General features: G+C 38.8%; 1 protein-coding gene across 2 annotated transcripts; it reads right to left on the bottom strand.

Annotated features, from left to right (window-relative positions):
• Positions 1-46,302: 46,302 nt before the first annotated feature.
• Positions 46,303-69,974, bottom strand: ZNF326 (zinc finger protein 326). 2 transcript variants are annotated; one of them, XM_033067393.2, is made up of 13 exons: positions 69,852-69,974; positions 69,281-69,355; positions 63,333-63,459; positions 60,876-61,281; positions 58,032-58,230; positions 56,349-56,383; positions 55,577-55,664; positions 53,236-53,350; positions 52,103-52,250; positions 51,694-51,793; positions 50,336-50,466; positions 49,318-49,413; positions 46,303-47,031 (listed from the first exon to the last, which is right to left on the bottom strand). In XM_033067393.2, exons 1-13 carry the CDS (start codon positions 69,865-69,867, stop codon positions 46,858-46,860), a joined length of 1,710 nt encoding a protein of 569 aa, XP_032923284.1. In that variant the 5' UTR covers positions 69,868-69,974; the 3' UTR covers positions 46,303-46,857. The 2 variants fall into 2 exon arrangements, with proteins under 2 accessions (XP_032923284.1, XP_032923286.1); XM_033067395.2 differs by lacking the exon at positions 69,281-69,355.
• Positions 69,975-72,089: the final 2,115 nt, after the last annotated feature.

Below are 72,089 nucleotides of genomic sequence, written 5' to 3'. Positions count from 1 at the left end.
GAGGAGCCCAGAACTGGGCACAGCACTTCGGATGTGCCTCACTGGCTCTGAGCAGAGGGGCAGGATCACCTCCCTTGACCACTCACAGTGCTCTTCCTGCATTGTCCTTGTTGGCACTGCTGGCTCATGGACAGCTTGTTGTCCACCAGGACCCAGGTCCTTCTCTGCAGAGTTGCTCTCCAGCAGTTCAGCCCAGCCTGTGCTGGTGCCTGGGGTTGCTGCTCCCCAGGAGCATTTGCCTCTGTGAAATTCAGGTGGTTCTTCCCTGCCCCTCTCTGCAGCCTGTGGAGCCCTCCTGAAGGGCTGCACAGCTCCTGCCAGCTTTGTGTCCTCAGCAAACTGCTCAGGAGGCATCTGCCCCTTCCTGCAAGTCACTGAGAAATAAGCTGAAAATACTGGGCCCAGGTTTGAACCCTGAGGGACACCACTAGTGACAGTCCTCCAGCTTTGCACTGTAGAAGCAATTGTAGAACCTTCCTGAGAATCACAGAAGACAAGCCATGCTTTCCTGACTTGCAGAGGAGAACTTCTCAACACTTCTTGGTGGAGGAGGCAAAAAAAAAAGGTTAAAGAATAGTGAGTTTGTTAAATCTAAAATGAAAAGTTATTAAAAGAAAAGTGAAAATGCAGAACATTTTATCACTAATAAAAACCTGGCTGAAAAGTTGTATTGAAGGACAGCACAGAGATATCAATTCATAATACATCATGCAAGTATTTTTAATGAACTTTTTTTAGCCCATAGCTCAAATCCTGACATTTATTATTTCAATGATTTTAGATGCTTTTTCAGGATTTCTGTGAAAAAAAAAAAAAAAAAAAGCCATTTTCAAACCCTGAAACAAATTGGCTCCTATATGTAAGTTTAAATTATCCATCACCCTGAATGAAGATTCAAGCAAAATCGAAGGCCATCTTGATGAATAATCAAGGTAAATTTGTCACATTTTTTACTGTGCTGCATACTTCCAGAGTTTCATAAAAAGATCCACATAATTAGTTTAGCTTACCAGGAAAAAAAAGTTGAATGACAAGGTCAGGCTCTTGCCCTTTCAGTAAATTAGAGAAGATTGCCATAAATTGCATAATATAATGAAACACCAATTTGCATATTTGCTGCTATATTAAAAGGGATCAGTTTTAGCTCGCAAAGCAGAACAAATAAAAACATGCATTTTAATAACTCAAATTACTCCCAGGAAGTGACCCTCAGCAGAAAGCCTGATTATCACTACTTAATTAGAAGCCTTGGAAATCTAAATCCTCCTTTAAATCCTATTCTGTGTACAGTGAAAGATGAAGCCGTGAGTTTTGTCTTAGATTCAATATTTACTCTTTACTAATATGTTTGCAGGGGAGACTTTCCAAGCATTATGAAGACATGCAAAAAAATTAATATTCAAAGAAAGAGTGCATAAAACCTGTGTTGGCTTGCAGGTGCAAAGCAATTAACAAGCTGGCATTTGCAGTACTTTTAATTAATTAATTAAAAATTCAAAGCTGACTTTCATTTCTTTAAATGTTTGAACATTTTATCCATCAATAATGAACTACTACTTACTGCTGTGCTACAACAGCTGGTAAATGAAAAACTTAGTCCAACACTGTAAAAAAAGTGCACAGGAATTTCACATTTTGCTTTCTCCTTGCAATTTAAAAATGCACTAGGTTATGAAACTCTGTATGATGTGGAGGTGGACCTTGTGTGTCTGCTTAGCTGTAAAAATAAATTGCATTCTGTATTACATCTCAATCTAGAACAGGAATTAAAATCAAAGTTTCAATAGAGGATGCATTTTGGTTTAAATTTTAATTTAACTTGAAAAATTTAATTCTGTCTGCTTTGGGAAGTCAAGAGATTTTTCTCAAGGATGAAGTGTTCTGCCCTAATCTTTAAAGGTTAAAATTATGCTATAAAACGAGATCTGGAATAATTTCTAAATGGTTGCAAATAATAAATAGTCATAGAAAGGTGCTGCTATTAAATTTACAGGTTGTTATCACTTGAATGATAAATGCATTGTTTTCACCAAAAAGAATTTGATCAGTATGTATTTAAAAGACACTATAATTAATATACTTTAATTAAAACATAAATACTACATTGCTACCTCACTAGGCATTCACTCAGCTGGAACTAACTGTATTTGCTTAATCTACAATTTTAGATGTATTAGCAAAAATAAATGTTGGTGAATGTAAGAGTCTGATTACATATCTTGGGTAAATTGGTGATAATGAGTCAAGAGACTTTGTGTTCATTCACATATATTAGAATAAGAATCATTATGAAATTAAAGCTAAGATTAATCCTGCTAATGACACCATGGAGCATCTGGGAATAAGATAACCCAGATGTCAAATTCACTGTGATACTGTGCTGCTATTTGATAGAGTAACCCCTTGAAGTGTTCTTCTAAGGCAGCTAGCTGGTACCCCACAGTCCCAGCACTTGAAATGCAAATGAGTGACAAGATAGACTAATAATGAGAGCAGATTCTAGCAGTAAGGAAAATGAATTAATTAAAAAAAAAATCTGAACCACTGATAAGAACAAGCAGCAGGCAACCCAATGTCCTCAATTAGGGTGGATGACATCTGCAGTGTATTTCTCTCTAATAAAGCCCTCACTCTGTATTCCAAAGCACACGATTCTAACACTGTTAACATTTTAATGTCTTGGGCGTGCATGGTAACATTAATTACAAGATGATTTGGATGACTTCTGAATCTCTTTTATGTCTTCCACTGAGTAAAAATCTGAGTTGCAGCTTTGATATCATAAATAAAATGTAGAGACCTGCCAAGCATTAAAGCTCTCCTGAAGTAACTCAGATCTGCTAAGTTACATTAAACCTTTATAGCTAAGTAAAGAGCATTCTCTATGAATTTAAAGAGGGTCAGTGTCTATACATTTTAATGGCAAAGCTTTACACATCTCCAGCATTTTTCTTTAGACTGCAGCTGTTGTTGTTTTTAATTACTAATGAATTTAATCTAATGTTTTGTTGAGCTCAATTTACCTTCTCCATAGCATTTGTTCAGAAATCCACACCAGGATTAAGCAACTTGCTTCCTAATTTCCCCAACCTCAGTCTTGTCTTCCTGCTAACTGCTCTGCTCCTTGTCTGGAAAGAACAATTGTTAGCACAAACACTTCCAAAACAAGACAAAGATTATCTCCAGCTGAAAAAAACCACACTTAATTATAGCACAAGCCTCAGTGAGCAAGCCAAGAGCAATCCAGGATCCCCATGGGGTTTTCTGAGTCACACTGGATCACAGTGGGACTTCATCTCCCTTGCAGGTAGGCACACCAACCACCCACTGCACTGCCATCAGCAGCAGCACTGTAAATGCACTCAGCTGGGGACAAAGTGACCAAGGGACGGCTTTTGTGGAGGGAGGACACACGGTGTCCCTGCTTCTGCCCTGAACCCTCCGCACATCAGCGCAGTAAAAGTAAGGAGAAAGCTTTTCATGAAGTTTCATGGCCCACTTCATGTCAGTGTAAATGCAAGGAGCAAAGGCATGCAGCATGGAGCTTTTATTTTCTAAATGAATGCCTGAAGCAATGAACTTTCACTAGAGTTTGGGTGGCTGAGTCAACATGCCCAACCTTCTTGCAGCTTCACTTGCTAAACTTCTCATAAAACTCCTCTCTGCCATAAGTTATGATACACAGTTCAGTAGGAGCTTTATGAGAAACACCACTGTAGGAAAGGTTATACACATTTGAAAACTACCATTTCTTTGGGGCAAATGAGCAAATACAAATATATTCACCTCTTCTCTGACACAGGGACACACATGTTGATCAGTGTCTTTGTGCAAAGGTATAAGATTCAAATTGAGTCATTTCCATGCATAATTTACAAGAAAAATAAATAGCATATATCAATCCACAGTTAGGATTTGTGGTCATGAGATTCGTAATGAGAAGTCACTTAAACCATTTCACATTGTTACAAACTTCTTCCCTCAGCATCTCACATCTGTGCCCTTTTCTGATGACATTTCTGGGACACCACTACTAGTCTGTCTTCTGCTTTTGTTGGGTTCCACGCACATAAACACTTCTCTGTCTTGCTCACCTACATATGTAACCATATGTACCTTTTTCTTGTTCTGTCCCCCTCCCCCCCCAAATACACTGATAAGAGACATTAACTAGTCCAATTAACTTTTTTATATGTCTGAGACAAGATAATTGAAGAGAAAGTAAGAGGAAAGCAAACTGGCCTTCAAATTCATTTTTGGTGCATTTTAGAGGGTAATTTATACAAAATCTCATTTAATGCAGATGTTCTTTCATTTTTCAACCTTCACAGCCTCAAAAATTAATGAAGCACTGAGAAGTTTCAGAGAATGACTTGATGTTAATAATTTTAAAACCTTTCTCTGAGGAGCATGGATAATAATTTCTAACATTATTTTGTTGCAGTAGACCTTGTCATCCAGGTGGAACCAACTGCTGGCACAGTCATGCTCTCTCTGTGCCAGAAGTTTGGGGGGAGGGGGTGGATTTACTATTCAGAATTGAAAATAGTTTTGTTGATATAATAAAAAAAGGTGTACCCTTTTAGATTCATCAGCCCACGATCTTCTCAGTCAGGAAAGTAATTCACATAAAGTTGCATAAAAGGTAGAGACTCTTCCCCCTGCACAAAGATTTGACAGCACTCACATCTTCATACTTTTATTGACATTCCACAGCCCTGTGGATTTTCATTTCATTTCAGCCCTGCTTTTTAGTTTATATTGGTTGTTCTCCTCTCAGCATCTCTAGATCAGCTGCAGAAGACTTGTGAAGATGGAATAATCCATCTATACCTGGAGCCATTCAGAGAACTGAAAATTTTGCTCAAGTATCCCAAAAATTCGAGTGCAAACAGAGTTCAGCATGTCTATACCCATAAGTAAATCTGTACTATCATTCTAGTATTGGAATGTGTGTGTAAATAGAACCATGGATTATTCAATAAATATTGCATTGCACATTCACAAGATGAAAGCACAAACTGCAAATCATCCTCATCTGCTGTCCTTGATACACATCATGCCTTTGTTGGTGGTCTTTGCTAAGAGACCAAGACCGAGCTTGTCCCAGGGACCATCACTTATGCTATTAATCAGCATCTCAATGACCATTCCAAGTGGCTTTTGAGCAAAAGACTAAGCACTCACTGTCTAAGCACCCTTCCATGTTCTGGAGAAGCGGTCTCCTCCTAAAAATGGCTTTGCCTCATGCTCTGCCTTTCTACTTCACCCTGCTCACCCCTGCAATGACCTGGCAGTGAGCTGGAGGCACAAGTCTCCTTAGCTTTCGTTCCTTGGTGTTGGCTTGCTGGGGTGCCTTCACAGAGCCCTGCATGCCTGCAGTTGTTTCACCTCAACCTGCACAGACCCCAAAATTTCAGCAGTTTTAAAATCCCATAGGCCTGTATCTCTCCTATGACAATATTAGCAGATTTGTTTCTTTGAGTTTTTCTGTTAGAAAATAGTATGATGCACCTCTTGCAAGAACATGGAGTAATTGTATAACCACTGGAGCTTTTTAAAATTTACAATACAAGCTTCATTACAGGGGGGAAAAAAAGTGCACATAAAATGTGGCTTTTTAAATGCTGAAATGCTGTAATGTAACCACAGGGACAAACTAGAGACCCAGAGGGGAAAGACCATAGAAGACTTAATAGAACTACCCCTTAAAAAGGTAACTGCTTTATCTACACACCACCATTTTCACAGGTAGGTTTAGCAAATTGCAAGCCAGCAGGTTCCAAGAAGAACTATATAGGGAATTTCCAAGGCAAAAGTTTAAGTCACAGTTACACAGGTCTTGTCTTTCCTTGTGCTTGGGCAAAATTGCCATTAATATTAATGGCAGACAGGCATGCATGTAAAGGAGAGAAACCCCTAATTAGTGTCGTAGCACATGCAACATTCCTAACAGGGAAACCATTTTGTATGCCCTAATTGCACAAAATTGGCAACAAGTTACCGTACGCATCTGTATCAAAGGCTACAGAAGCTCATGAATTCTCCAGTGGTAGGAAAACGTGCCCATACTGCAGACTCTGGGTGACAAAAGCAGTCTGTCTGTGTGTTATTCTCACCACCTCTGCTACCTAGCAAAGGTAGCCCTCCAGGGGCTCCTCACTCACCAGGGCTCCTGCTTCATGTCTCAGAGGGTAAGCACAAGTGCCTGTGTTTTCCATCAAGGCAGAGATATTTTTTAGCTTTTTTTACTTAAGCACTTCTGACTGATCAGTCTGTGCTGATATGCAGATATTACAGAACTGCACTGAGAACACTGTAGCCTTACAAAAACATCAGAATTGCACTGATCCTATCAGAGAGTAGGGCTTCTCCCTCTAATTTACATGAAATTTCTTCATTAATGCACTGTTACAAATCACAAGAAAGTCCATTTGGCTGCAGAAAGATCCCAGGTTCAAGGTCCCAGTCATGCACATTATGATTTCCATTAAATACAAAGCATGACAATTTCTTAAAAAATATTTCAGAACTCTTCTCACTTTCAAGTCAATAATTTTTATAAGTAAAACAATAAGCCAGTTTTATCTGCAAGCAAAGGGAAGTGTTAAGTAGAATTCTATGAGTAGCAATTGTGATAATGTTTCTACAGAGAAAACCCCTACATTCTTATAATATCTAACTTTTTAGATTTTTAAATCTTTAAATGTACATTTCTTAAGCATCTATGTTTTCCCCTCCTAAAAACATCAGCACAAGCAATTCCTCTAGTAACTCAGTTGACTTCTCACTGATGCAACAGACCACATTTTTGCTCCAGAGATTCAGAGACAGAAAAATATCTTATTCAACATTTTTAATTTTTAAACTGGGGAAAGGAAATACTGTGCAAAACATTTTCACCTAAATACTTAATTGGAAGTCAACATAAATAGAAGACAGGCACCAACCTACTTAACAAGAAACAGGACTCACTTGATATTTTCTTCACTCAACATAGAAGTTTCTTTCAAAAAACAAATTCTTTTTTATTTGTTGCCTTTTTTTTTTCCTTTTAAGAAGTCATCTCCATTCTTCTAAAACAAAAATCTGGAAGTGACCAAAGCAAAGTCTAAGAATGCAAACATTTAACCATCTAGGAGCTCAGGTAGCAATAGCATATCCACTTCACCAATTACAGTTACACAAATCTGCCCATGTTGTATTTCTGGATAGATTATTTGGCTCTTAATACTCAGCTTGGATGAGTTTAATGTTTCCCTGGCTGGTCTACTGTCATGCCCATCTGTCAGAGTGGCATGTAGCCCATTCACAAGGTAGAATGCCAGTTTCAACCAGAGCATGGATACTAACCAAAGACCAGTTTAGGAGGAAAGCCTATTGGATGCAGCTAATGACACCTTATTTACAGAGATCCTCCTGGTGTCAAGCCGTGCCAAATTAAGAACACATGCTACATTACAAGGATCACATCTGTTAACAAATATTGGCACTTTGTCACTGGCATCTGCCTCTTTTGTTAATCCTCTTCAATAGTGAAAAGGCTGCCTCAGAAGAAGAGGTGTTCAGGCCTCATCATACGAGTTTAATCACAGATTTTACTCACCAAGCATTTCCCAGTAACAGGCCAAAGTTTGTCAGCATTACCTCTGCATACATCTCTCCTCCCAGCAGTTGGTGATGCCCTGTAAAAAGCTGTGAAATTGTAGAATTATAATACAGATTCAAATGAGCTTTTTCCATGTCTTTGAGGGTTTACTAAAGCTATTGTCATCTTGTCAGCAACAAGAACAACATGATTGCAGAAAAAGAGTGAAAAGTAATTAAAAAGTAGAGAAATTACTGTTGTGTGTTCTTGGTACACCTGAGTTTGCAATCTAAGTAAAATATTGAATTAAATACTTCAGCCCAAAAAAAAAACAAAACCAGTGAGTACCAAACATGCTGTTCAACGTGATGGTTTTGGGGACTCCTTTGCACTCAAATTTAGGGCTTTGGGAATCTTTTTAGTTTGGTTTGTTTTTTCAAACTGAACAGTATGGATGTGTTAAGGCATGGACAGCACAGGGCAGTACAAAAAAGACCTCTGCGCTGAAAGTATGCAATTTCCACTGTAAGATTATTTCCAGTTTCCACCATAAAAACAGTGAGCACTTTGCCATGAGTCATGCCACAGAAATTACGCTGCCAGTCCTTGCCAGCACTCTCAGCAGTGCTCTTTGTGGGAGGGGAGGTAGGCTGGCTCTCCATCCAAGCAAGCGGGAATATCAGCAGTAGGGACTCCTCCCTTTTGAGAGCTGTTGCAAACATCCAATTTTGCTGGATGGAACCCAAAGGGATCTGCACTCCTAGCCAGCCTCTCTCTTCCCCTTAGTCCAGGAGAGTGAAAGAAAGGCATAAGAGGCACCACACGAGGTTGAGACTGAGGGAATGGAACTGGTTCCTGCCTTCTAGGGTAGAGAGGAAACCAGTCAAAAGGATCACCACTATTCAAGGCTGGTGTAAAAGCATCATATATAGCAGAAGCAGGACACTTGTACTAACCTGCTTTCAGGTACCTCACTTTGGTGAAAAGACCAGGATTTTATCCTCTGCTTTGCTGAGATATAATTGCCTGCATCAACTATGGTCAATTTACAATAGGATGGGAAGCTCTTGGACTGAACTAATTGGTAACAAGCTACTTTCACTAAAGGTACCTTTAAGGATGAGGCAAATTTTCTTGAACAGACAAGAGGAACATCAGTCCTGAAGAATCTCTTTTGTGTTGACTCTGGAAAGAAGAAACTACATTTAGCCTCTTCTAGGACACCAAAGGCCTGGAAACAGGATGATAATATTTGGAACAAAATGGAGTGTTTTCACTCCTTCATCAGATACATCTACTGTTCAGTAAGGACCACTAAGTTCTACTACATAGTTCACATGATCTTTGGTACCAAGAGACCTGACTCTAGCTCTCTGTGAAGAGTTTCCTCTGGCCCCTCTATTCTTTCAATTACACCAACCAACCATAGGAGGTAGGATGAGTACTGTGAGCTGGCTGAATTATAGCACAGTGTTCCTCAGCAAGCACTGATAATAAAGATGGCATAAAACTTCAGTCTTCCTGTACTATCAGAACAGCTCTGCCCCACATCTCATCAGTAAGCTGTGACCTCTGTGCAGGTTCAGCTGCAGGCTTCAGAGTGAACTGGCAAGATGAACCATTTAAAATGAGCTGAAGACACGGGGCTGTGTGCCTGTGCCTTCAGTGTATGTGGAGAAACTGCTCTCTCCTAACAGCACGAGACAGACGTTTCTTGTACGCTCTTAGCACGATTAAAACGTAAAGGAAATGGTTTGTTTCTTTCTGCTGTTGGATGAAGACCACTCAAGCACTGAGTTGAGTGTGCCCTGGAGTGGCACCACAGTATTTCACTCACCAGGCAGCAACACCAGTCAGGATATACAAATATAGACTGAAGACTTTGTCAAATGGTCACAGGAAGCTACACTTACCATGGTTCCTTCCTCTTCCTTTATTTTGGCAGGTCTTGAGCAGAGACATCACACAACCAGATAGAAACATGCAATTGGGACAGAAGAAGAAAATATCTTACATTATCCATAAATAAGGCAAGCTCTCCAAAAATCTCTCAGCCATTTATCAACCCACACACCTGCAAAACTTCAAGACAAACAGGCACACATCGAGAGGTATTTAACAACAGTTTAAAAAATAAAAACAGAACAAAAATCCACCATCAAGAACAAAAAAAACCCTGTTTTTCTTGAAGAACTGAATAAAGTCTGTCTTGTGACAATCCATTCCAGCAAAAACACATATGATGATACAAACATCACTAGGCTGGTGATTTATCTTGCTCAAATAGTCTTGAAGCACCAAATGACATTTGTGATAATGTCATAGAGGGAAAACGTTTAGCTGCCTCCTGGATTTACCTGGCATGTGAAAGATGTAATTCTAAAGATAACAACAATGGTATTCCATTTATACATCTCATGCAATCCAAATTAATTATTCTGATTTTCCAAACGACACAGGAATATCTGTAACCATAAAGCTCCAGCCAGTGCTGGTCCTTGGCATGTTTGTTGCAGGCAGAGAACACACATGCTCAGGATCAGGCTTTCACCTTGCCTGTGCAGACAGCAAAGATGTCATTTACAAAGAGTTCACCTAAGTCAACGCCACTTAACCTGGTAAGGAAGAGAAGCCTATTAAACCACCAGAGCTTTTCTCAGCACACATAATGGTTCCAGTACAAACCCTGGTCACTGCTTCTTGTTCACCAGGGAAAAGCGTTGGCACCACTGCTAAAAGCGACATATGTGGCTGTGGAGTCCAGGTTACACCACTTCATTTTAGACACACACAAATTAGATGTCTCATCACTCAAATGCTTTCTCTAGAGGATGCACATCTCCAGAAGGCATTTCAAATCTTAGGTCAGTTAAACTGCCCTTTTTAACAATCTGTCCCTCCCCCACAACTAGAAAGCCAAGGGTGATGTAGTCTCCTCCAATAGATCCCTAATGCTTGGTGGCAGAAGTCACTTTTCATTTGATGCCCCTAGTTCAGAGAAGCAAAATGGCATTTCTTGGCTAGTGATGAATCAGAAAATACCTGTTTATCTAACCTTAAATGCCAAATCACACCTCCTCAAGGGCTGCTGTCTGATCAGCCAGCCCAGGTAGGCTGCCTCCTGGCCATCTGCATCCCTGGCCCTGCGGAGGCTGCGTGGAGCTGTTGGCCTGTTCAAGATAGCTGGAAGCCCTGGGAGAGCCTTGTAAAGTACAATTGAGAACCAACACCAGCCCAAGAGAAGGTTTTGCCTCTAGTACCATGACAGGACTCCACAGGTGCCCGATCATACAGGTCTATCAAAACTGCAGCAGCAAGAGATTTTTGTCGAATAAAATACCAGTGCTGGGAGGACTGCTTGAAAATCAGTAGTGATAAAAAAAAAAAAAAGGGAAGGGCTAATAGACAAGTGAACCTATTCATGTTTTATTCTTTTGCAATAATATAAAATTTAAAATATTAATTTATGTACATTTAAAAGGCTAAGGATAGAAGACAGGGCTGCAGGGTGCAATTTCTGCAAACCTGAAATAATATATCCATCTCAAACCAATTCATATTTATTAGTGGAATAAATCCTTAAATTTCTTTCAAAAATTCTCATCAACCCAAACATTGTTCCAGGCTCCAGACCAACAAACAGATCTGAAAACTTATGTCAGAGAGCACTGTTAAAAGTGTTATTAAAGTGAGCTGCATGTTTTCCTCCCTTCAGTGGAGCCTGCTTTTAAACATTTTATCAAATGCTGCCCTCTAGCGAACATCTGGCTGCCAGATGAACACACAGACTGAAACAGTTGTATGGGCTAAATGAGAAACTTAATTAAAATAACCAAAGTGCACACCAGCCGAGACAAAGGAGTCAAAAGAGATGTCTGATTCATTAGTAGAAATTCTTACATTTTTCTGTCATTGCTGGTGATTTTTTTTCCATTACCATTTTATAAGCATCTGAATTTAGTGCATTTAACCATTACAATGTATTCTGTACCCTCCATGTCTCCAGCATCTTGCTGTCAGGCATTTGGATTTCATATGCTCAACCTTAAGGATATGTTTCACCATTCTTGAGACTCTCTAACATCATACAGGTAGCCTGTTCAGAGTTAAATTCTGAACCTTAAATTAACCTGCAAGACAGCAGTTCAATGGCATTCTATAGAAACAAGCATGTAAGAGAACAAAAATAACAGTGAAAATGTCTACCACCATTTCTTATTCATATTCCTTCTCCTTTTCCCTTGAAAGGGATATCTCCCATGCTTCACTTACTTACACAAAATTTAAGCTTCTGCTTCCCACCCATTGATGAAAAGAAATGCACTGACAGACTCAGAAAAAAGGAATGGAACTCTCATAAACCACAGGTATAATTTTAAAAACCCAAAACAACACAAACTACACCTCTCCAGCTCCCACAATAGCATGCATTTAATAGATTCCAACCTGTCAACATCTACACTAGCTCACTATTTTAATAGTATTGGTTTTATTTCTCCATCAAGTAGTAATATCACCCATTAAGGTAGAATTAGCTGCCTTATAGTTTATGAGTAGCATTTAAGTCAAGGGGTTTGTTTTTCATGGGATAATTTTCTTTTAAATGCACACTGGTAATATGCTCAGCTTTCTTCCTTTTGCATATTACATATGCTAAGTAAGTTCTTTCAGCAATAAAGTAGCAACCCACCACTTATCACTGCAGTCCAAAACTCCATGTGTAACAGGGTCATAAGGAAGCATTTTTTTAAGGTTGTGCCTCCTAGTAATTTCTTGGAAAATAGAACATTTGTGTTTTATTAGAGGCACATTAAATAAAGCATATAATATTAAAAATTACCTTTGCAGTCACTGCTATCAAAAAGATATGGTGCCCACTATAATGGTCAGTGATGTGAATTAGTTTGAAGCCACATCCTCCAATCCATCTTAGGGACATATTGATTCATAAGGTGGGAGGTACCAGCATTCTGTGCATGGGAAATAGCCAAATCTTGGCAGCTGCTTGATTTTTTTATTTCCACAATACCAAGGTGCTGAAGATTTTCACTGCAAAAGAAACAATGACATAGAATGGCAGGTCTTCAGAAGAACTGGCAAATCTAAGGGCATTCAGTTCCAGGTGGCTACCCCATACAGTTTTGGGAGATCTGCCTTTTAGAAGATGTTTAGCACTTACCTCTTTAAAAACAGGCTCTTTTCAGGCTTCTCAGATGAAATACTACCCAAGAGAGATGCGTGGTGGCACAGCACATTTTTGAAACTGCTGGTGTGGCAGCTTTGATTTTAGCTTTATATCTACATCTGAAAAAGCCAGGAATGATGAAAAAAAAAAACCAACCCAACAACAAAAACAGCAAACTGGGAGAAAGAGGGAGAGAATTATTTAAGAAAACAGTAAATTCAGGTTTTTGTTCAAACTATTTCATGCAAAAAATGCATTGCTATCATGTAAAATTATCCACTACGGGTGTCAAAACCCAGGCTTTATACAATGCAATTATCTGTTGAAGGTGATGCACAAAAATGCAGCACTGTTCATTCATAACCACCGTGGGCCACTCAGTCCTTAGACCTCTGATGTGACTCTGTTGAAGGGATTTTTCATGAGGGTATGCAGGAACACAGCTGCATGACTGGAATAACAGCAGGAAACAAAAGCCAAAAGATAGACCAAAATACTATCCAAATACATAAAGTTTCAATAATCTGTTTTATGTTTCTGTAAGAGTGCAGAGCAAGTGTAGGAATCATTTTCAGTTTTGACAGAAGACTGCCTTTTCCTTTCTTTCATCCTGCCTTCTAGGCAACAAGAGAGTCCTCAGCAACACTCCAGCCTCAAAATGACAGTTTGCTCACTCTCCAGTGAATGTGTGTATGACCAGCATTCAGGGACAAGGATGGCTGCATGGATCATTAGCTCTGCTTGATAAAGGCCTAGCACTGGCAGGAAGAGCAAAGAAAAAACTGATCCATTGCTCCCCAAACACCCACTAAAAGGAGCCCACAGACTGCACTGTAGACTTAAACAGGCTTAATTATGGCAGAGGGAGATTAATGAACTCCATAATTTGTGCAACGTGGAAAGTACTGGCATCCCTCACGATGAAGAAATTCTGGGTAAACAGGACTTTGCTGTTGCAGAAAGACTCCCAGCACTGAGTGTGGGATGGACTGCAACAAGTCTTGTTGCACCTTACGCACCTGAGTGGCTGGGTACAACTTGAGCAACGTAATATGCAAGGCAACTAATCCCTAGTGCCAGTTCTTGTGATTTTATTCCAAATTACATCAGTTTTAGATAATTTCTTGCCTGTGGTTCTCTGTCAGCACAGAGGGGTCTTACAGAGACTGAATCGGTGCTGAAATGAGGGCTTTGCTGGAAATGATTCTGCCCAGTTGGTGCAGCAGCTCGTTAAAATCTGCCTCCAGCGAGCTACAGCCCCCTACCACTGCTCCTTCTGATACCCAAGCTGTGTCACTTACACAAAACTTCTGCTATTCCCCCCTGCCCACTCAGGCATGGATCTGCCACTGCCCATGAAACTTAGTGTCACTAGTTCGACAGGGGGCCCTGGGCAGAGCCATGTACCCAATTCCAGTGCTCACCCTCCTCCTGGAGCATGGGGAGCTGCAGAAAGAGCTGGAGAACTCTGCTCTTTTCTGCACACTGTTTTCTACCTGACCAGCACAAAAATTAACATTCCAGTTTGTGCTGGGCTTCTGTGCTAGGTACCTGCTAACTCCATAACCTCCCTGTCCACCAAAACTTCACTGCAATTAGGTTTTTCCTTCCTGAATGTCACCAGTTACAAGTTATGTCGCTACTCACAAAACAGAGTTCTTATCCCACAACCAAGCATTGAAATGCTCTGCATGTGTCAAAGCAGCACATTACAGCAAGCACTGGAAGCAGCTTAACCAGCCTTGATAAACTCACACCAGCAGCCATAAAGCAGATTCCTTGAGAAGAGTGTCAAAAGGAACATTTCTCCACCTGCACAAAGACAGCTTCCATCCCAACAGCTCTGCAGCATGACCCAAATGAGGGTGGGAGGTTTGCCTTCCTCCCAGGTCTGTTGGGCACCAAAATCACACATCCCAGGCCTTTCAGGTTCCACATTTACTCAAGACTCCTTAACTAATCTGTATTCCTGTAAACACTGGAGATAGAACTTCCTAATCCACATAAATATTAGAAGAGAGAAGTCAAATCAGGGGTCAAATTTTATCTCCCAATCATATGGATCAGAAATCCAAAGTAAATCAAGAATTACTTTACATTTCTAAAGTTTGTCTGTAAAATCACTCAATACAGATAATTTTTCCATTAGCTAGTCAGAAAACTTCATCATCCCTCCTCATGTAAGGTGGATTTTCAGTAATGGCACATGTAGTCAAGAACCTTATACAATTCATAGCTGACCCTGTGCTTCCACATTGGCTCAGCTGCTGCCTGCTGTTCACAGTGAAAATCCACAATCCACCTTACAACTGGTAGCATTCTGGGAGGCATCAAACACACTTGGCACAGTGAGGAGCAGCATCCCTTCCATAAGTTGGGGTCGTATGTTTTTCTTTCCCTTAATTTACACATGTAGATGTTTACCCCATGGATGCTTATAAAACACAGTGGTTGAAGTCATATAAAAACTCTGCATCAAGTCTTTTACTTCCAAAAAATGATACTTAGGTAATATTCATGCAAATACCTATTTAGGCAAATATTAAGATAATAAAATATCAAATAGCTATCAAATGGAGCATTGTATCCTACTTCCCCTTCAAAGAGGAACAAAAATCCCTTGACCGCAGTGGAAGAAACTCTGACATTTAAATAGCCACTACCTGTCAAATATGTTGTCCTGTTAGTATTTTGCAATTTAAAAGAATTAAAAAAATACAAAAAGAACAATTAAGTTGTTATTATGGACACTTTTTTGGCTTTGCTTATTAGTCTCCATTGTTTTCTGAGACCTGTTATGAAAATTACATATATGTTGACTGTTGTCCCACTTTTGCCAAAGAAAAACACTGATTTGTTTGAAAATTTACTTAAGAAAATGCTCCCAGGTTAAGACCTTGTATGCCAAGTTTCAGCCCAGAGTGAATTTTTATGACCGAGTTAGAAACCTTTGAAAATAAGAAACTAATACTGGAAGGATTTAAAATAATAGAAAATGTTTCACATAATATAAATCTATAAGCAGAGCATTATATTTAAGTCTTAATATCTACATAGTTGGATTATCTTATATCTTGACAATCATACTAAGTAATCTTGCTTCCTTTCTCTTTCTTCTGATTCAGTGTTTCATTCTTATGCATTAACAATGCTCTGGGCCATAAAATACTGTATTAATATTAGTTTGTCACAGTAGACTAAATTTAGAACAACTCATTAATATGGGAGAGTAAAAGGCATTCTGCCAGGAGTGTGAGTGACTCTACAAGCTCTTAAGGCTATAAGTTATGCAGATATGCCACTTGAACTAGAGAGCTAGCAATTCCTTTTGTTATTAATAAGAGATTCTATTAGTTGAAGTCATTTCTATTTCTAATTAAGAAATGTGGAAAAAGGCAATTTTGCCATTGGATGTATCTCTGATGTGTAGCCAGAAAAAGCCACACGCCATCTTTCTCTGCTTTCTGGTCAGATAGGATTAGTGGCACATGCACAGAATGAATTTTCCCCTGCAGTACACAGGAAAAAACAAATGCACTATAGTATTTCCTTTGGTACAATCACAATCTGTGCATCAGGAAGAAAGTCCAGCAACCAGAGCTGTTTCAAAACAGATCTGATAATGTTTAGAACTGCCCCAGTGAAGAAAGTTTTCATTTTTCACAAATACAGTCTTTCATTCGTATAGTTTCATGCCAGTAATGCCTTCTCAAAGGTTGTCAAATATTAATTTTTTTAAATTTAGTCCCTTGCTAAGCTACAAATATTCATGTTTAACACCAAGTAGCAGTTCAGGGGCTGACAACAGTATGTACCTTTTGAATGATGCATAGAAAGCAGCAGTTAGCACAAAGACAAAGCCACCAGATTGGTCTCAGGGAAACCCAGTGTCTGAATTTTTCATGATTCCTCCAGCACTTAAAGAATAAGAAACTGGCTACTACTGTTGGGAGATCAGCGTTGTGAAGGTCAGAGCCCAAAAACATGCAAGTGAATCAGGTTTTGCCTGGGGAAAGTGAAAAGGGATTTAAGCTGCTTAAGAGAATTATAAAGATTTTTTCAATGCATTTTACAAACACTGTGGTAGCAAAACAATAGCTCTAAAAATGAGGAGAATCATATCCACCTACCATTCACTGCTAGTAAGTCACAAAAGACAGAGCAAAGACCTTTTCTTTATGTCTGAAGGCTTAAAACTTCCTGAGGTGATGCTTTTGCTTATAGACTTCCTATTACCTTGCTTTTGCCTTTTAAGAACTGCAGCTACTTCAGATGAAAACTGATAAATAAGAATTGTAAAATAAATTCAGTAATCTCTCTATGTTTAAAAATGCAGTAAAGTGATGTCTTCATTACCCCACAGCCCAGTGTCTCGTGTATCTGTTTATTTTCCATAGCAGACAAACTTTACTTGATCTCATAATTATTTCTAGAAAGTATAAATTGATTCCAGGGGGAAGGGAAAAAAAAAAGAAAAATAACAGAAACTGCTTATAAAAACATTACAGTGTTTAGGCAACTGACGGCTTCACCTGTCATCATCTAGTTAAGCTCTTAATGAGTTATTTTCTATTCTTGGTCACATCTGATTTTTTTTTTTAATACAAGTCCCTTTGAACAGCTGGGAGTTACAGCATCCTTTGATCATAGTATTCTGAATTTTCAGTCAAAATGAGGACATTTTTGTCCTTACTTGGGCTATTTTTACAAGTCTATTTCCTCAAGTATGTTTTTGGACATTACTTTGCAGCCATACAAGGAAGCAGAACAATTAAAGTATACATTTTTACATAAATGTTTATAAATTTAGTAAAGGGAAAGAGCTTTGCCACAAGAAACCTCAGCTCTTTTGAAGGCAGTTTTCTAATGATGACCCTTGGCATGCTAGCCCACATGGGATTCCTCTGAGAAGAGTCTGATGAAAATTAGTCTATTCTCATTTCAAACAGAATTTTGCTGAAGTCCTGATCAGAGCATCAGCATGGAGTCCAGGGAGACAACACACGCTACTTGATTCACTCCGCAGCCTCCCTCTCCTGGTAATTGTTGCAGGAACACATAGTGACAAGACTATAGGATGTGAGGGGTCTGGATGTACTCAGGCTGTTACTCTCTGTTTAAAGATTTAAACCATCAGGGTATGATAAGGCTTTTTGATGTTCATTGAACATGGAGCTTGGGTACAGAAGAAGGGGAAAGGGCTTCACCGGAAGGCAATCATCTTTCAGAGCCACAGTAAGACTGAGAGAGGTGGGAAAATCTCAGTCTCAGCATAGACATGGAACAAAGGGAGATGAAAGGGCTAGGGTGAAGAAGGGGCCAGATCTGGCTGTGAGGCAGAACTTGCACTAAAAGATAGTTCGATGCCTTAAAAAGCAGAAAAAACATTTAGTGTTCTTGCTCCATTAACATACACTTTTGGCTAAAATTTGACTATTCTGCAAATTTTTTACAGTTTATGTTGACACTACGTTTAAACAATGCCTCTGGCTTATTTTGAAATTATTTAATGAATGTACTTTGTCAGATGAACATCATTTCCTAATTATACAGGAAAGCATTAAATGGTGAGCTATTTTAAAGCGTGGATACAATCTTCTCTTTCCTAAGGGACAAAATGAGAGCAGGCTGGTGCCATACATTGCTGTATAATGGGTATGACTGGGGAGGGGAGTGCAGACAGAAATTTTCCTTGTATTGACAAAGCAAGGCACCTTAAGACATACATGAAGAGGCACTACCATCACCAGGTAAGGCTGATACAACACTGTTTCATCATCCAGAAGAGAATGACTATTTCCAAGGATAATTCAGGGCCTAATCCTGCACCAGGAATGGTGATGAGCACTTTTGATTCTCATTAGCTTTAAAGGGAGATGACAGGAATCAGTGGGTCACAGGATCAGGCTCTAAAATGAAAGAGAGATTTGAAGGAGTCATCTACACAATTTCATAGACTAGGAGGAAGAGAAAGACAGTTTGATCTGAGCACCACTTGTATGCTCTGGGAGTTTTACAGCACCTCTGCTGTACAGCACTGTAATTTTGTAGGTCCAACAGGCATTTGCCAGCATTAGCTGCTCTGAAATAAGGGAGAAGGTAAAGGATTCACACAGAAAGCTGAGTGTTAAGCTGATCAAAGTTAGAGATACAGGGATTTATATGCACCTTTCTAGCTAAGAAACACTACCTGCTTTTTTATACTAATCTCAGTGGGCCAAATTTATCCTGATGTAACTCAAAGCATATCAGAATTACTGCAGAGATAAAGCAGACCCAGTCTCCCTGTGATGTTATTTATAATCTGTATGTTTTGCTCTATAAGAGCACACATACTTGGAGGGTTGCCTACCTGCAGTCACTTACAAGGGTGCAAGAGTCTATTGACTTCAGCAAAGCTAATTCTTGGTTTGATGAAGGAGATCAAAGTAGTGACATGGACTATTCCTAAAAATCATTCCTATATATTCACTGATGTTCTTAACTTGGCATTAAGAGCTGCATTAATACTTAAAATAGTCTGTGCATTCCCCTTCAAATCTGAAGTCTGACATCCTTTCTCTAACAGCTAAATGCCTTATAGCATCTGTTGTGAAACTTGGTCCTGCAGAGCGTACGTACTGTGGCCAGCCTGCTTCTGTGAAAATGCTTAGCACACATTTGGTTGGCCTTCAAATCCAAGGTTGACATTTTCAGAAGCATTTAAGAGACTCAAGCATGTAAGTCCTACTGAAAATCAGTTAGGTCTTCTGAACATTAGATCCTATTGTACTTCAGCGAGAGTTGGCTGCCTCCCAGCTAAGCCTTTGAAAAATCTAGCTAACAAAACAACACTGGCACAAGACCAACACAAACAATAGACAAAAAATTGTGTAAACTGAGTCATTTCATGATCAGTCTACTTAGAAAATGGTCAAGATATCTCAAAAACCATTACCCTCTATCCAGGATCCTCTCTAGATTTCATGAGGAAAGGGATGCCCCATAATCCACAGATGCTACCTGTGACTGTCTAGACAAGGCCCACTGCATTGGCCTCCACACTGGCCAGCTTCCATTCAAAGAAATGAGTCATCCTTTGCTGCCATTAACCAAAGGGCAATATGTCCAAACTTGTCCATCCTCTCCTATGAGGACTTGATAGGAAAATTTTGGTTCATTCTGAAAAAGGAAGGATGTATGTTCACCTTCTGTCATTAGTTTGAGCAGCGTTACATGAACAGCAAAAACCTGAAAACCTTGTAGGAAGCTACACACAAAACCAGAAGATGCTGCTGAGCCATTCAAGTCTCTATAGGCATATTTGATGTGGTGTTTGCATAATAGCAGTTGCAGGAAACAGAAGTTGAAGAAGAGTTTTTTGGTATTGTTTTTTTTTAAGGCAAATGTATTCCCTTGCTTTCATTTTCTTTAGTGGCTGCCATGCAACATATTCATCTGCAGCCATCAAAGAAATTATGCACAGAGTAGTAGCTCACCCAACCCCCTGTGGCTTCAGCCGACGCTTTAGAAGCTGGGATTCAAAATGCAGACCTAAACTATGGATATCCTAGTTCTGCCATACAGCACTCCTCCCTCAGACAAGTTAAAAATGAAACTCTGTATGAACTGACAACCAACAGCACTGAAAAGGGCCAAAGTTTGCATGATACGCTGCAGTCACCACAGGTACAAAATTTATAGGAACAAAAAAAAAAAGCCACAGTGATTTTTACAACTTCAGCCCAAGGCTAAAGGAAGAAAGTAGCAGAAATACAAATTTAACCTGATTTTTTGTAACACAGTCAATTGTTAAATAAATGCTGTAATAGACACCTACTGCATCAGGAACAAAAATTGCACTAGTTGCTTTTATGTTATCATACTTCTGTGTGCTCTCACAAAAACTTTCCCCAGAAAAATCAATAAAGCAGATTGTGCCCAGCAGTCCCCCATTACAGAATTAAATCCATATGCCAACACAAAACAATGAAGAAAACAAAACTAACAAGGTATCCATTTGGCTTTGTTTGACTTTGCCTGCCAGAGAATAAAATGCAAGGCTGGGTGTAATTTAATGCAAACCTTGGCCTATCCTGGTCGTGCATATGACTGACCCTCAGTGCAAGACCATCAATTTTCTATTAAAGATCAGAGAGTTGACATATCAAAGTCAACATCTAGCTGAATAACTGCAGTAACTTGATAATAATTCTTTTGTGGATTTCAGAGTGGCTTTTCGGTAAAGTATCAGAAAGGTAGCAGTTTTCAATCCTGACCCAACAAGATCTGAATATGAAATAAAGGATTTGAGCTTGATCTCCCCATGATGTGAGGATGAATGTTCTGGTAAATGTTAACTTAGTGCTCTGAATAGCTCAGTAATAGATGGGTTTAGGCAGTAATAGGTTTAAAATGTCAACTTATTGAATAATAATTTCATGTTGTACAAATACTACGTGTAAGAAGGGATTTGTTTTGCAAATTTTGAAATAAATGAATGGATTTGTGATGTCCTTCACTGTTCTGTTCAGAATGTTTTACAAGAACAAAAATTAGTTTTGCTTCAATAATATCCCTCGTTGTTTCCCTGCATTATTCTGAGTGTGTGTCATAACTCACAAGTGTTGTTTACTCCTGTTGTTTACCTTTAAGTATCTTGTTGTGTGTTTTGGCCCCCTGACAACAAACACAATTATTCATTGCAAAAATAAATAATAAGATAGAAACAAAACAAAAAAAAACGCTGACAAATTTTCTTTAAAATTCTGCCATCCAAACTAAGGACAGTGTTAAAACAGCTTTACAGCACTTACACCCAAACAATTCCTACTGACTCTTACTGAAGGAAGTTCTGAAGCAATGACACCCCAATGCTGTCTGACTGCTGGCACATGGATGAAAGCATTCAAGCTGCTCCCTTTTTCGTATCATGCTATTTCAGCCATTGCCTCCCATCCAGGCACTGATGTTAAGCAACCTGTAAAGTATTGCTAACAGACTTGGGAAGATGATGCCAAGCAATTGACCATATGGCATTTTGGAACAGAATAGCATTCTGGGGGCCTTTTTATTTTTTAAATATGTTTTTCTTTACTTATTCTCAGCTTGCTTCCATCTATGTACACTTTCACACTTACGTAAGTGATTCTCATTTAGCTTACGTCATTTTGAGTTCTCTGTACTTAAATTGATACCAAATTACCGGTGGTTGAGTCCTAGCAGTTGTATTTTTCTGACTGACCCTGAAAGCCATTACTTGATGTTTAACTTATTAATCAAGAACCAAAGATACAAACTATGCCAAACTCACTCTTTATGAATCAGGAGGACACGGGATAATGAGGAGGGTTAGCTAAGCTTAGTTATTCCTTCTACTTTCTCTTGATGAGTGCTAATAGAAAGAGCCCATGCAGCTCAAAGCCCAGACTTCCAGACCTGCTGGAAGACTGGCAGTTGCACCTGCTGTACTCAATTATTCCATGGCCTATTTTGCACAAATAGCTTCATGCATTCAGATTTATTTAAATCTCCCAAATAAGCACAGGACTTTACATCACTGGGCAAATAGCCCTGTCCCAATTTCAGAGTGAACCAGACTTCAGACACTCAAGTGATCAGAGCATACCCCAGTTAAGCATGATGCTGTTCTTTGTTTCTTCAACCCAAATTGTTGAGCAGTGTGGCCACAGGGATAAACATGTTTTATATTTTAGCCCAGAATAAGCTGTAGATTTGGGCAGCAATTCTACCTAAACTGTCCTAAGCTGAAAGGACCAACAGCATAAATTCCTGAGAAGACATGTCCCAACCACTCATTTGTGAAAGTGGTAGCTTAAAAGGTAGACCCTGCTGGGATACATAAAATTTGGGAGCATCCAGCTATTTCTATGGAACTGGCTGTGATACCATAAAACAAAAGGTGACAATTCCTGTACAAGATCAGACATAAAGAAGAGAGGGGAGGCTAAACTGTGAAAAGCAATTCCTCGCTCTCATACAGATATCTTGAAGTACAATATAGGGATTACAGGAAATCATAAGCCAAGTAAACTGCTTTTTGGATAAGTATTTTCCGCTTACAAGGGTGCCCCAAGGCAAAAGTTGCTCTTTAAACAGAATTTGATTTTAAGGGCAAATTTACAATTATAATTAGCTGCAACAAGCAGACAAACCCAGAGGGAGGGCTGTGTTCAGGTCCTAAGTACAGATCCTCATGGTCTGGCAGCATGATCAAGAGCCCCTGCCTCGCTGCCTGCCCCCAGGAACACCCTGCAGACAGATTGTGGGCCATGCTGACACAGGGACTCCTGCCCTCCTGGAAGGAAAAGAGACTGGGGCTAGGGATACTGCCTGGAAACTAGCACATAAATAAATTAAGTGTTCCACAGCTGATCACAGAGGGGACGTAAGCTCTCGAGGAAACCAGCAGCACAGAGTTACTCAAAGAGTTGCCAGGCTGAACCCCCAATTCATGCTCCAGCTTTGCCTGAAGTCCCTTTAGGTCAATGCAGCAATCTGTGCAGCACTGGGGAAAAGGAGACAGCAGAACACAACCAAAAACCCAAACAACAAAATACAATAAAACAACCTAGAGAGGCTCAAAGAGGAGTCAGTTCTGAGAAGACAACACAATTTTAGTCCAAGGTATGACAAGCTCTACCTTTAATTATGATCTTGCAAAGGTAGATCAAACATCAAATGGAAAGTACGTGGCAAAGTTCCACCCAGACATGATACATCACACAGACAACATGTTATGTGGAGGTTAGAAGACTTTAAACATTAATCCAGTTATCATAATGGCACAAACCTCTAACAGTGAATGGCAAACTGGAATGCTAGTGGTTCTGAGAACTTTGCTTATCCCTGGCTGCCCATTGACTTTACTAACTGCTGTGAGCACAAATGAGCTTACGTTTAATCCAAAATTATTGCATAAACAGTAAAAGTTCAAAAGTAGAATGTAAAAACAAAATTTTTTAAAAAGGGAGAAAAAAAGGAAAATTCAGATTTCTTAACAAATATAGGACAAAAAGACTTATTCTCAAATCGATACCTCCCAAAAATTGTGATGGTTACAACTTTCTTTGGAGTTTTCAGTTTTTCTATACTTCTTTGGAAATACAGAAGCATCAATAAATTCTCTCCTAATAGCACCACCCACGAAACCTTGTCTCCTGACTCCCTGCCTGCTGTAAAAGAGCAATTTGGCCAGAGAACAAAAACTGGCTTCAAGAAGCCATCACCATTCTTCATGTAAAAACATAACTTGTAGGAGCACAGAGCTTCCCTCAGGTCACTGGCTTGCAGGTACTGCCATTCCTGCCCACATGTTCAGATGAACACTTCTTCCCTCACTTCACAAAAAAATCCCCAAAGGTTCAGATCTTCCACAGAAAGAGAGCTTAGCTGGTATTACTGGAAAAAATAAAGTAAAAGTTTCTCTTTCTTTCCCTAAACATACGAAAGTCAAGCTTCTAGACAGATAATATCACTGAATCAGGCTAGTGGAAATACTATGCCACAAGAAGCTAAACAGCTGAACTTGGAGCAGCTGGTGGGTGAACCTTAGGGCAGGAGTGGTAAACAAACACGACTGATACTATCTAGAGTGGTCGCATTAACCTCTGAAAAAGCCCTAACAGGCTTCGAATTTGGAAAGAACTCATGCTCTAGCCAGTGCTTTCTGAGAGTCCAAGCAAAGGGCTTATAGTTAACTCAAGTACAAAGACTTAATGACCTGAAGCTTTCTCTTCAGGAATAAAGTAGGCGTGAAGGAGGTAGCTGGGTGCTAACAGTACCTGAGTGCTTTGCAGGAATATGCTCCCTGAGGTCAAAGACTGCTCTTGGAATGAACACTAAAGCTTGTACTACCTACAGAAAAGGGGATCGTAAGGCATGATGCAGTTTCAGTACCCAAAAATCAATACTGCTCAAATAATTTTCAGCCAAACTTAAGAAAATCTATCCCTTGAATGACAAAAACATCTGGGTAGTGGCATCTACTTGGAATAGGATCTTTCATATGGCAGTTCAGCTAGTGTACAGAAAAACAGACTCTAGAAGGAAGAAGAAAATCAAATCCATGATGTTAGCTCCTCTATAATTTTGTGTTTTCCCTAGGGTTCTGACCTTATTTTTTCATGTCAAAATGTGATTTTTTTTTTCCTGTAAGCAAACACTTAATTTTCCAAAGACTAAAAAGGACATCCATCATGTTAAAAAATATGCAAAACAAAGCCTTTTCAAAAAGCAGAGAAAAAGCCGTGTATGTAAGACAGCAGCTCTGTGACAGAACATTTTCAGAGAATGCAGAATTTGAACCATGCAACCTTTCCTAGCCACGTGCTATAACCTCCTCAAACAGGTCTGGTTTGTAACAGGGCAGCCTGCCACTTGAAGAGTAGTCAGTATCCAGAGGCCTCCCTGTATTGTTCATATTACACATGCAAGTCCCATCCTTTGGCAGAACAAACCTTTATTTTTTTCCACTCTTGAAAATAAAGCTTATGTCAAGGGGTCAAGGCCTGCAGAGTCATCTTCTTCCTCTCTGCCTACCATATGCAGAGCCTAGGGGAGCACTGGGAAGAGCCAAGGATTTGCCCTTACAATGAGAAGCACCCTAACAGCTCAAGGCTTGCCCCGAGGAAGCACACGTGTTGTTACAAGTGCAAATTTGGGTACATCTGCCTCATCTCTAACTCAGTGAAGCTACAAGGTTGTAGCATTTAGCCTGTTTCTTTAAACAACCCATAGATATTGAACAGCATCCTTGATGGCATATGAAAAGCAGGTACCAAGTAATGCAGAATTTATAGAGGACACCACACAGCTACCAAAAGAGCATTCAAAATACAGAGGAGCATAAACTGAACAGCTGAAATCTAGCCATATTTTTAGTTGCAAACTTGTTAAACCCACATTCATATGCCTACACCAAAATATTTCATTCTCTTTGATTAACAAATCTTTCTTAAATGAGCTTCAGTCCTACACAAATGTAAAATGGATGTGTGTTTTTTAAAGCACTGAAACTGATTTGCATTTCAGCACATCAATATAGCTATAGAACTGTAATAAAAAGGCTCAATTCTTTCAGATTATTTGGTCTGTGTGTTTGTTTTTCTGGTGCATATAAAATTATCTTTAAAAATGTAGGCAAACCAGGGATCCATAGGTAATCTAAGAAGCAGAACATTCATGCTTGTTCATATCTATTTTCAGCTAGTACATATCCATGATTTATTTGCAAACAAATTAATTAATGTTTCAGCAGCTGTTTGCAGCCAGTCTGTGATCTAGTTTAAACAGAGATGACACTTTTTTTTATTCCACAGGGGCAATTTCAAGTACTCATAGATTATATTCTTACTATCAGTCCAAATGATAAAAGAGTAGTGAATTCTGAAGCAGCATAGCTGACTTTATAAGATCACTGTGCTTCCACATATCCAGTTATTCCCTAATGCCATCTTTCCTGTGTTATCTTTTAATTAAGGCTGCATAATGCCAGTTTATAAACAAATCTCTAAGTAAGATCAAAAACTGACATATTTTAAATGTTTTTCATTCTCTAGTTTGTGGTCTCCTGGGGGTGTTATTGTAAAATGTACATCCCTGTATGAAATTACTTTTTTATCACATTGTGTACAATGAAAAGAAATGTTTGAATATTGTTCTGTAACCTGACAACAAACAAACAAATGAAAGAACAAATGCTGGGTATTGTAAAAGATAAGTACAGTATACAGTAGGTAGATAACTGCAGAAAACATTACTGCACTTTGTGGTTTTATTTCTCTTGATAAAAAAAAAAGAAAACTACAAGACAAAATCCCCAAAGCCTCGCTAGGCTAAATTTCCTTCTTCTTCTTTGAACAGACTACACAGATTTTGTTGACTAATTGAGATCAATCCCAGTTGTAAATCGCCTTGCTATCCTACAGCTTTAATTAAGCTACCAGAGGGAGTTGTTTATCAATTAACACTTGTTACAAATTATTAGTAATTATATGGACTTTGCGTATGTACATCAGCCAGAAAAGACAAAGCCATACTTCCCTGTGATGTAAATTAAGTCAGATATAGTGTATCATATTTTTCTTACCAAAAAAAACAATCAGCACAAAAAACATATGGAAATTAGACTGGCATAGGAAGACCTAAAGTAATCCACATATTACTCTTAACTAAATGCAACAAATTTTAACATCTCTTGTGCATAAATGTAGGCAATTACACTAAGTAAATTAAGTTAGTCAAACTTTTTAAAAAATGGTTCTTTAATGCATTGCATGCATTCCCATTTTGAGTAACAAACATCTTAAATAAGGAACATTAGGTAAAAGTTGATAATGTATTCAAACATTAAAGCTACCTATTGCTCTGTGCACTACATTCTGTGATAATTTTAATTGGCTTAATTGAGATGCACAAGTCTGATTAATGTTTAATTCCTTTATATTAAAAAAGAGAGAGTCAAGTAGTTAGACATTTCTTCAATTATGTTAGATCTTTCTCGACTTCAAAGGAATGTTACAGTAGACAGCCAGATACTGGATGAACTGATTAAAGAATAAAGACTGCTCATTATAATCTAAGAGTACAAAATTGGTTTGTGTAGCCTTTGAAAGTTGAAATTAAGAGCTGTTGAGTTAAAACTCAAGCTACAGTAATTAACCCAATTTATAGCCAACTTCACTTACCTGGTTGACCAAGATTAGTCATTTGAAATGATCCAGTAGATTCACTGCTTCATTTATTATTCATTCCATGACCAATGAGATATAATTTCACCCTGATGAAACCTTCATTTATGAGACAAAGATTTAGTGCCTCTACTTAATTTGTTTTTAATTACTTTGGATAGAACCTTCCTCATTCACATTAACGAGTAACAACCTCTTCAAAACCTGCTGAGGAGATTTTGGTTGGGGGCTTTTTTTTTTTTCATTTTCTGGCTATGTAAGAAATAAAAGATCACCAACGTTTTTTTTCATAATACAAGTATTGCATTATAAAAGTACATTACAGTAGATTTTATATCAGTACCACAGCTGCACTTTGCTAATACAGTTTACTGTCTAGCAGAAAGGAATAGTCTGTTCCTGCAGGAGGTGTGTGGATAATACAAAACTACTGGGTATGAAAGGTGTAACTGACCTTCTACCATAATATTAGAAAAAGGGGCACTGAAATTTCTTTGAAACTAGCATATCTTGGCAGGAGTTTGAGAGTTTGTCTCTACTGGCAATAAAGACTGAATCAATTGATTTTTTTAAAAAAATCTTTGTTTTGACCAAAATATAACTTGAAAAGCAACAGCACTGCACTTGACTGAAGACAGATTCACACAGGTCTCTAGTTAGCCACTATCTGCAACCCTTCATAAGGAGAAAGATAAGAAAATAATCAAGCAAATTTTATAATAATAAATGGGCTTATGGATAGAACTACACTGCTAAATTTTTCACAGAAAGCAGAATATGAGCACAAAAGAAGTTAATAAAACAGGTAGGTAGCTTGTTTTGCCAAATGAAATTAGCTGTGTTACAGAGTGTGTTTGATTATCATGGCAATGTTTGTTCAAGACTGTTCTACAGCTGAGCCTACATGAGAGCCCTACACCCAGCAATGGGCACATGAGCTACATGAAAACACTCACCATAACCAACCAGTTTAAAGGTCTGCAAAACCAGAAATGATAGCAGAAGAAAAGAAGCTTTCCACATGGAAGCAATACAGTGGCCAAGGGCATGCCAGAAGGCAAGGCTGGAAACCTCTGAATACAGTAGTTTTTGACAATACCTAGTAACTGTAACTGAACATGAGAAGACAGCAAGATCTGATAATTTCTCATCTGGTGAAAACTCTGGAGAGTTCTAGTGACACTAGTTGGGGCAAAGGTAATTTTCATATTCTTGGAAGATATGCCTAGCAGTTTGTAGTACCTTACTAGCACTTTACACTAGAGTGTTACCTATAGAGAAATGTTGCCTTGTAATTTATTCACCACAGGCAAAGAGGGGTTTTCCTATTCCCCCTTTCCACACAAACTGAAGTTATTGCTCAGAGACTGAAGTGGTCTCTTTCTGTAACATGTTACAGTCCCTTTCCCTGGACTACCAGATTTACAGTGGATTAAGGAAAAATAAACAAAAATCACAGCATCAAACCTGTAACCATCTATCCTGCCATTACAAATACATAAATAATTTTTTACAGAAATTCAAAAGCCAGCTAATCTATTTCTGAAAAAGAAGGCTCTCTTTACTTCTGAAGGAAAGGGAATGAGCACTGAGGCAGACTGACAGTCCCAAATCTCAACTATTTCAACAAAAGCCCAACAGGACATGATTACTCAAACAAGATGATTTCTTCAACAGAGCTAGAAGGAAATTTTTTTGACAGACAAATTATTTCAGTTAAGTTTTCTCCAACCTCTGGAAAAAAATCAGATGGAAAATTCCTAGAACCTCAATGTGTGGCAGCACAGAACAAGGAAAGCAGAACACTGAGGAGCTAGCTGGTTTAACTGGAGCAATGCCCACCATACAACATCAATCTTTACCTGCAAAGTCCCACAGCCACCCATTCAAGTTTCTGCTGCCTCTCACCACAACAGCAGATGCCACTGACAGTACAATTCCACCATCCAATGTTATGATAGCATCCACTCTTTCCATAGCAGAGAAAATGCACCAATTTTCTCCACACTGAGAGGTTTTCTCACAAGTTAGGGTAAGTTGAGATTTCCTGTCCTCATCAATAACACTACTCTTTCAGCCCCTCACCAGGGGGACTGTCCCCAGGCTCCCTGTATCAGCTGATACTTTATAGAAATGAAAGTGGTGGTCAGGTGGTAACCTGGAACCAAAAGTCTTCCCTGAGACAGATTTGTTTTAACCCTGCATTGTGCAGTTCTGCAAATAGAAGCAAGGAAGGCTCTGAAAACCTTTTTCCATAATGCTCTTCCTATATATGCAATAAAAAGTTTCTAATATACATTTTAATGCCATGTTCCTATGGCATTAATATTATCGTATCAAATTATACAACAGTGATGGGGGTTTGTTTGTTTTTTCCATAGTACTTTGCTTTCTTTGGATGAAAGACCACCACTCATCCTAGTAGCAGCTACATTTTATGGAGGGGTAATACCAAATACAGTAATTTTTAAAGCAATGGGTATCACTTAGAAGGTAAGATACTATTTGATAAATTCATCAGCAATTCATCAAAACCCTTGTTTTGTCACTACCTGTCAAATTACATGTTGCAAGAACAAAAGGAGCAAACTTTTTCACCTATCCTGTATGTTCAGTGGATAATGGGAAGCTCTTACAGCCTCAGGAATGCTCACCTGAATATATGGCAGAGAAAAAGCAGCCTAGGTTATGAGTTCTGCTCTCCTCCACCTGCGGCAGGCAGCTCTAGCAGATTTCACATCTAATTGTGAAGTTTCTTGATCTGCTCAAAAATGTTCCTAAACTACAGAGTACCTTTGAATTTTCATTGTTGGCTGAATATGACAAAACTCTTGGTATCATATCTTACTCTCACTCATCTTGAGCAGATCTTGTTAGTGCAGATTAGATCTTGTTAAAGATTAATTCTTAAAGCATCCTCAAGCTTTCTTTTCCAACAAAGGAAACATCAATTATAGGCTCACACATAAACTTTGCCCCTATCTTGAATACTTGCTGCCCTTTATAAATCTTAGATTTCTTCCCCTTGTGTGCGTTCAAAGGAGAGATTTTATTGCCTCCAGGGGTTGTTAAACTGATTGCAATACCACGTATTTAGAGCAGTTCAGTGGGAATTAAGCTGGTTCAATGCTGTCAGACCTAGAATATAGCTGTCAAATAGCATTACAAGTAAAACACCCTTGATAAGAAATAATGACCAAATGTCAATCTGTTTTTTACCAGCAGCACTACAGACGTAGCCTTGCCAATGAAAAATGCAATATTTTGCACATTATAGTAGCTATGCTTTTGTGATGCTACATAATAATGGGTGTTTCAGTCTTTCAAGGTAGCTTATTTTTATATGATAGGATTTGATCACAAAAATGTGTGCCTTGGACCTACCTTGGATTCAAAGCAGCAATGCCTTAAGTGTAGTTTTACCTTCCCTTCAATTTTCTGCTATAAAAAACCCACAAAAAAAGAAACAACAACAAAAAAAAATCACAAAACCAACACATGCATTAAAAATTCATTAATCATACTTCCTAAACGTTAGCCATGCAGAAATTAAAACAGCCAATTTGCTTAGAGCTGCTTTATGCTCTTACAGCATAAAGGCTCATGTAACTTCACACTACAACATATTAGCTAATTCTATTTTTCTGATTTATGGATTGCCTTTTTTTTATGACTATTGTGTACAAAATTACTACATTTCTTATAATTTCTTTTGCAGTTAGAAGTATTTGTCACCTATATGAACAATTAATATGCAATAAATGTTTTAATAGTTAAACAGACACTATTCCTAATCCAATACTTAAACAGTTCTTACTTCAATACAGCATTTTGCAAACATGTATTCATTTTTGATATTACATTTCTGACTTATATGAAATTGTTACCATAAATATATAACAAGACTTTCAAAATTAAAATAAAACCATTGCCAAGACACAACTTAAGACTGATTTATCCAGATGTGATGGGGTTCAAAGCAATATGCCTGAAAATTTGGTTTGTATAGAGCAGGAAGTATTTTAAAATATCTGCAATAATTTGGGTTCATAGTTTCAATCAGAATAAACACTTCATGATTCTGTCTGGGAGAGATTAAAGAGGAATTATATACAAAGGAAGGGCAAGGAAAATCTAATATTGTGTCCTTCAAAAAGACCTTTTAAAACTAAGAGCAGTACTAGCTCCCCAGGAACTAATGAATGAACAGAGGGAAAACAAAGCATGATGCACACACTCTCAAACAGTAAGATTAAGAATGTGAATGCCAAATTGTGCTCTCCATGGCAATCAAAGAAGGTACCTGTTGACAGCAGTGAAAGCCCCAGTACATAAAATGAAATTAATGCAATATGTTTAAAACAATTTTTTGACTTTGACAGAAATCTCCCAAAAATAATTAAAAATATTTGAGTGGCATTATCGTCTCACAATTTAAATCTGCAAAATACTTTCCATCTCTGAAATATGCAATTAAAGTACAAACATCTTTGTGTTTACACCTTTCAAACTCAGACTTTATTTTTCCATTTTGCAAGCTTCTTCCCTGCATTAATTAATTCACTATGCACAAAGAAATGTGCTAACTTCACATAGTTGAATGTATAGGTTTCAAGTATGCATTCAGAGAGCACAGAGAACAAGACTGAGGAACTCTCCCTAACCTGACAGCTTCGATCAGACTGCACAAAATCTGAACACCTGGTACCTGGTGAGCCACTCTGAGTCCTCACATGGCTGTGCAACTCCCTGTCTTCAGAGAATCCACATGACATGGAAGTTCACTCTGAAAATGAGCCACAATGTTTGAATAGAACTTTGGGGTTTTGTTTGGGGGTTTTGTTTCACAGATGTATTTCAGATCAGGAAGTCACTGTAAAGTATGTTGCCAGCTTCTGACCCTGATCTTCCTTACCAATCCAGGGCTTTGAGCTCAAACTCTGCATACTCATTGCACAGTAACAGGCAGGAACCAGTACCAGGCAGTGGTACTAGATAAACAGTACAGCATCATAACCACACTAAAAGATAATATGTGTGTTCCAATGCATTTAACAAGTAAATTTTACTTTCTGCATTAATGATCAGCATTCATTATTAATGGCTGAAGTAATGCATGGGGTATTCCCATTTGAGTGAATTCAGGAGAATTAGCTTACACTTACACTTGTAGTTTTACTTTAATGCTTTTTCTGTTCCTCTTGTGTAATGTTTACAGCTCACACACTGATGCTGGAGGAGTAACTGATTTCAAACTCAATGCCATCATTTCATAACTACACTTAAGGACTCACAGGGGAATTGAGTGTCACCACTGAGTAATATGAATAATTTCACATTGCGAGATAAATGAGGCAAAGATAGGGCATTTATCCAAAAATCAATCCAGAGCAGCATGCAAGATTCCCTTTCATTTTTCCTTTCTTAACTGAAGTGGGAAATATCTGTGGGTGATGTCATTTGGTTTCCAGTCATAAAATTCAGCATGCAGTCTGTAATTATAGATTTTGGCACACAGATTTCTCACTAAGATTGCAAAAAGCCAGCCCTTAATTAGTCTTGCTATTTTTTTCCTTTATTGTAGCTATTTCACAATCAGTTAAGACCTACTGCAGCACAGTTTTTTTACAATTATTTGTACTTTAGCAAATATTTTCAATTGCAATTTTTATTCTTATTTTGAATCAGAAGAGCACTAACCAATGCACCAAACTGACATAATCATCATTTATTTTGATAAAAAACGGCTTGAACTTTACTTAAAAAAATAGAACTTTGCTGCCCTCTACCTGTCGATTCCCAGATTGTGCGAAAAGACAGATAAATCAGAAGTGGATCCAAAGTCCAAGATTTCACAGAATTCTAAAGAGAGGTCAGTATTCAGCTACATTTACATGGTCTTGACCAAGCAGAAAATCTTAGTCACAGTTATTGTCCCCATTGGTTGAGTTTAAATGAGGAAGCAGAACCATAGCTTGTTTTGGGTTTGAAAGGACCTTGAAGATGACAAAATCACAATCACCAAGTGGATAAGAAGGAACAATGGTGTCATCTGGTCCAACCTCCCTGCTCAAGCAGACTCTTCCTAGAGCATGCTGCACAGGATTGCATCCAGATGATTCTTAAGTATCTCCAGTTAGGGAGACTAAAATCATGTAATTCCAACTCCCCTGCCATGGGCAGGGACACCTCCAATAATATAGGTTGCTCAAAGACCTATCCAGGCTTCCCAGGACAACCTGTTCCAGTGCCTCACCACCCACTAATCGAATTTCTAATCGAATCTAAACCTACCCTCTTTCAGTTTAAAGCCATTTCTCCTTGTTCTATCACTATTTGTCCTTGTGAAAAGTCCCTCTCCAGCTCTCTTGGAGACCCTTCAGGTACTGGAAGGGGCTCTAAGCTCTCCCCACAGCCTTCTCTTCTCCAGGCTGATGGTGTCCAATTCTCTGAGCCTGTTTTCACAGGAGAAGCACTCCAGCCTTCTGATCATCTTTGTTACCCTCAACTGGACTCATTCCAACAGGTCCATGTCTTTCTTGTGTTGGGGCCCCAGACTGCACTCTGTCTATTGTCTCATGAGAGCAGAGCAGAGGGGCTCCTTTGTGCACATTGAGTGAGAGTGAAAATTGCTGCAGCATCTTGTCAGCCAAAACCCCCAAGTCCTCCTCAGGGCTGCTCTCAGTCCATTCTCTGCCCAGCTGGGTCAGTGCTGGGGATTGCCCTGAGCCAGGTGCAGGACCTTGCACTTGGCCTTGCTGAACTTCACGAGGTTCACAGGGCCCAGCTCTCCAGCCTGTCAGTGTCCCTCTGGATGGCATCCCTGCCCTCCAGCGTGTCAGCCACACCTCAGCTCAGTGTCATTGTCACCAAAGAGGGTGCTCTTGATCCTGCTGTCCATGTCACTGACAAATCTGTGAAACAGAGCCAGTCCCAATGCTGACCCCCGAGGATCACCACCACTTACTGCTTACTGGATTCCACTTGGACATCAAGATGTTGACCACAACTCTTTGCGTGTGGCCACTCAACCAATTCCCTATCCACCAGGTAGTCCATCCATCAAAGCTATGGCTGCCCAGTTTAGAGACAAGGAGTCATATGGGGCAGTATCAAATGCTTTTCACAAGTTCAGGTAGATGACATCAGGTGCTCTTCCTTCATCCACTAACACTAACTTTATGTAGAAAGCTCAAAATTTGTCAGGTATGATTCTCCCTTAGCAGAGCCATGTGGGCTGTTACCAATCTCCTAAATTTTCACATGCCTTTGCACAAGTTTTAGGAGGATCTGCTGCATGATCCTGCCAGGCACTGAGATGAGACTGGCTGCAATGGCATGCTGCAAATGCTATATGAACACTATATAACTATTTGAAAAATATGATAAGAACCCACCAACAGTTTGTGATTAAACATGAGAAGTGCCATTAGAGGAAGGATCACAAAGATTTTGAATTATATTCAGCTGTAAGACACTATCCCAAAATTAGTAATTTAGTCAACCATTACTGAGGCTACCAGCATGGTTTCCCACAGGCCAAAGACACTCCATTTCAGTGCAGGAAGGACAACAGCAATGTTCCTACCTCTGCTTTCTCTCACAGTCTCTTTCTTTTTACAAGCCATATTCCTCAAAAAATTCTGGGTTTGTTTTGCTGTTGTAAAAGGCAAGATCTGGACAAGAAAGCAAGAATCAATCTGCTCTGCAAATTTTCTTTCTGTTGCACTAAAAAGTGCTAAACACCTATGACTGAAATCACTGAAACAGAAGAAGAAAACCTCTCTTCATTACTATCCTTTTTCCATGAGAAATTCAAGTTGTATTTGTGCTAAATACTTGTGATCACAGAACCAATACAATGATTACCGTGCTCAGACACCATTAATTTAGATGGAGACAGTTTTACCCCTCCTTTTTAAACCTTCAGTTTGTTCATTGCTTGCTCTTAATACCCCCTTAATTAAACATCAAAAGAAAAAAATTCCTCTTTGAATGCCATTTTCTCTCCGTCCTCCTCTCTCACTGAAGTGTAATAAGAGCTTTCAGTGAATATTTCCAATGTCCCCAGTTGTTCTATGAAATCAGGAGACTGAGACAATGTCCTTAATATCATGACAGCTAAAATCAAATAGGAATAAACCAACTACTGCTGATATGAAATTAAAGGGTGAGGAGACACCTACCACCCGGTCAGCTCACCTTTTAACTGAAGCCATCAACCAAAAGTAGGTGTACATGGAATATAATGAACATCCACTGTATTTTAATGAAGTCCTAAACTAAGACAGATGACTCATGCTTCTTGTATTGCACACTACAGCACACCAGGTCAAACATCCAAAATCATCAACCTTAAAATGTAATGAATCATTTGCATCTACTAAGTATAAACACACAGGCTACATCCACTTTGTTAATTCTACTCTTTGAAATCCAGTGTGAAGCAAAACAAAGTGAGGGCACCTTTAGACGTGGTCTTGATTTACTCCAGAGAAAAGCCCTTCTTCACACAGAGCAAGCCCCCTCTAATGATTGTTCCAATACATTTTACTCCAGTCATATAAGCAATCCTTCAGATGGGATTCTTACTAAAATCCAAAAATCAGGATGGTGAATAAAAGTTACTTTTTGTTAGGGTTAATGGCAAAACTTCTGAGACAGCTCCTGCTCTGTAAAGCTTGTAAAGATGTTCGAAGAGCATGCACTATCCAGTGAGTGAGGGGCAAAAAGGCCTTTTCTCAGTCATGGTCCAGGTTCCACTCCCTGACAAAGCTAACAAATCAACACTGATCATCTCAGGATTACACCAGGCTCTGCTGTCTACCACCGCAGTGGATAAAAAGCCTTCAAGTTCACTGGGGATCTCATTTTATTAACCACACTGCTGCAGAGAAACTACACCAGTGGGCTCCATTATAAAGTCTAAAGACAGATAGCCAGACAGACTCAGCAATTCAGACTTTGTTGGGGTTTCTTTTTAATCCTGAGCTTGTTTTAAAGAACAACAACTCCTTTTTCTGTGAACTTCCCAGAAAATGAAAAAAAAACAAAAAACAAACCAAGTCTTTCAAGAGGACCTGAAAACCTGATGAGCTTCAAATGCAAGAAATAACAAGCTTTTGAATGGAAACCATGGAGAACCACTTTGGAAATTCAAGGACTGAAACACTGAGCCAGCACATGTAAAAGGAATCAAATTTTGCTCATGAAAAAGGAATTAAATGAAAGCGTCTTCTTCAAGAAAAAAACGCAGAAGTCCTGGGGGATTATTAAGACATCGTAGCAACAAAATATGCGATTCTGTGGCAGACTATCTCACTTGAAATCTCAAAATATTTTCAGCTGCTTTATTAATTTTTACAATTTCCTTATCCAAATGAGAAATTAATCATTAATAAATTAATTCCCACAAAACATCAGAAGTCTTTGGAAGAGCTAAACACAAGAAAAGAATCCTTGCTTGACTCTCATTCCGTTACTTCTACAGCAATGCTTCACTCTGATACTACCATTCATTCAAGAACATCTTTGGTGGTTTGTTTGGGGGATTTTTGTTTAGTTTTGTTTTGTTAACTACTGGTGCTCCCAAATAGCAGTCAAACAAATAAGAAACTAGAAAGGCCACAACAAAATTTCTTCAAAGCAATCCTTTCCCAACCCATAACAGCTCTTCAAATTGAGAGGTCAGGGTAAAGGACCTAACCCATACAACTTTAAGAACATAGTTTATCTCCACTGATAGAACTGGAGCAACCTGAAGCCTCTTCTCCTGTGAAGGGTTATGTTTTCTGACCCACTCAGAGGAAAGGAACAAATACAAGAAGTTTTACGAGGACTCTATGGATTTTAAAGTAGTATCATCACAATTGCACTCCATCATGTAAGTGCAACAAAACTGGAAGCAGAAATGTACAATTGCTAGGGAACATCATTAGCAAAACATTCTGCATTTGTATACTGTTACTATAATGTTTAAAAAAGGTTAACCAGCTTGAGTTTATGACAGTCTGCCAAAAAATTCCAAAAGGATTTTTAAAAATAAGAACATTGATTTAAACTTTAGAAAAATAAAGCCACTTAAAATAGGGATTATTTTTCTTACAATAGGAAAAAGAATTCCCTAATAACTTGGTGGAGAAAAAATTATGGCCAAACTCAATTTGGAAAGAAAATTCAATTTTCAGGAACTAAACAGTTAAAAACCTCTTACAGGAAGTGAGTAGTGCTCTGAAATTAAATGAAAGGACTCATGAAACATTGTGTTCTTCTGCATTTTTGTGTCTTAGTTACTTAAAATCTCAGGCACTTCAGTTCTGAAATACAAAAGGTACACTGAAGTTAGATCTGAGCTTAGTTGTTCAGTGCTACAATAGCATCTGGATTTAAATACGGTTTCTACTATAAATGTACAGTAAACAAAACATCCAAAAAATGGACAACTTCTTTCAAAGATTAATTATTGCCTGTCTGTCCATACTTACACTTCCAGTAATACTGATCATTGATTCAGGTTGGCAAAAATAGTGATAGAACAACTGTAAGAAATCAGCTTGTATAAAATATCCTTACCACTTTGATGACAAATTAGAGATCACGAGTGGAAAAGGAAATGTGGTACAGAAAGAAGGAATCAAGAGAGGCAGAAGAGAAAGTAAGTCAGTCTCAATTGACAACGACATCAACCTAAGAAAAAAGAAGATTTGACACAGCCAGTATGTAGTAGGAACAATTAGTACAACAGGGTACCCTGGCACAATATGGCACCCTCCAGGCTTGAGACATGAAAGTTTCTGAATGGAGCACAAAACACTTAGACAGCAAAAGAGTAAATGTAGATTATATCCTAACAAATATGTGGGATTTAGCCACCTCTGATTTTGACATGTTCTCTCAGCTTATTTCCATGGAAATTAAATAAGTATTTATGATATGGATGAAAAGAAGTAAAGACTACAGCATCTAGAAAAACAGCAAGTAAAATTTACATTCTGAGACACACAACTTCTGTAAGGCAGGAAGTTGGGGGCTTTTTGCTTGAAGTAATGCTTTGTTGCAAGAATAAAACTGTCACTAAAAAATCCCACTGCATTTAAAATGTCCAGTGCTGTTATCTTTCCTACTTTAAACATTCTGAAATATTTGTACTTTCTTGAAAACCACTCAACCATAAAGAAAACTGTTTCAAAAACAGTTAAAGAAGTTTGATAAAGTCTATGAGCATTTTTGGTAAGAAACAAAATGATAATGTGATTATTTGAAAAATCTGTGAAATGGAAGCAAGCTAGTTCTCTTCAACGAAGGTCCTTCCTTATTTTGGCCATAATATTTAATATCCAAAAAATCATATTGTCATGAATCTTCAGATAAAACAAACCTCCTGAAAGCAGCAAGGATAAAACACATGCAAATTAATGTTGATGTGAAGTTCATTTTAGCTAACCAAGATTGTTAATTACACCATAGATTACACAAATGTTGTAACTAATGATGTCCACCTCCTCAACAAGCACAGTGCTTAGCTCTTACGCAAAAGTAATTAGGAAACCACTGTGTTCTGGCATGGAACTTTGAGTGCTCTGAACAGTGTTTTATGTAAACGTTCTTACATTCACAAGGACTGTACCCTAACTAAATTTTGCTGCAATTAACTAATACTAAAGAGACAGTGATTATTTTACCTTTATTTTCAGAGCTTGAGATACCCTCTGTTTAGATCATCTGAAAACCACCATAATTCAAAAAGGTTACTGCAGTTTAACTGTCCAAACCCAAGTTTATTAGGGATGAATTTACATGCTGTGATACTAAACATGAGAAACTGAATCCTTTGTTTGAAATAATGCTTTAAATAGGATTTTTTTTCTCAGCCTTCCTGAATTCTCATCTGAGAAAGGACAAGTTAAAGACCATAAATGAAGAGCTACCTTTACAAAGGGGACTGAAATACAAGTCAAATATGACTTGCATGGTTTGTCCTCTGTAAGTCAGCTATTCTTACACCTTCTAGAAGACCAGTGGCACATGACCTTTTTGGAGGAATTACAGAGAAGACTGCCAGTTCTTAAAAATATGTGCAAGAAACTAATGTGAAATTACAGGTTAAAATAATAGAAGATTCCATCTTTTCTTTGGATGATTAGCTTTCACAAACATTTATGGAGTTGTACTTCTGTAGTATCAGCAGAACCATCAGTTTTGTAAGCGTAGTGCTGATGAGATATCCAACACTCATCCTTACTAAAGCAGGCTGGGTGCTGCCCTGCCAGTGCTGCTGCCATTGGCCTTGATGCAGGGGGGACCTTGGCACAGGGCATACAGTTTTTTCAAAGTGTGGCTACTTTCCATACACTGAATATATTTCTCCGGCAAAAAGCAAATCACTAAACTGAAGTAGTTTAATCTCCTTTAAAGTGGTTGCAGAAAATAAAATTCATCTGACAATTCTGTCAGCATTACAGCTGCTTGGACAAACCAAGTGCAGTCAAAGACTGATAGCATGTGCATAACACCTCACACTCAAAATCAGCCTTTTACACTTCATTAATCTCAATGTTTAAGCAGATGATGGAGGTTTAGGAGTAAATGAGTACTAGCTTTCAAGCAGATATGTTCTAAATAATTTATAGTTAAAATACATGTCAATGCTGCTACACAGACATGAAAGTTGCAAAAATCATACAGCTGAAGCAAATATAGCTAGAAATTACAAGGAGATGGCAACAGCTATAGGGCAGGGATCATCTTCTGTCTGTACTCTGAAATGCCTGCCAGGCTTTTAGGTGGTGTGAAAACAGAGTATAAAGTAACATTTTCATGAGGCGTGTGTAGCATAAAGGTCAATAAATCACATTTTCAAACTATGTCTCTTTGTTACAACATAAATGTTGCTATTCCACAAGAGTATTTAAAAACAGATGTTATTCTAAAAAGCCAGTGTTGTATTCTCATCAAATCAATAAAAAGCCAGGAAATCCCTGGAATTAAAAAACCTATACAGCTGTCCTCCTTACCTCTTATCCGTGTGACATAGAAATGCAGATTGTGACTGCATTGTGCAGATCTTAGCAGTGAATGCAGCTTTACAAGGTGCTTAGATTGAGTCTATTTCTTCTCACTTAAAGTTACATTATGCTAGACTTAAGGCATGCTTTATTTACATGCATTCGATCTCTAGTGGGAGTTTATATACTGTGCACTGGATAATTCTCTAAGTGAACAACAGTCCAGCATCAAGAAGAGTTTCATGCAGAATACAAATAGAAAGCATTAGACAACTACCTCCCAGGGACAGCGAGTTCCCTGGGCTTACGTTGGGGATGAGGATTGGTCGATCTGTTCACCCTCCAGGGCTGTCTGGAATTATAGATCAGGGACCTTATTGTCATACCCCAGCTGCTGCACAAAGCCACTAGAAGAAAGGAGATTTACGAGTATTTCAGCAGCACTGAACAAGGGATACAGAAGCTATACAACTGGGAGTACAGTGGCTCTAAATCTGTAGGCATTATGCAAAAAGAAAATGCAGAGTTCGGCATCAAGGGAGCTCTCCCAGAGCAATAGGACATCTTTGTAAATTCTCTAAAGAATAAATTTAACAGTTATTAAAGAACAACACCCTGTTATTGCAGTCACTGAACTTTACAACACAAGGAAAGATGCAAGGGATTTTCAGAAAGACATCTGTCATTTAACAGTGACAGTGACCTCAGCACACACAAGGAATTCAAATCCCCAGTGATGGAAACAAATTAACCCCTTGGTACACAGTGGGTTGAGAACTCCAGCATTAGGACTGCTGTGCACTCCTAATGTGACAGTAGTAACAGGATGCACAAGGTTTTACCTTCAGCCAAGTGATAGATGGAATGAGGGCTATTTTTAAAATTTTAATTACTGTACACAAAAACCACTTATGACATTATTTAATGCCACGCTACTGACAGACATAGAACCATAAAATCATTCAGGTTGGAAAATATCTTTCAGATCATTGAGTTCAACCATTAGCCTAACACTGCCAAGTGCACCACTAAACCATGACTGAAATGCCACATCTACATGTCTTTTAAATACCTCCAGGGATGGAGACTCAGCCACCTCCCTGGGCAGTCTGTTCCAATGGTTGATAAACCCTTCAGTGACAAAATTTTCCCTAATATCCAATCTAAATTTTCCCCAATGCAATTTAAAACCATTTCCTCTTGCTTGTCCTACCACTCGTGACCTGGTAGAAGAGACTGACCCCTCTCTCATTGCAACCTCCATTCAGATACTTGTTGATAGTGATAGGGTTCCCCTTGAGCCTCCTTTGCCCCAAACATCCCCAGCTCCCTCTGCAGCTCATAGGACTCGTGCTCCAGACCCTTCCCCAGCTCTGTTGCCCTTCTGTGCACATGCTGCAGCACCTCAATGTCTTTTTTGTAGAGAGGGGCTCAGAACTGGACACAGTATTCAAGGTGCAGCTTCAGCAGTGCTAAGAGATAACCACTCTGGTCCTGCTAGCCACAACATTGCTGAAACAGGTCAGGATGCCATTGGCCTTCTGGCCACCTGGACCCACACTGGCTCATGCTCAGCCACTGCCAACCAGCACCCCAGCTCCTTTTCCTGGGGGCATCTTCCACCCACCTTCCCCAAGCCTGTAGTACTGCACGAGGTCATTGTGACCTGAAGGCAGGATCTGGCACTTGTGTTGAACTTCATACCAGCCTGCTGAGATTGCTCTGCAGAGCCTTCCTACCCTCCAGTAGAAATACCCTCTGGTCAGTTTGGGCAAAAAGTCTGCAAAATGAGGGTGTGCTCAATCCCCTCATTCAGATCATCGATAATTATATTAGACAGAACTGGTCTCAACATGCCCTGGCCTCCAATACTGGGGAACACCATTTGTGACTGGATGCCAAGTGGATTCACCACCACTTTCTGGGCCCAGCCATCCAGCCAGTTTTTACCTAGCAAGGAGTAAACCTGTCCAAGTCATGAACAGAACATGTTTTCTCAAGGAAAATAATGTGGGAGACAGTGTCAAAGGCTTTACTGAAGTAACATCCCGTCTTTCCCTCATTCACTAAGCAATCACTTTGTCATAGGACACCAGGTTGGTCAAGCAGGGCTTGCGTTTCCTAAACCCCTCGTGGCTGGTGCAGATCCCCTGATTGTCCTGCATGTGCTGTGTGATTGTACTCAAGATCTGCTCCATAACCTTCCCAGGCACTGAGGCTGCCAGGCCTTAGTTCCTCAGATCCTGCTTTCACCTGCTCTTGCAGATGGCAAACGGGACACTCAGCTTCCATCTGGCACTTCCCTGTTAGCCAGGGCTGCTGGTCAGCAATGGAAAGTAGTAATAAACACTTCTGCCACCTCCCTCAGTAGCATTTGGTAGATCTTGCTGATCCCTTTGCTCACCTTTAGATTACAGGGGCTTCATCCTGCTGCCTGTCCCTGTCCCAGCTCAGGAGGCTGGCTACCCAGACAATAACTGGTGTTACTATTAGACTGAGGTAAAGAAGGCATTAAGTACTTCAGCCTTTTCCTCATCGTCATTGTTTGCTTCTGCATCCAATAAAAGATGAAGAGCCTCCTTATCCCTCCTTTTGTTGCTAATGTATTGATAGAGGCATTTATATAGAAATATATTGAAATCTTTATACTTCAAAATGTACAAATTTCATTGCAGGAATAAACCCTTCACTGCAAGACATTTATAATGCAGTGTTCAGGGACTGGACACAAAAGAAGTAAGGTACCATCCTTTGTATATTCACATAGCACTTTGTTTTACCATAAGGGTGTTCAGTCAGGTTCACAACTGGGATACCCTGGAGATTCTGTGAAGTCCTTCTCCTAGGAAATGCTAAAAGACTGGCCTGCAACCTGGCCTGACTCACAATGCTACACATAGTTTGACCGAAAGTCAGGAAGAAATACAAAATCCAGACACTCAGCAGATGCCTGCAAGGTGAGGAGGGACAGGCCATAGACATTACTCCCTCCCAACGACACCAGGTATCCCTTGATACCTATGGAGAGCAGACTCAGAGAAAAAGCTCTAAGGAGCAATATTGTAGGGCATAGAGCCTGCTTGACCCCAACTCTGATGGTAAGGCAACAATTGTCTACTCCCACATGTGTAGTAGCTAATTAACTCAGCTATGTTCTAAGACATTCAAACAGAGTCCAGTGTGTTTTGGTGTGAAAAGAGGAAGATTAATTTACAGGTACATTTGGAGGAACTTTAATAACTTACGGCTAATGATGTACCAGCCTTACTGATAACAAAAGAAAACAAAAGGATGTGGACAACCATGTTATTAGCTGGTGATGAAGGACATCTACCTTATGACCTAGCTGAACTGAGATCGTTCTTTTTTAAATGGGGCACATTGACACTTGTGGCTTTTCCCTAAGTCCATACAGCTGTTCTGCTCCTCAAAACCTTGACAAATACTTATATACACAGTAGATTGTGTTTATTCGCAATCCTCAGCTTTTTGATGACCCACAAAAGCTCCAAACACTGCTGACTTACCTTTACAGCTTTGGGTATATAAAGAACTCTACAAACACAGCAACAGTTTGGAACACACATTCTAGAGTCCACATGGAAGATGTCCAGGGTAAACAGGAATGAAGATGGTAGGTCTTCATAAAAAGAACAGGCATATTTGTTGCAAATACCCAAATGTTTCACCTGCAGGGGATCAGAAAGGCAAGCAGGTTACTTATTCCTTGTTCTCCTGTAACACTAGGTAATCTTTAAATCATGAAAAAAAAAACCAAAACACCACAAAAAACCCTCAACCACACTTCTGCATACACAAAGGACTTTGTTTTAAATCAGAATCACAGGATAGTAAGGGGTTGTGGAGTCTTAAGAAGTCTTCTCTTTTGTTTTTGTCTCAGCAGATATTGATGCTCAAATTTACCCTCTGGGTATTTACTCCTTTCCCTGTTGGCATCAGCTTTGAAGTACCAAAGAATGGGATGAGGAAAGCTTAGATTTGGAGAGTAAGATCAGAAGTTCTTTTGTATTAGATGTTGGATTTCAGATTATACACCTTTTTATTTATACAGAAAGGCTTATTATTCACCAGCTAACTGCACTTGAAACCAGACAAATCTGTTTGAATTGAGGTGCAGGACTTAACTTTAAAGAGAAGTACGCTATTGTAAGCCTGAAAACTTGACACACCGTTAGAAATAAACTTTAAAAAATTAAACAGATGGTATGTTACTCATTGTTACACGTAACTGAGAGCAAACTTCACTGCTAACAAACTCCATGTAACATTCTAACCCTCTCACATGACTTGAGAGACTTCACTGCAGGCTGTGGGATTTACCAAGGCTAGGAGAGATACTACTCCCTGCTTGCTAGGGGCATTCCTTACAATAAAGTTTCTCCCTACAATCTTAACTCTGAGCAGGTGAGGACTTCAGTTGGTAGAAGCATAACCAACTAAAGAAAAGCTCTAGATACTCCATTTTAGGGTTAATTAGAAAGATCAGAAGACATTCTAGAAGCTGAAAAATACATTTCAAGAAAAGTTTTGGTTTTTTTCTAAAAGTCTGATAGACAACAGCAAGAAAATGTAAAGCTACTGTTCAGCAAGCTGAAAACTGATTTCACTCTACAACCACAGCAACAGTTTAGAACACATGTTCTAGAGTCCACAGGGAAGATGTCCAGGATAAATAGGAATAATAAGTCTCCATATCTTTCACACTCTTACGTGTAAGAAGAACAGGAAAAGCCAAAGCTTATATTAAGATTTCATTAAGATTTTAATCCTTTACACAGCACAAAAACAAGCCAAGTATTCCACCAGTATGATGCTAATCATCCTAGTTATACTGTGTAGCAAAAAGTAATTGTATATAAAAACCCTAGTGCATTTAGGCTGCAATAAACATAAGAGCAATTACTCCCTGTGTGTAAATTGCAAGGATTAGTGCCCATATTTCTTACTACTCTACTGGCCACCTTGCAAGTTCAACCCTAAAGAAAACAAAAACACAAACAAAACTCCACATAGTATTTGTCAACATTTCTCAGAGCAAAAAGATTAAGTTCTAGCTCCTGAGGTAGTTAGAATGTGAGACAAGTTGTATGTATTCTTCAGCACAGCTATAAACCAATACCACCATTCAGTCCTATGAAAGATTAAAAACACATCAGGACCTTTCCAGCTGAAATAAAAACAGCATTAGTATCATTGTGCAAGCCAAAACCTTGTCACTCTTGTGCAATGTAAATCATCATCTGAAACATTCCATACCATTTTGACTACTCAGGTAAGAGGCACCAAATCTCCTCTATTGATTCTACTCAAGACACTACGAAGTTATACAGCTTTTGCACTGAAAGAGGGTTAGAGAGATCTTGCCTATCATGTAGGGCTGCCTTTATTCCCAAAAGACGTTTTTAAACACCGTGAAATACTTTTCACCTGACGTCGCTTTACCACCTCCAGTTTTTCCAAACTTCTCAATATTAGTTTCAGAAAAGAACCTATCTGCCTAAACTCCTAAACTGCTTTTCCTTAATCAACTGACTCTCCAAGAAAGACCATTAGTAATTTCTTAGACAGACAAGAGTACACCACATGTAAACACACAGAAAGCAGACTTCCCCCAAGCTCACTGTGAGGGCTTAAGTACTTACCTGTCCTCATAGGTGGAATGTGAATATATCAAAACTCAGCAACAAATGACTCACTCAAGATGCAACTACAAATTTCAATAACTGTATCAATCAAATTTAATTTTAAACCAGTTTAGCAGTCAGCATGAGGAAATTTTTGAAATACTTAAACTGCAGACACTTTAAACAGTAATATTTCTTAAGTGTTTTATTGCTACAAACTGGTACATCTTATCACAAAAAGCTACAAGGCATATTATAAACACATACTCTATTATACAGAGTGCAATGCAGTCCCCCAAACAGCCACACTCAACAGCACAATTTTTGAAGTTACTCATCCTGTACTATGAGGTAAATATTTATAAGCTTACAACATAAAGCTTTTAGAATATTTACCCCACAGATCCGCCTTCCTTTTCAACTGATTAGACCAGAAGTTATTATATCCAACTTTCAGTACACACACCAAAAAAATAGGATGCTTAAAAAAATATACAACACAATGTTTGATCAGCTTTAACAGTCAGTTTTCTATAAAAAGCTCAACTAAAATAGTCTTAATTTCATTTTAAACAAAATCAGAAACACAGAGGAATTATATAAACAAGTTCTCCATGGAATGGAATGCATGCAAATGGTGGGGAATCTTCAAATCCATTTGAGACTATTAAAAAGTCTGAGCCACCTTTAGAGCAGAAATAAAAGGCCAGTTTGCCCCCACTAATGCAGTTTTATTTTCTTGCACTTAGTTATCTTCAGTGTGGTCTAAAGTGAAGTCAGTTTGTTCTTCAGTTTCTTCCTCCTCTTCCTCCTCCTCTTCCTCACCCTCGCCCTCACCCTCAGCTGGCTCATCAGCTTTGTCTTCTTCCTCCGTTTGCTGCTCCTGAGCCTGATCATTAATTTCAAAAGGATTTTCACCCTTAAGTAGAAGATTGAAAACAAACACATTGATATTTCATAATTTCAGAGAATAAAAGGGGCAGCCACTAAGAAATGCTACATTTTATACAGCTTTTTAATAGTTGGTTTTTTGCAAGGAAATCAAAACACATGGGATTTAAAATTAGCAACAGCACATCTTTATGCACATGGGAAACTGAGATCCCAATAAACTCTTTCAATTAAAGTGGAAATGGCACTGAGTAAAAGCCAAATATGCTAAACACAGATTTCACTTCAACACTCAGGAATTAGAATTACATGCTTAAGTTTCAACATGTTTTCATCAAGAACTACAGCTGCTTCCTTTCTCTCCCCAGTTAAAACCAAGTTAGAACAGAAGAGTTTTGTTCTGCTTTTCCTTATTTACAGTCTTCATGCACTCTGAATAATTCTACGAAAAAGGCACACTCATCAAAAAATGAAAAAGAAATCTTACATTGGCTAGCCTCAAATTCATTCCATTGTCAACCTAGTGAAGTTATCAGTTTTCTCAGTACTTTAAACCACTGGTGTTCTGGGTTCATATTTTCTCCATTTCATACAATTGTTCAGAACAACATACCTCAGCCTTCCCCTGCTCATACACTTAAAAACTGTGAATAATCAAGGAACAATAACAACATGAACTACTGGGAGTTTCTTGGCTAAAGCTCATTTCATGTTCATACATCTGATAAGGTAAGCCTGATCTGAACATATGACACCAACCACCAACTGCACCAGGACTGGGATTTTAAAAGAATTAGTTAAAAGAAAGTACAAAAGAAAAATTGAATGCTAGCTAGGCCTCTTGTCCTTTTCTGCCCATTTTTCCCCCCATGTCAGTTCCATTTTTCAGGTAGAATCTTCAAGGTGGCTACTGAAAAATTAGAGAACTATAAAAATGTTCAGCAAATGCCACTTAACAAAAACTTGCTTTCAAGATTATTCTAAAAATCAAGAGAAATTTTAAATTCAGATTCAGATTTAACCCAGAAAAAGCAGAATTGAGACCACGTCATAACAAAGATTTCCCACTCTGCTGGAAGACTGCAGGTCCTGAACACATGAGAGTTCTGCTCCATCACATGCTGTATAAGAAAACGGATCTACTTCAGTCTGCAGCTCATTATACACTGATTAAGGATGAAAGGCATAACCAGGAGCCAGATACATCTCATTGAGCAGGTCCTGGTGAGAGTGTATTCAGTTCAGTCCACCACAGAAAATACCAGTGCTAGCCATTCTGAAAACATCAGTGGTCTCCTTGAAGACAATCTTGCAAGTTTTACTTTCCTCAGTTTTTGAGCTGATGAATGGCAAATTTCCATTCTCCCTTTTACCGGTTTCCACTAGGGGGCTGTATTGGACAACGTATACCAGGCACAAGGATCTGGGAAGAGGCGACTGGAAATACCAGCAGATATTCCAGGCTCTGGTATCTGGCCATTTGCAACCTTTCCTTAACAGATATACAACAGCTGTCTGAAACTGATTCACAAACCCATCCATACATAACTTTTCAGGATATGACTAATTTGACATTTTAAATCACCATTAACTTGGGCACTGGCTCATACCTTGCCATATTTCCCAAAGACAGTATTGCTTTGCCTGAAAGTCTTATTGTTATGGCACAGGCAGAACAATTATTACCTATTAAAGGTAATAAAGAAAGAGCTCACAACAGTATTAGAGTCACTTAGCAAAGTGGCCCAGGATAAAAAAACCCCTCCATTTTGCTAAAATGAATTCACCTGTTTCTCAGGTGCCTACACCAATATATATCTACAACAGAGGCTACCCATGCCAAATTCTCTGATCTCATCAACTATTGTTGTAACCTTTTGTTTTTGTCATGAACCCTAAAAATTCTACAGAACAAAAAAGTAATTGAGTAGTGTGCACACCACACTTCAGTACAAACCCACACACTGGAGCTTTTGCTTCTAAATATAAAGACAGAGTCATTTGTTCTTTGTGCTCTGCAGTTAACATTACATATAGAGTTGAAGACACTGCTGATGTTTGCCTAAAGTCTGTTTTTTGTTTCGTTTTTTTTTTTTATTAGAGCATGCAATTAAAAATTGCCTAGATACAAGTTTTAAATGAGAACCAAAGCTGGTGAATCTGAAGGTGGCAATTTTTGTTGCAAATTAATTTATCTGAGACAATGATTTTAGTGGTAAAATACATTAAAAGTATATTCAATCTGTGAGCTATCTAAAAGACAGAGCACTGAGAAACATGGAGAAAATGGCAATTATTTTCTTTCCATTCTTACCTTCACATACAGCTCATATCGTGCCTTGACAATAGGATTATTCAAGATGCTGGTGGCAGTAAGAACACTCTCCCTTTTTATTTGTTCTCTGTAGGCCTAGGAAACAAATTTGACAGTGTATAATTATCATGTTCCTATTATAGCTGTCACATGAATTTGAATTCATGGTCAGTTTCTGTAAATAAAATAATGAACATACTACAGCATGAACTGCTTGCTCCTAGGACTTGAGTCCAAACCACACAAACCTAATCAATTAGGTTTAGTAGTGTTTACAGCTTGTTGCTTTAGCTTGATCAAAACATGCATCATGTTTATATAACAGACTACAACCAATTACATGTTCTCATCTACAGACAACATGCAGGCTTCTCCATCACAGCCTAATGTATTTTTGAAGATGATCCCGCTCATTTTCAGGGTTCCTTCCAACTCAGAACATTCTACAACATTCCACAATCACAGAAGCTCTATATATAAAGAAAACATAACTTTGGCAGTCTTCCTTACTATCATACTCATGCTACTCCTTCAACCCTTCTATCAGTCCTAAAGTTTATCATTATGAATTTTAACAGGGACAAATAGAACATGACTGCTAAATCTAAACTGCTCTCAGTTGTCTTCAAATAAAAAAGATAATCACCAAGAAAAGAGACAGTATCTTTATCTTGCTAGAAACACACGTTTTGTTTTTCCATCTGAAAAACAAAATGTTTCCAATACTTAAACTCTCTAAAACAAATTCTCATCAAAACAAGTTGTCATTTTTAGTAACCTTCTCATTATTTTCTATTGGCAGCTATTAAGCACACCAATATTGCATTAGCTGGGGTGATTAAGTGCTGGCTATTTGCAGAGATGCTAAACTTACAAAGTGCAGTAAGGACATTACAGCTTTCTAGAGAACAAGCCACATCAACAAGAACTTAGAAATTACTTGCACCAAGAACTGTAAAACTTTTCACCTACTAATAGATTGTGCTAGCCCTTTTTTGAAATAAATGTTGTATCTTACTTGTTTTCCTTTTGTGTGATCAGGAGACTTTAAGTGTTGCTGAACAGAACTGTGCAATGCAGGAACATAGACACTGCAAGCACTGCAGTGAACAGTCTCAACTTTCATCATATGGTCATCAGCTGTAACCCCTGCCAAAGAAGATGCAATAAATCATTAACACAAAATGTGTTGCTTTAGGCAACTGGAAAAGCAGCTTGTTTGTTTTTTTTATACAAAAATTAAGAGCTCTCAGTTGTTAAACATGTCAAACTGAACCACTGAGGAATATTCACCTAAATTCAGGCATCAAAATTAGGCTTCCTGAGGGCAATATTGGAAGAGGAAGTTTTTCACTTCAATACTCCAACTTCACCTCTTCAAAGACTATACATGAGACACAGGCAAAGTACAAAAATGGCATCTATTTTCAATCAACAATAACCAGTATCCTTAAAAATACACATTTGATACAGCAAACAAAGCTTGACTGAAGTAACTGCACTTACTTTACCCCTTATAAAAATTAATTTACTTCCTTGCCCTTCCTCACAATCAGGAAGAAGCATGTGAATCCAACTCGTCTTGCAGTTTTAAATACAAGTTTGGTAATAGAACATTCTCATCACAAAGGAAAACAGGCCCTCCAGTACTAAGGAAAGTATAAAAGAACATTCAGGATTGTTAAGATGTTGCCTATATCCAATTTTAAGTAGCTTTTAGTATTTAAGTTGAAATTAAGGTAATACTGAAATAGAGTTATTACCTAAAATAAAGGTACTCAAAGATGTCTCCTCTCGTTGTAGCCCATATTCTGCAATCCCTCAAGCAAAGAACGGGAGGATATAACACAGCAAGGCAGGGACACATGAAATGCTCCAGAAAACTGCCCCAGGGGGCAGCCAAGGGGAAAAAAATTCCAGGCCAAGATGCATCTTGGGTAATAATAAAATGCTCAAACTCCTCCTGTCGTCACTGTCCCTCCAAACCACAGCAACTCTCCTACTGACACTTTTCCAAATCCTTGTCATCCTATTTGACCATTACCACCTTACAGCTTTATTACACTCTCATTCACTCTGCTGCATCCACCTCTTGTAACTCCTCATGCCTTACACTGAATGAGACTGTAGCAAAGCCCATGGAATGGTCTGTCAAGTACCTAGCACCATGTTCTCACCTTCTGACAAGGCTACCTGCAAAGCAAACAAGGTTTGCTGTCCCCTGCTGTGCTTACATTCCACATTATATCAGAAACAAAGCAAGGAATCTCAACCAAGTAAAAACTAACTGGTGAAAACTAACTGTTTTTATCCATTGCATCAAATTTAAAGAAGAGTGAAAGGAGAAAAAGACCAGCAGAGCTCCACATTACTCACCTTCCATTATATCTTTTTCAGCAGCTTGGGAATTTTCTGTTTGGTTACTTGTCTGCTGCTTACGCATTGCTGTCTTCTTGAATTTATTCACCATACACTCCTAAAAAGGGAAAAAAACTGTGAATACCTATGTTGTACAGTTGATTACATTCCAATATTAACCAGATTTTTCCAATTAAATATAGTTCATAGTTATTACTTCTTAAGGCACAACTCTCAACTGTAAATTAACAGCATTTTAGAGACTTTCAATCTGCTTCATTTCCTTGAAATTTTAGTAGTATGTGCTGCACCAGAAGTCATCTGCAAATGGATTAATGGCAAGTTAAGCACATTTTGAAAATAAATGGTAAATTTTAACTATATTCTCATGTAAAAGTATTATTCAGATCAAAACCAGTTGTCTTACATGAAGAAATTCCATCACTACTTTGTCAAATTTAGTTTGTTTCTGGATATGATCCAGTGTCTCCTGGTGAGCTGCACTCTCCAGATGCGACTCAATTTCTTTTTCTTCAAACGTTCGGAACTTGCAAAATGAACAAGTAAATGCCATTCTGTCAAGAGAAATATGTTAAATATTACTATTAAAACTCCTCAAAAGTATGACTTGACAAACCCTATTAGAAAGGGAACAGAAAAAGCATTCTTTGAAGAAGCCTAAGTGAAAAAAAAATGAAAAAAAACCAACCTAATTTTTTTCTATTACAAAGGATAAGTGCTACAAGAATCAAATATAGATCAGGTCAGTGTCAGAGTACAAATTATCTATTCAGGAGACAAAAACTGTTGAAATCAGAAGCCAGGCATTTAAAAGCCACAATATTCCATAAGTTCATCTATTGCAGCTCTCTACTTCCTGTCACCTTTTGTAGTACATCTCAAAGGCACAGAATCCTACTCCAGCCAGACCATGAATTCCTAATTATAAAGTAATCAAAAGAATTCATTTAAAGCTCATTTTCTATACAAAAGCTATATAATCTTCACAAGGAAATATAAATCTCCTCAGTACAATGAGGAAAAGTCACTAATCACTAGCCAGGATCATATACTGCACTGACACTGAACAGTTTGTACAGTGCAGCCACTGGGAAAAACTAAGAAAGTTACAAACCTATGTACTTATTTTTGCTACAGAACAGTTGGCCACAGTCAACATGAATATAATACTTCAAAACTAATCCGTTCTAATCTGCTTCTCAAGTGTCCACTGATGCACTTGTGAGGGAGAAGGGGTTAGTAAATTGTGGATTTTCTGATACAACAGTGGTCCAATGAAATACCCAGACTTATAAGCCACTGAATTTGGGTGCCAGGTTTTAGCTTGAGGTTGCTTTTTTTTTTTTCTTTATTTGGGTTAGCTTCTTGCTTTTACTGGGGAGCAGGGGAAGTTGAGGGTGTAGAAGGAAGTGGGTTATTTCCCTCATTTCTTTCTTGCCTTTTATTTTCCTAAAATCAGTCCAAAGGAATAAAATGTTTTTAGAGAGGCATTAAGGACAAGAAAAACACTGTACACAACACAGAAGTTACAGCACAAACCTGTATCCATCACCATATTTTTCACTGTTTTTTTCTCTTCTACGTCTTTGCTTTTCTCTTCTGGCCTCAATCCGCCGTTTTTCTTCTTCCTCACTTTTAACTTCTCCTTTGCCATCTTAACACACAATTAAAGGATTAAAAACCAAATCCAAAACAAACAAACAACAGCAGAAGTACCTGTGTTCCCTGTCTCCTCCACAAACACTTCAAAATGCAGAGGAAGAATCTGTACCCACATTGTTCAATGGTTTTCTTAAATATTCTGAAAGTTTTGCTTTGTTTTCCTCCTCTAGAGACAACCAGTTTAGACATTTGTTTTCAACTCTGCAGCTAAGGGTTTACTCTAGCTTACAGTCATAAAAGAAACTCAGTTAAAGTAACTCCTTGTACCTAGTTATTAAAGGCCTCTTCAAGTAAGTGACCAGAAAAAGGTAACTGGAAATGCATGGGGAAAAAACACATTGTTTGAAATACTCTCCCACGTTTTTAGAGCACCACTGCTATAATCCCCTCACATAAAAGGAAACTATCTAAATAAAGGCTGTCTCTTCTACTGAGAAGGCAGTTCCCAAAATCAAAGGCAAAGGTTCACATAAAGGAGACAGTGTTGCTTCAAGGTATGGTACCCAAACTGAAACTCAACAACTTTATTATTTTTCCCCACTAGACTTCACTTGGTTTCATAGAAAAGTATTCCAAAGATTTTCAGCCAAAGAAATAAACCAGTTAATGGGGGCAGGGAAGGGAGGAGAGACAAGGACAGACAGATTCACCACACAATAAAAAAAATTCAACCAAACATTCAGAGAAAAACTTGATTAAATTATCACCTGGCATGTAAGTAGAAGTGTGAATGAATAAATGTATAGAATTGATTTCTACAACATTTAAGGCTTCAAAGGACACTGACTTTTTGCATAAGTGCACTTATGTTTGTCTTTCCTATGTCTGCTTTAGTAGGCTATGGACAAAGGGAAACAATCAGAATATTATTCAGTGGGTAGTTTTAGATCAGAAAAAAAGAGGATGACTTTGTCTTCTTTTACAGTTCAACCTTAGAAGAGAGGTCATTCTCCAGGAAATCCCTCTCCATCCAAACAGCAACAGAAAGGAACATACAACAGCATCATGCACAAACATCAAGACTGCAAAACACTCTGTGATTGAGAAGGGTCACTGAATACTGAAAACATCTTCATGACTACTAGCTCCTGGTTATCCCAGGGTTTATCATTTTGTAGCAGAGTTTCAAAATTTACTGTGATCCAGAGAGGAGAAAAACTCCTGTCCATGAGACTACTTTTCTTTAAAAAAAAAATCAAACTGAAAACAAAGAATCACCTACCTACCCACAGAGGCAAATCCCACACTGATCTCAGGATTTAAATTTCATTTAGTGCATTACCATCAACCCTGGAAATATGCAAAGGATCACTTGTTTTACTGTTGTAAAAATCATTTGGTATGATATCCTGTGGTGTGACATGGCTTCTATTTTGACCCTCAAGCCCACAAACGGAAGTGCCTGTCCTGAGAGAAGCTGGGGAATAGAGACCTGAACCTATGTATAAACTAAGAACTCCCTCCTTCCTTCAGTGCACTTATGCAAACTTTTAAAACAAAAATAAACAGACACAATTTAAAAATAAACTCAGATATTGACTACTACTTCAAGAAAAGAAACACTCATTTGGCTGCAAATTTTCAGCCCTCCTTGCCATCAAATGAGACTATGCCATATGCAGTGGGGCAGCATACAAGGGATGGGGGACTAAAAGTAATTTCAGCCTTATGATTGGATTTTTTTTTCTATGTGTCTAGAATCACTACAGTTAATACACACTTGAACTGACTTTAAGTAAACTAATAACAAACTTGTTTCATTAAGACTGTACATGAAACAGACCCCACATTCCTAACAGCAGCTCTCCAAGGTAACTGAATCTCCTTTATTAAAAGTGACTCACCTAGCGTTTAAGGGTGAGGTTGATCAGCTAGTGGGATAAATAATAGGATATGGGTGAGGAACCAGTGGGATTAACAACATTCAAGCAATGGAATGGTAGCAAGTATGGAAGACCACAATTTTTTTTCACAAAAATTAAAAAAAAAGGCAAACAACAACATATTGAAATGATAAAGAGCAGAGACACAGTAAGCATGAAAAAACCAACCAATAGATGGATGTTACAGACAACCATACTTCCACAGCCTGGATTTTTTAACTCTTTAAACAAAAAACAGGCAGCCATGCTACCAAGTAACTACTAGAGGCCATAAATACAGGCTTACAAAATGTATTCTCTCAAAGTAGAATACCCGACAAAGCAAACTGACTTACCTCCAAAAGTCTGATATCCAAGATCATAAGCATCTCTTGTAAAGTCTTCATATATAACAACTGCACCACTTGTATCAACTTCAATTTCCTAATAAAGTCAAATCCATAAATTAAAAAAGCCATTCTAAATCCAGAAATGTAGCATTAATTACTTTATTTCCAATGATCTGTTACTTGCTATTTTTTAAACATGACAATGAAAGAAAGTGAATTGAGAAGCTTGTTGAACTCAGTGTACAAACACTTCGAGCTCTGCATTTCTCCATAATGCCTTGAAGCCTTAGTGAATTATTTGCACAATCAAAATTGTTTTCTATATAAATATTTTGACTTCCAATCCAGACTTCGACTTACTTGAGACAACATTAAACCAGTATGTATATATAAATGCATGCTTAGCTTACCAGTAACATTCTTACATAGTGTTGCAACCCATCTGTCCGAAGGAAGGGACTAACCTTCCTACCCTATCAGAGCACACTTTTTAATACTGACACTTTCTTATTCACCCCCTCTCCTTGATGTGTCTAGGTCTTAGGCCTTCCTCCTCACTTCTGTTTAGTGATCTCCTCTGTACCCACCCAAGCAGGTCACAGCTGCACGAGCTCAAGATCATCAGAGCTCTCTCCTACATTACAAGCACAGGTAGGGTCTACAAATACACCTAAAATTCACTTTCCAGGCCATCTGCACAAGCTGTATCTTTCATCTTAAGGTATACTATGCAAACTTCTCAAATAATCAAAACATTTCCAGTTCTGGGAGTCTTTACCTCTACAGCAGAATCCTGGTAAGATGTCTTCATGTCTATTAACATAAAATGAGAAACAATGCAAAAGTGCTGTCACTGACAATTCATTTTAAGACAATAAGATACTTAGGAAAAAATCAGCTTGTTATGCAGGGAAGATTGTCGACATTTACAATTTATCAAAGTTTAGTAATACTATTAAATGCAAAATCAGTTATCCTTAGAAATGTAAAATAAACACTTTTAGGAGCAATCACCTATATCTAACTCCAAAACAAGCAGAAAGGGCAATGTCATTTTGAGATATATTTTCATTCATACAATACATACCAACTACATCAAAGTTTCAGTTAGCAGTCACCCACTTTTTAGTTTTCAACTACATGATACTGTCCAGGTCTTTCTGTTCAAGTTTCTGAAACTGTATGAAACTATTCAATTGGTTTTCTTCCCTCTAATCTCACAGCCACAGGACAGGCACTATCTATTCCACTTCCTAAAGTAACACCAATATGTATTGGTCTTTGGATTGTGGAAATCAGTGAGGGGGATGAGATAAATTAGAAGCATTCTGCCTGATCACAGCTTAAAAAGGAGAATGTACAAAAGAAGTGAAAACTCGGATGTGCATTTTAGAGACCCTTTCCCTCACAAGCAAGCTGGCAAGACCACCAATAAAGTTCCCTGTACAAAAGGCAGAGGAGGGTACTCTATACAGCCAGTCCCTCGAATTTGGACAGAACTCTTGATGCTACAGTTAAGGGAACAGTTTTGTAATACACAGTAATGTATGTAACCAGAACAACTAAACCAAAACCAGAATTTATGTCTCAACATCTCTGTCAAATCCGTGCATTTGCCTTGCAAGCTATGAACTAGGGTGACTTTAAACAATTTTCACAGGTGATTTGAAATAAAACTCCATAAAACACTGCAGATCAAAATTACTAGGAAATCACAAGCATAAAAACTAAAATCTGACTGCTGAACACACTGTTCACAATATATAATACTCAAGTTTACTTTCCTTGAAAGCAAGTAATTTATTAAAAGCTCACTAGTAACTTTTTTCTCCACCTTTGACTGCAATACAAAAATCGAATATTATAGCTGTAGAATATCTTTATGGAAGAAACCAAGCATCACTAATACATTTACAGTTTTTGTATTTATACTTTATCTCATTTAGAGTTCTACTTGTCATTACAGCATTTCATTTACAAGTGGGAGCAATCTCTGCCATTTTTGCAGTTTCCCTCCTCTTCACCCATGCCTTATAGCTTTATTTTAACTGATGCACTACTTTTTACACCCAAAGAATTTGGACAGCAGGGTCCAGGTTCATGCAAGAGCACATTTTAGTATTTGTCAGGCATTGTCTCTTCAGACAACCTGAGCTCTGACATTATTTTTAGTGGTGAAAATTTGCCTCCAGGAAGTATCATGATGAAGTCTCGATGAGATAGTCTTCAACGGTACATATCTGAACACATCAAAATATTAAATATCATTTAACAAATTAACTTTGCAGTAGGAATGTTAGACATGTAAATTCCTAAAATCCATTGTGGACTACTTCAAAGGTAGAAAATGAAGAATTAAAAAACAGCACATACAGCCCTCTTTCTAAATATTAAAATGAAGTAATATCTAATGAATGAAGAAAGCATAATTAACTTAAAAATTTTGACACTTGCTACTTACTCGGTGATTTTTTCTGGCTCAGCTTCAAAACAGGCTTTGTCATTTTGGGTTTCTTGATAAATGTCCCACCAGGTTTGTTATACGGCTGTGGTATCATTTTTCTTTTTATTCCTCTTGCAGCAACTGCTGCAGGACTGGGTTTGTTATGATAGTCAACGACAATTCCAGGTCTGTGCATTCCGCCAAAGTCTCCCATATGCTGAAAATTTGTGAAATCAAGAGGAAGGTATTAGTATATGAAAGCAATGTCATTAAAACAACTACTTGGTACAGTATGACTGTGACCTTAGCTAAAGTCTGTGTTCTAAGAGCAAAATGCAGGAGGAAACAAGCTCCTGGCCTGATGTTCATCTGTGCAATGGCTTTGTGGGTATTTATCCAGAAGAACAAATACTTAAGTGGGTTTCTGCTTATTCAGAACCATTGTCCAGGCAATGAACTTATCTACCATATCTCAGCCTAACATCTTGGCTCCTCTCTTCAGATTCTCTAGGCAATGAATTCCATCTCCCTCTGGGCAAAAAAGCAGTTTAACTCAGTTTTCAACACTAAAAAAAAAAATTTAAACAAATTTAAAGAAAAAAGCCACCTTGCATTTCATCTTACACAGAAAGACATAGTAGTGATCTGAAAACTGAGTAAAGAAGGCTGCCCCATGTAGAATACTGATTAATTGAAGGAAGCCCTTTCTTTCTTTTATTTATCTTTCCACTGAATTCAATAAAATCAGAATTTTTATGTTGGGCCTGGACAGAGTGATACAAAAACAATGCAGCAATAGGAATGAAAATTCCATTGAAAGACTAAATCTTTGCACTATTTCTGAAATTATGTACAGTCATCTGTGGGCACTTGTATATGACAGCTACCTCTCTGAAGAAATTGAATAAATGAGTAATCTGAAGAGGGGAATTTAGGTAGCTGGACTATTTTCAAAAGTGCTAACATACTTCTTAATATTAACTTAATTACTTGATTAATAAAGGGCAGAAGAGAGCCCACAGACTGGATGAGTGACTTGGATAAGCAGAAATATGTCTTTCCATGAGAAGAGAATTAATATTACACTGTCAAAAAAACATAAGAGTAATTCCAAAACACTTATGAAAAGTATGACTTTTTTAAAGCAGATTTTAAATAACAGAATGTACCAAAACAGGCACTTTCCATAATCAGAAGTCCATGCACAAGATCTCAGTGTTAATTTATTTAGTTGAGATAGCTATAGGCTGCCCAGCATGTAGATTTACACCAGATACAAATTTCACATGAAGTACACACTCGAAAATTTCAAGTTTGTTTTTTTTTTAAACAGACAATCTACCTATTAAAGGTGCAATGCATTTTACATATGGTAAGTAGTCTAGCCTTTACATTCTCCTTTATTACATAAAAGACTAAAAGGATACATTTCAAAAGCAAATTAAAAAATAACTCAGCTGGAACTCTGCATAAAGCTTTCAGATCTAAATGAGTTCTGAAAGGATGACATAAAGGCTTAAGAACATAACATTTTCAGCTTCACAAGCAGAGAAATGAAGATTAGAATCTTTTTCTCATACCATGCTACATGCTAGCTAACAGCCATGTGCAAATCTGAGCTAAAAGTTGAATATGGCAACTACAATATTCAGGAATGCTGCAAAGTAGACTTTGTGGAAGAAAATCACCACATAAGTTAAGCATATAAAAGACCCAGTTAAAAATAATCTTCCTCTACACTTCAAGCTACAAGCTGTATAGTTTAAAATTAAAGAATCACTTCCCAGAGAAATACAGCACGCTCAAGAATTTTAAAAGGTAAGTTACACCTAGAGGCACAGGCAGAAAGGTGTTCACTGAATATTTCGTGCTTAAAAAAATATCAAAACTGATATAAAACCAAGACAAAGGGACACCATCAACCTAAAGTTAGTACTTCTATCAGCTTAGGGGTTTTTTTAATTCTCTTCTGCTGTATTTTTGTCCCTTAGCTCACTTAACATCAAGCATTACTTCCTCAAACTGATTCACTATTTTGCATACAATCATGCTGCTTCTTGGACATACGCTTTTTATATCCTATACTGGAAAGGAATCCACTGAGAAGCACTTAGAAGTTAAGTCTTCAAAATGAATAGAAGTAAGAGGACTAGGTACACTGTGTGGAAATTGATTTCAGTTCTGTGAAAGGACCTGATTTCAAGTTGATGATGCCCCTTTAACCATGCTTTAGTTCTGAGAAAGAATCACTGTAACTGCTAACTACTCACCTTTGCCATTTTCTCCCCATCACCCTTCCAGTAAACAAGTCAGAGTAAGAATTAAGTTTAAAAGAAGACTTGATGTTTGATAAAACATGTACTCAACATATTAAAGGATTAACTAAACTTTTCCCTTTACACGAACCAAAAACTGCTCTAGCATTCACAACCTGGGTTTCACTTTTTGCTTATACATTGCACCTTTAACCTACGCAAAACTTCAAAAAACTTTGAATTCAACTTTTACAATGTTCAAAAATTTCCCCACCAGCAGCAGAGATGCTAGTGTTTACAAGGAAAAATGAAAGTCCTTTTAATCCCTTTTAGACCAAACCTACTACTTTTATCTTCACCTTTCAAACAAAAGGAGAGATTTACGAACCTTATCAACTAGTCTATTACTCATTACTTTCAGCAGAAAGAGGGACTGGGTTCTACTTGAAGACAGCTTCAAAAGGATAAACAACATTGTCAACCATGATAGTTTGCTTGGACAAAACCCGCACACTGTACTGAACAGTGCATTCATTTTAAAGCAGTGGTCTTGAAAGGGTTTAAAAGAGTGTCTAGTGAAAAGAATCTGAAAAGATTCTGTACTTACTCCTCGGCCTCGGCCTCTGCCTGTTGATGGTCCTCCAAAAGCATCATAGTTTCTGCTTCCAAATCCACTTTCAGGATAAGCAGGCGTTCCTCTCCCCCGAGAGCCTACAGGTGCAGGCTTCATATGGGGTGAAGAAAAACTGCTGTAGGAAGAGTAACTCTCTCTTCCTCTGTCCTCCATAAACCCAGGCCTCAATTTTGAACGGGAGTAAGGTGCTTCCCAGCTAGACCCGCCCTGGTTTCTACCTCCGAAAGAGTCAAGGCTATTCCGGTAGGAGTTGTCAAATCGACCACCATAACTACCTCCGAAGCGGCTTTGTTCGGGTTCATTATAACCATAGCCAGATCTGTACAGATCTCGCCCACCCAGAGAAGACCCGGAGTCGTAAGACTCATAAGGTCCAAACCTGGAAAAGTTGCACAGTGAGGAGAAAAAAAAGTAAGCTTACTAATGTTATACATTTCAAAAGACAAGTTATCAGTTGACATTTATCAACTAAAATCAATTTATTACTATACTGATCTGTACAGTTGTGTTATTGTTTAATCTTGATTAGGGCTGGGCAATTCACACTATGACCAGATAGAAAGCTATCTGAGCCATTTTTGCTACACACAATTCTAAAGTTCAGTATGCCTGAACTTTGTTTACTTAAATTTTCAGCAACATTTATTTACTAAGACATTATTGGAGCCCAGCCCTAGTCTCACAAAAATAATCACCTGCAGACATTCAAAACCTAGTCAAACTCCCCTTTCTTCAAAATCATACCCTCACAGTCTAACAGTTAAACAGCAGTTTAGAGGCGGCTTAGTTCTGAGCTGAGGGGAAAAAAAATTTTGGTTTTTTTAGTGGTACAGTTGTGACTTCCAAACACCCCACAGCTCTCATTTTAAATGAAAAATACACATGCTCTTCTGTTCACATTTGTTCTTTTTGGATTTTTTTTTCCCTGTAAAATTCAGTCTCACAATCAAAAAAGTTCATGGTCTTCAGTGTATCCAGTTTTCACTTGCAGACCATTAGGTCTAGCAACTCAAGATTTTGAAGGTCTCCCCAATGCATGCACAGTGGACACAAAAAGAGTCCTTGGAATTTCAGAGTAAAGCAACAAGGAGTTAATAAAATCTTCAGCTATTTACCAAGAGTTTGCTTCACCTAGGACATGGGCAGTGTCAGACTAGAAATCAGTATCTGTAACTACTTGGAAGGGAAACACATTAGTGTCCCTGCAGGGTTATAACAAGGTGACTGAGCAGCTGGGAAAGACAATCCCTTAACTGATACAGTACAACCTACAAGAGACTCAACTTACTAACTATCTACAGTAAACTGAATGCCTTCATTTTAAAATGTGTTCACGTCAGAAGACTCAAAGATACACAGAAAACGACACTAGAAAAAGTCCATGCATAATATCAGGTTACATAGCAAGAGACATTTTGGCGTTCAGTTGGTCATTCAACCTCCATCATATGCAGATTACTATATGGTAGGTACAGCTCATTCCTGAATCTCTGCTCAGACTTATAAATCAATATAAATGTTCATTATTAAACAAGTTACGCTTAACTAAAATGCTTAATAGAACCGAGCAGCAAGGCACAACACTTCTCAAGCCTCCCTGTTTAGTATTGTCCTTCCCCAGTGGCACCACAATGACTACAGACAGGAACCACACAGTAATCTGGCAACAGCCAGGCAAAAATTCAAGGGCGCACACAAGAAAACCATCAGATTATCTAAGTTTTCTTCACGTTTTATCTCCTCCAAGATAGAATCACTACTCTTGAAAAGCATGCTTCTTTGAATACAATATTAAGATCTAAATCAAATCAGCTGCTCCCTATTGTTGTTAACTGAAAGAGCAAACAGCACCCTAGCATTAAATACACAACTTTAAGACCACTGCATCAGAATTTTTAGTTTTAGACTAATCCATCTTACAAAGCAGCCCAGAACATGCACACAATTTCAAGTGTAATCAGTACCTTCCAATGAAATAATCTGGACATGACTTTCAGATTCAATACCAAGATCACTTGAGCACTGCACATTCAAACCAAAGAACACATACCCTAAATGTTCCTTGAAAACGGAATGTTGATAGATTCAGTCTAAGATACTAAACCAATTAGGTCTAGTCTGCTAGGTCAGAAATGGTGTGTCAGGCCAATCAGTTACAAATTGCTAGACAATACTGAAAAACAAAAATGTTGCTATTTCCATTCAGACGCACTGTTTCGCGGTCAAACTTTTCCACAAAAATGCTGATTATTACAAGAATCTAGCACTTACAGTTTAGTATTTGCCAGTATTTATCAAACATGAAGACTCAGAACGAAAGTATTCATACAAAATCATAACAACATGCCTCAGGAACACTTAAGTTAGAAGAATGACTTAAACTTAAATTGGATTTGATCAATTCTTGGGACAACTGAAGGATTATTTTACCTGTTACCACCACCACCACCTCCTCCGCCTCCACCTCCATGACTCTCCATCCCATAGGATTGGTTAAGGTAAGAGTCCATGGATCGTGGGCCACCATAGCCTCCATGCCCATAATCCCGGTCCATGTCTAAAAAGAGAGCAGAAAAATGTTTATAAAGAAAGCAAGTGAGAATTCTTACTAAGTAATCTAGTTTAAATCCTTAAGTAAAAGGTTTACTCTTTGCCACAGTGCTTACAATCAAAATACAAAATTGATAGTTGCAAAGCAATTTTGACACTGCTTAGAGAAGCCATGTGTCTGAGCACCTCTTGACTGGAATCAAGTTCCTAATTTTTTTCCAGTAGTAGGTAACTCAGGATTTTTATTCCATCAGCTGGAATCATCATAAATTAAATTAAGATAATTAAATGAAGATACCTGACGTAGAATATGTCTGAAGTTGTAGAGAATTAAGACCACTTCTAACCCTTCAATAATACAAAGAGCTCGCAGAAATCTGCTCTTTCTATGCAATGCCCCAAGAAACCTTCACTCACACTGAGAGACCCTGGGTCAAGGTTACAAGCTGTCATGCTGTAGTGCAGGTTCTGTATATAGGCTACAGTCAAACAAAAGAATTTTCTGCCATCTAGCACCAAAAAAAAAAAAAAAGATCCACCCAAATCAGCACTGAGCTGCAGCTCACTAACTGCGCTAAGATGCCGGCATTTCACAGCCAAACTGATGTCACTTCGTGACATCTTGGCACCTTGTAATGAAGTCTGACAAAAGAATAAACTTCCTCCTCAGCACCAGAAGGTCTATCTAAAAATTCTGGGCAAATAATCACTCAAATTCAAAGCACTAAGACAATGCAGCCAATTTGCATAACGAGTATGATCATACTGCAACATACACAATCCGCACTTCACTGGCACTCTGGAGACCAAAACTGCTTCCCAGTACCAACCAACACCAAGTTTTGGGTAATACTAAGAAAACCTGGCAAGTCAAGATTGACAGAAAAAGTAACACAGAGAAGGAATACACAATGAACACAGGAAGGATAAAAATAAAACCAAGTAGCTGTTTACTCTAACAAGAGAGTATTTTATACATTTCAGTATCTCCGCATGTAGACCACTGACTTTTCCAGGACAATTAGTTCCCTTGAAATCATAAGAAGATATGCCATTTAAAGAAATACAGTAACTCTGTGTCCATATCACTTCATGAAAATAACTGCAGTACTGAAAATACACATATAAATCACATCCCATTTGTACCTAGTTCTTGTTAGCACCAAGTTATTGTAATTTACTTTACTGTATCTGTCAACAAGAAAAATTCTGCAAATGACATTAAACTGACTGTATCATTTTTACACAGATATTCTTAGCATGCCTGAACAGAGACTTCAACACTTAAAGACCTATTGCTGATTTTTATTCCAATGATCTTAGGTACTTTCTAAAAAATTAAAGATTATACCTCTGGGAAAAGAAAAAAACTTTGAACATAGAAGTCACACCGTATCTTTTCATATTCTGAACATACAACAAAGATTCAAAAACCAAAGCACAAAAAAACCTTTTCAAAAAATGAATAACATAGCACCACCCATCAAATTGCAAAGAGTTACAGCAAAAAGAAATGGATGAGGCTTCTAATAAAAGCATCTAATGTTCCTCTCTGTTTCTGAATGATCTGCCACCTAATGCAGTACATTACCTTCAAGACTGTATACATAAAGATGCAGATCAGTAAAAAGAGAAAATAAGTCAAGAAAATAAACTCAGTTTCACAGAAATTAAAATTGCCCACGAGATCATCTAATCCCAGATCCAGGTTGCTAGCTTTTTTAATACAGGATAGCTAATCAAAAGACATCGACATGTTGAAAACTGACATACTGACCTGAAAGCACCCAATAATTTATTTTAGTTACACCTGCTCCCTATTATCTACAGGCCCTAAGATGGCACAAAATCAATGAGGTCAAAAGAATGGAATCAAGTCATCCAGCAAGGAAGAACACAACATACTGTCAAGATGCCTGCCACTGCAATGCAATTCTACTCCAGCACAGGAACTAGGGACCAGTGTTAGGCATACATGCCAGCAGTTCAGTACTGGAAGAACAAAAACTTTCATGTGCAAAGAACTCTCCCCAAAAATAGTTTAAAAAGCATCGTTTTGAAATATATTTTAGTCTAAAATTTTTAGCATGAAAGCAAAAATACTTAATACCAAAAAACCTAAAATACTATTTACAATTAACTTCTGACATCCACACTTGCTCAACACTCCTTACTCAGTTAATGTTATATAACATCAGCAGCCCTGCTACAGAGCTATGCCAGTCCCTAAATCCTCAAATCCATGCCTTCAGCACATCATCATCTCCTCCCTAAGAGTGAACAACTTACCCATCCCTTTCCAGACTCACTACCCTGCACCTACCTACACTAGAATACACTCACATTTGAAAATGGTTAACACGGGATACAAAAGGTACAAAGACATGAAGAAGGATGATCACTCAAATGATTTATCCCAAGAAACTGGATGAAACAAATGTTATTTACCAATAACAAGCTAAAGAAGGACACAAGTCACACATCACAAAACTGACATACAAGTCCTGGAACTGAGCTACAAGTAGTAACTTACTAAAAACTAACAGGTATTTAAGACAGAAATTGGAGAAATCAACTGACAAGAAAATTCAAGGCATGACAAAACACAGACAACGGCTGGGAAAGTCCTTGAGCTGCAGACCAGTGAAGGCATATAAATATACCAAAGGTATATTTGTATATTTGTACTACTTGTTCCATGCCTCCAAACAGAGAGTGGCATACAGAATATTGGTGAGGTAGGACAGACACTTTTGACCTGATCTACTGAAGGTGACCTTATGCTCTCCTTCCAACTACTTCATTAACTGTTCCACACTGCTGAGCAGTTAGCCTGTCCTTCCAACCACTGCCTGGTTCAGTCACCAGCTGCAAACTTCACCAAAGATTTCTACATTTTATACTTCATGCCCAGAGCTTGACAAAGATTCTGCATTCAAATTAACAAGTACAGTATTTCTTCGGGTATTAAACTTTACTCTGAAAGTATATTCTCCAGACAGGCTTTATCCTAAAAAGGGAGGAAACATACAAGACAACAGTAAATATTCATTTAGGTAAATGAAAATAAAAAGGACTTTAGTGTAGTAACTGATTAATAACCACTGTCACCACCAGGGATAAAGAGAAATTGCCTGTCTGTGCAGACTAAGTGTGAAATTGTTTAACATGCTGAGAGAACACGTATCTAAGCACTAGAGAAAAAACACCAGAAACTGTATTCCACTGCCTCAAACTGAAAATTCTGGAGTAGTAGTTCATTTAAGTTTAAATAGTAACTGCTTATCAAAGAAATCTTCGAAGAAATACTGTATCTGGGTATCTATGAAAACTACAGAATTAAAAAGAAATTAAAAAACAATGGTCCACATTTGCTCTTAAAGCTTAAAAATGTGAGAGTGAATCTCAGATTAAGGCATTATCAAAGCATCTGAAACAAAGAATTTATTAACAGAATAAATCAGGTTTTTGCATCTACAGCTTCTTGCACAAATACCCTGTGGATAAATGAGCCACTGAACTTAAGTATGGAAACAGAAGAACTTGCAAAGAACTATCTGGTTTTTAATTTCTAGATCATACTTGTCTACTTGTATTAAAAAGAGGGGAAAAGAACTACATCAAAGGTGAAAAAAACTATATTACCTCTAAAATAAAAAAGAATGGGATACTAAAACACAAGTTTAATTTACAAATTAGAATGTTAAGGTACAGGTATTTCTTCAGATGAATTTTTTTAAAAAGCCATACTTGGTGTAAAGATCATTTAAAATAGCTGCAAAATAAATCTCAATAGCCAGTAAAGTCAAATTTTCAAAAGGAAAAGAACAACAAAGTAAACAAACTAAGTAAACAAAGTAGATAAGACTCAAAATCTCTTGATACAAAGAACTCAATTTAAAAGAAAAAGCTTTAGAGCAGAGAACATTGAAATCATATTCACAGCATAAAGACAAGAAATCATTTTAAACAGCGTGCTCCATGTGAAGCAGATGAAAAGGCTAAGAAAATGAGAAATGAGAAATACATTGCAAAATAAATGATAAATTAAAAGAGATAAATTTTGACTACCAGAACTTAAGGGTCTGTTGTGCAATAGGAAGCAGTATTTTTTCCAGGCACATTACATTTTCATAAGAGCATATCTAGTTGTTAGGATCACAACCTTGTCATTAGGCCATTTTCCCTTCCAGATTAAAAGGACAAGAGTTGCAGTAACTTAAATAATAACATGAATATTTAATCATATTTTTGCTAATAATACTACAATTTATTCTGAAGGGCATGTCAACTCTGGGCTCAAACTGAGCTGTCAGGAAGGGACAATGGTTCAATTACAGGAGTCATCAGACATACAACTAAAAGTGCTTCCCACTGGCCAAAAGTTTCCAACAGGAGGAAACTTGGCAAGAGCTCCAATGAAAACTAGGCAAAGATGAGAATTCCCAACATCTACTCTCTGTTGCCTGTCCTCTGAACCCCCCCAAAACAGCCTTCAGCCCCTGTACAGAAAGAATCTGGCCAAAACAATTTTTATGCATGCCTTGCTTACACATATACAATGTATAAACAGTCATGGTAAAAGTTTCAAGGTGCATATGTCATAATTAAACTTATTTAAATAATTACAAATAATAGCTTAATTAACACAATGAAAATTATTATTACAGAGGTACATGAAAGGAACACTCTAATTGTACAATACACATTTGATTAGTTACTTCTCCTACAATGAGCCTGGATTCACTTTAATATTTCTGTCATCAGATCTCAGAAAAGCAGGTTCTGCTTAACAATTACAGTGAATATTCCAGTAAGATACTTAAACTGCCACTTAAAATAATCTTTCATTCTAAAAATCAAATGGACATTTAATTAGGAATCAAAATGAAAGATGAAAACACAGGGCAATATCTTTATTTATTTACTATTTATTTATTAATTTTACTATGCAGAAAGATAACTGCAAAATAATATAATTGGAAACAAAAAGGTAAGACTCAAGAAATGCGTCACAAAAATTAATACATTGCAATTGAAGATGCATCTGTAATCCAATGTGTTATTTCCATATAACAGCCAGCAAAAGTGTCAAGAGATCCAACAGCAAGCATTTATTTGACAGGATGTGTAAACGAAGCTTGGATACAGTATCAGTAAAGTTTTTATATTAAGATCTTTTTAGTACTTGCCTGCATGCTGGCAAGAGATGTCAAAACATTTCTTGAGTCTTTTCTAAAATTATAACCTTAATCATCTTATGTGCACTCATTTTTGATTTAGCTACATGGTATTTTTGAAAGTGCAAAAACAAAAGGCAGCTTTTGGTGTTGACTTTAAATGTTTTTTCTATACTCCTTCCCAAACTGTTAGTTAAACTTTCTTTTTTTTTGGGGGGGGGGCGGGGGGGGAGGAGGAAGAGGTAAATAAAACCCAAGCAATTACATGCTCTGGTTTTTATAAAAAAGGAAAACATCCTTTATTTTCAACAGAAGTAGTAAGAATCAAATACAGTATTACAGTATTCTGTAAGAGTATACTGGCTTATGTAAAAAAAGCATCATCTTAAGAAGTCAGTATTTCCACCCCATCCCCCATCCCCACTCCTTTATCTCACAATTTTTCATTTGGAACGTGCGGGAGTTCACGTTGACATGCCCAAGATGAAAATCAAGTCTCACTCCCAGACAGTTATAACTCCTCCAGAAAACATGAGCACTCAAACCATGTCACGCACTTTTAAAAACCCGATTCCTTTTTTGTTTTTGTTAACACTGATTGTTCAGCCCCAACTCTTTTTACAGGTTAGACGTATTTATAGCTCATACCTGAGACTGACCCACTGGGCATGTTCACACCACAATGCATGGGGGTATCTGGGAACCTCCAATCTCTGTCTTCAGCTGGAGAGGATGGGTCAGTGAGAATGACTTAGTGCTTAGCAAGAGCTGGAGGGGAGAGACAGGGAGCCGCAACAAGAGGCGGCTCTCTCTCCTGTCGGATCTCCAGGCTCCTGACACGACCCCCTCACAGAGCTCGCCCCGAGCTCCCCCCGGCTCTGCCCGCGCCCCCCGCCCGCCGCCGCCCCCTCGCCCCCCGCTCGCCCCGCGCCCCCAGGGCGCCTCGCCCCGCGGAGCGCCGCCCCCGCCCGCGCCCCCCGCCCGCCCGCGCCGCCCCCAGGAGGGCCCTCCTCCCGCGCAGCCCTCCCGCCGCCGGCCGCCGCCGCAGCTCCCCCAGCCCGGCAGAGGCGGCGGGGGAGGAGGACGAGGACGTGGGTGAGGGGAGCTCCGTCCTGCTCGTAACAAAGCGGCCGCTGCCATTTTGAGACACGGCCGGGCCCCACAGCGGCAGCGGTGGCGGCGGCCGGGCCCTGCCCTTGCAGCGGGGGCGCGCCCTCACCTTCCCCGTAGTCCATGGCGGCGGCGGCGGGCGCTGCTGGCGGGAAGGTGGCGGCGGCTCCGGCGGCTCCCAATGGCGCCTTCCACCACAACGAGGCGAGGCGGGACCCGCGCGCTGCACGCACTGCCACGGCGGGCGGCGATTGGCTCGGCCTGTGCGTCACGTGACCGGGCCGGCCTGCAGGGAGCGCGGGCCCGGGCCCGCCGCGCAAAGCGCCGCGCACGGGGCCTGGCTCGGCTGGGTCACGAGGGAGGCCCCGCGGCGGCCATTTTGAGCCCTGGCAGACGCCATTTTGTGTTCTGGCGTCGGGCCTTGTCATGCTCGAAGTCGCTGCAGGACGAGGAATGGTTGGAAATCCACACCATTACTCTCCCACACACGCCCAGCGGGCTCTGGTGAAGTGGCTCAGAATACGCTTCCCTGAAGTCTGGCAGTGCCTGGCGGGGCTGAGCTCTGTTTGGCATCCCCGCAGCTGTACAGCCCTGTCCATGGACTCTGCCAGTTACAATGTGGGCTGCTGCTGTGTATGCAAATCAAGTGGCTTTGCGAAAGAAACCGTTTGTTTAAGAAATGCCATCTGTGATGTGCGCCTTTGATGGATCTAACACCACCAGGTTTCCTAAGGAAGAAATTCTTTTCCTGCATGGGTTATGAGACACTGGAACAGGTTGCCCAGAGCTGCGGGTGCCCAGTTTTGGTGACACCACCCCTGGGCAGTGTTCAAGGCCAGCTTGGATAAGGCCTTGAGCAACCTGGTCTAGTGGGTGGTGTTCCTATCCCTGGAGAGGGGGTGAGTGGGTAGGGTTGGGACTAGATGATCTTTAAGATCCTTTCCAGTCCCTTAGCATTCTATGATTCAGTGATTCTGTGATGTGTCAGTCCCCAGACAAAGTATTTTGTGTCTGTAACAGGCTACACTGAAACACTCAAAATGGCTGATATTAAACACAGATTTAATTTGAGGTTAGTTGTGAGGTAACATTGTGCTCCTCTATGCATCCAAAAGATTTGAAGAATCAGACTTCACCCAGACACATGATCGTGCAAAAAATCCTCAATTACCTGTGTGAAGATCACACGAGGAGTGTGCCACTCCTTACAGTTTCTTAATGTTTTATACAATCCTGAAAGAAACAAAAAAGGAGGGGGAAATAAGCCAAAAAAAAAGAAAAAATAAAAATATATGAGATGGTAATGAGCAGATCTGGCACAGAAAACCCGGGAAAATGTCTCTGCGGACAGGCTGTGGGTGAACTTTCAGGCTATGTAGGTGGGCAAAGCCGCTCTCTCCTGGCGTTTGATTTTTCCGGGGAATCAGGGTCTCCCTCAGCCCTGGGGTGGCAGTAACAGTTTCTCGCCATCCGCAGAGTAACAGAAGCTGCTTTGCAGCCAGCAGGATGTGGCTGGCCGAGGTGAGGAGCCCGAGGAGGTTGATGCGGAGCCGGCGCCCGGCCGGGCACAGTTCCGCGGGCCGGGCTCTGGAGGGCAGCAGAGGCGAGCGCATGAGCCCCGCGCCGGGAGCGCGCTGGCACCGCGGGCATCCATCCCCGCCCGGGGAGCCCTGCCCCGGCTCTGCCTCCTTCCCATCCGAGCGTACCACAGGCTTGGGCAGAGCCACGGCTCCAAGGTGCAAATACTCCTCACACAGCCCCGTCTGTGCCCTCTACACGTGCAGACCCGACAAAGTTTCTTGCACTGAACGTGAGATTCATACAGGAAACGTTTTCCTGAATGTCCGGGGCTGTACATCTCGTGCGTGCGGCACAGCAACCTCTTTTCTGCAGCCTTTTGTGCCGTGATGGTCCAGCCTGAACTGCAGACTTGTCCTTGTGAACAGATACATGGACCAGCATCCCGCTGCTCTAAAGCTCTGAAGGAAAGAAATCATGCAGAATAGTTAGATTTGTGATCAGTGCAGCTAATCGTTATTCAGAATTAACACAAAAATTCAGGAAACCTGATTCATCTAAATCAATGGCCCATAAGTCTGTCAAAGGTGAATGTTTTAGTGGTTTACCTGGCACAAAACCTATTGAGAGTCTCAACAACTGAAAGTCTCTGGTTGGCTATGCAACTGTATGAAAAATCACGCTATAAAAAGCCAGTGTCCATAAAGGAGACAGAGGAATCCCAGAAGGTCAAGGAGAAGAAACTGGATCGGGGGGAAGATCAAGACTACAGCAGGTATAACATAGAATTATTTTGATTCAATACAAACAGGTCAGCAAAAGCGTATTA

The sequence above is a fragment of the Catharus ustulatus genome, chromosome 9 (genome assembly GCF_009819885.2).
Source record: "Catharus ustulatus isolate bCatUst1 chromosome 9, bCatUst1.pri.v2, whole genome shotgun sequence".
In the NCBI taxonomy this organism is placed as follows: Eukaryota; Metazoa; Chordata; class Aves; order Passeriformes; family Turdidae; genus Catharus; species Catharus ustulatus.
The sequence above is the reverse complement of the archived record's forward strand: the minus strand, read 5'-3'. Positions and strand labels throughout refer to the sequence as shown.

Bases quoted from the DNA above. Each gene is read 5' to 3' on its own strand.
- ZNF326 (XM_033067393.2), bottom strand. The intron at 53,351-55,576 runs GTAAGTCAGTTT...TTGTGTGTTAAG, and splicing joins TGGATATCAGACTTTTGGAG to ATGGCAAAGGAGAAGTTAAA. The intron at 52,251-53,235 runs GTTTGTGCTGTA...TTCTCTTGACAG, and splicing joins AAATATGGTGATGGATACAG to AATGGCATTTACTTGTTCAT.